Consider the following 68636-nt stretch of genomic DNA (forward strand, 5'->3'; position numbering starts at 1 on the left):
CCGTACTGGTGCTGGTGCTGAAGTATTTGGTATGGTCATGGATTTAAAAGTAATCTTTGGAAAGGGTCCTGGCAGCCAACCTGTTCCTAACGGCGCTGATAAGCGCGCACCCATATGGAAGAAGAAATCTATATTTTGGGAGCTACCCTATTGGAAGTCCATGAGGTCCGCTCCGCAATCGACGTGATGCACCTGACGAAAAATCTTTGCATGAATATTCTAGGCTTCTTGGGCTTATATGTGAAGTCAAAAGATACAACGGAAGCACGGGAGGACCAGGAACGTCATAAAGGACGAGGCGGCAAGCATCCATGGCAGTTTCAAGGGCTTGCCAGCTACGTTCTTACCAAGGAAAAGAAGGGAATCTTTTTTGAAGTCATTTTCAGTATCAATGTTCCGACTGGCTTCTCGTCGAATATAAAGGGAATAGTAAATATGAAAGACAAAAAAATTCTAAAACCTAAAGTCTCATGACTGCCACATGCTTATGACGCAACTGCTTCCGGTTGCATTGAGGGGGCTTCTACCGGAAAATGTTCGACTGCCCATTGTGAAGGTATGTGCATTCCTCAATGCAATTTCTCAAAAGCTAATCGATCGAGAAAGTATATCAGGGTTACAGAATGATGTGGTCCAATCTATGGTGAGCTTCGAGTTGTTGTTCCCGCCATCCTTCTTCAATATTATGACGCACCTCCTAATTCACCTAGTCGAAGAGATTAGAATTCTCGGTCCTGTGTTTCTACACAATATGATGTGGACTAAGTCCAAGGATGTGCCCGATCTTCACGGATTTGGGTGGAACTCGTGGGGGTAGGTGGATGAACGCGATGAACACGAAGAACGCGAGGGGGAATCGTGGGGATACAACACACACACGCACACAAACCGGTTTTCCCTCGTAGGCCCGATACACCTACTCGATAGAGGTTGCGAGAAAAGACCTTCCGGTAGAAGTCCCGCAAAGAGATCGACAAATCGAAGCTCGCAAGATCTAGAAGGGTGAAAAGACCGGAAGGTTGATAGAAGTGCAAGCAAAAGACCAAATAGGTAGAAGTGCAAGCAAAAGATCAAACAAACGGTAGAAGTCACCAAAGAGATCTTGACAAGTCGATAAGGAGCCCGGGTGGGTACAAGATCATAGATCTAGGTAGGGTTCCCACAAGGGTGAGCTAAGCTCAGGTTTAATTTCACATCAAGTCTAATCTCAGATCTGAGCCAACTAGGCTATTTATAGTAGGTGGGGCGAAGGGATAAGTTACAAGCTGAATCTGCCAGTTTTGGTGCTGGAACGCGTATGGGCGGAAGTTCCGGTCCTGATGGGCGGAAGTTCCGGTCGTCCTGGGCGGAAGTTCCGGCTGGATTCCTTTTAGACAGCATCTTCGAAGCATCTGGGCGGAAGTTCCGGTCCTGGAGGCCGGAAGTTCCGGTCGGGCCGGAAGTTCCGGCCTTGTTCCGGAATTCCGCCATTTCCTCGCAGTAACATCCAGTATGGTTTTGACGGACTTTCGGAACTTGGGCGGAACTTGGGCGGAAGTTCCGGTGGGCGGAAGTTCCGGTCCTCCGAGGCGGAAGTTCCGGTCCTGGGCGGAAGTTCCGGCCATCAGGGGCGGAAGTTCCGGCCTGGAGCGTCCAGCTCCTCTTTCTCCTTCTCTTCCATGCTTCCGTGACATCGGCCTTGCGTCCTCGGGTTTCCATGGCATCCTCTCTTCTCTCCGTACTTGTCATCGAGTTCCTATCATCAAGGTATGTCGGAGTATGAAGTAGTATATCGTCCCAAATAGGTGATTTGAGGCACGCGTAAAGGAGAAGATTCACCTTAGCGTGCCGTCTTGGCGATGAAGCACATGATGCGGTGAAGACCGAAGGTCGGGCTGCATCATCTCCCCCCACTTGAAAAAGAGTCGTCCTCGACGATAAATCTTCATGAATGTGTAGAGGAGGTAGATGACACCAACGCTTGAATGTCGCTTCACTTGTCAAGAGCCCTATCAATAGCACAAGAAAAGCCAAACAACACTCAAAGAATAGCCAATGTTCCACGGGTTTAGCAAGATAGCGTAAGTAGAAGGAGGTCACCGTAGCATAATGTCGGTGTGCTCTCATTGAGAGATCTTGTGTAGTAGATGTATGGGGTTGAACCCATTCGTTGACGCTCATCCACATCTCACGTGTACCTTCACACAACAAAAACCAAGCAAAGTATGTTTGTGTGTGATATTGGAGCACATCATCAACGACATGTCCATTCATGTTCACAACACCGTTAGCACAATACAAATATATCAAGAATAAGGCATGTGCAAGGTCAATGTGTAAGAATTCCTTATGAACATCTTCCAAATGTGGAAACACAAAAACTCCAAATTGTGAGACGACTATGATGTCCATCTCATGTATAAACTCATGTGCATTATTGCACTCAAGGCATCGGAAAGAGAAAGTATTCAACATCCTTGAAGCAATAAGAGGAGAAGTTGGCAAAAACACATACGGAAGAGTGTCCAAAGTATCATCAACACGTGTGCACACAAACCATTGGAAAGAGAAATTGGTCCTTATATTTGGTGCAACACACAACATATCATCCAAAACGTTCACCAAGTAGAAATTTGCACAACCGTGCGTGCCAACAAACCAAATAAAAGAGGAATTGGTCAACTTGTTTGAGGCAACACCCACGGTAAGAATCACATCATCATGCTTGCAAAAGAACCACAAGAAAGAGAGATTGTTCGGCATGTTCAATGCAAAGCATGGGAAAGGTATTAGAGCCGGGTTCGATCTTGAACTTACTTGTATTATGCTCTCTAGAGCTCTCTTTGTCAACTCGTGCTCAATCGAGGTTGACATTGGCATTCTTGTACCTACACACACAATAGGAAAAGCAAAGAATGTGTGTGCATGGTATATGAACACATCATCCATCATGATGGTCCATTTCTTTTGCACATCACCATTAGCGTTAAGCAAAGCATCATAATAGATATGGTGAATATGCGGAGTAAACATGGGAACATGCTCAACATGGATATATGCAAAGTCTCCAAAATTTTGAGAGAGCTATGGGGGCAATCTCATTTACAATCATATTAACATTATTGCAAACCAAGCATTGGAAAGAGCAAGTGTTCAACATTTTGGTTGCATTAATGTGAGAGTATTGCAAACATTTAGAGCAAAACATGTTCAACATTGTATCATGGTTGTCGACAAACCTAGGGAAGGGGCAATTGTTCATCAAGGTTGTTACAACACAAGAATTAACATCATCATTTTCATTGCAAGCAATACATGGGAAAGAGCAATTGTTCAACATATTGCAAGCAATAGGAGAGAAAGTGAAACTCTCATAGCATGGCATGGTGATATTATCATAAGCAACTAATTCCACATGATCAACAATAGTGGTATCACAAGTATCACAAGGGAATGTGAAAGAAGCATATGACATAGCAATAGGATCATCCAACTCATGCAAGCACTCATCAAGCATCATGTTCAACATGTTATCATTGTTGTCGACAAACCTATGGAAAGAGCAATTGTTCGGCAAGGTTGTCACAACACAAGTATTAGCATCATCATTATCGTCATCGCAAGCAACACATGGGAAAGAGAAATGGTTCGACAAGTGGCATGCAATGGGAGATATATTGAAAGACTCATAGCATGGCATGATCATATTGTCACAAGCAAGTAATTCCACATGATCAACAATGTTATCAAGCAAAGCATCACATGGAGGAATGAACGAAACATATGACATAACAATTGTATCATTATCATCATGCATGAACTCACAAATCATCATGTCCACTAGTGGGATCATGGCATCATCAACACCCATATAGGTACCTTTGTACTCCGACTCATTTGAAGTGGGTGTTGTGGAAGAGGTAGGCTCCATGTGGCCTCCATGTTCATCTTCAATCAAGCATGGTGTGATAGCATCATCTTCATGCACCATGTACATCTTCTCCATGATCGGGAACTCGTCATCCATGGTACCTAATGAGACACAAGGAAACACACTAGAGGTAGAGGGTAAGTTGTTAGAATTCGAAATGGCCTCACATGACCTATCAACTACCACTCTCATCTCACTCGGTGTATCACTCATATCCTCAAGGTGGGGGCACTCAAGCTCATGTATAGTGGATTCACTCATCTCACATATAGTGGAGTTGCTTATCTCACATATAGTGGAGTCGCTCATCTCACATATAGTGGAGTCCCTCATCTCCATGGCCATGATGTCGTCGATGTCCGAGCAACCTAGCAAAGAGGAAGACAACACAAGAGGAGTAGAGGTTAAGTTGTTAGAAATCAAAGCATCCTCACTCAACTCATGTGGTGTGTCACTCTTGCTCTCCAAATGGAAGCACTCAAACTCACATATGGGGTGGGAGTCACTCAACTCACTATCACTCTCACTCAAGTGGGCTAAGTGGCTCTCATTCTCACATGGGATTTGTATCATCTCCTTATTCAAGCATATTGGAGTAGGCTCGATTTTCTCATCTCCATGCGCCTCCATTGGTGAAGGGATCATCCCATGCTCACCATTCTCAACTCCATTCGCCTCCTTGGTTGAAGGGAGAATCCCATGCTCAACCGTCTCAACTCCATCGCCTCCCATGTTGACACCGTTCGATGGCGCTATGGTGTTGTTGAGGGCTAGGCTCGAATCAACGTCACCCTTGACTTGGCCTTCTTGTGCTTCATCTTGAAGTGTGGACTTCATAGTCGTCCTCTTGGCCATTTCCTTGCACCATTCTTTGAAGACAATGGTATCTTGAAGTGTCTTTTTGTTGAATTGGGCATCCAATTGGGCGAAGTAGAGCTTGTGGGCTTGAGATGTGTTGCACTCCCATGTCATGTGCTTGTTGGATGTGCACACATCACAATGGAGGTTGGGGCATTCCCAAAGATGATGACCGTCTTGTGTGCAACGAAGGCATTGGGAGCTACGTGGTCTTGGTGGACAAATCATTGTCATGTTGGCATAAAGTTGTGTAGACCGTCCTTCATCTTGAAGTGTAGACTCCATGGTCTTCATCTTGGGGCTTGAGCTTCTTGTAGGCGCCATTATGGTGGTGGCGGTAGTAGGGAGAAGCACCATGATATGTGGTCCCTCTTTCTTGGCACTTGGCACCATCTTGCTTGTTGGTGTAGTATCTTGTCTCGCACCATTGGAGATCTTCTCATGTGTAGGCGGTCTTGGAGATGCCATTTTGGTGGTGGCGCTAGGCTTTGTGGACACCATATGGTTGGTGTTGTTGTTCTTTGTAGCCTTGGCCGCTTCATGTCGAGGATCTCGTCTTCTTGCATCATCACCATGTCTTGGGGGGTGTCGTCGAAGATCCTTGGTAGGTGTTGGTCGATGGTGAACATGAGGTGACTTGTGTCGGTGACGGTCATGTGGTGATGTATGTCGATGGTGGTCATGAGGTGGTGATGGTCGACGACGATCATGAGGTGACTTGTGTCGGCGATGGTCATGTGGTGATGCATGTAGATGGTGGTCATGAGGTGGTGATGGTCGACGATGATCATGAGGTGACTTGTGTCGGCGACGGTCATGTGGTGATGCATGTCGATGGTGGTCATGAGGTGGTGATGGTCGACGATGATCATGAGGTGACTTGTGTCGGCGACGGTCATGTGGTGATGCATGTCGATGGTGGTCATGAGGTGGTGATGGTCGACGATGATCATGAGGCGACGTGTGTTGATGACGATCCTCGGCATGCCTAGATGATGGTTCATGAGGCTTGGCACTTTGCTTGTGGCGCCTTCTTGAGCTCGGAGGAGAGTGTCGATGGCGATCATGGTGGTGGCTCTCTTGATGTTCCCTAGGACGAGCTCGGTGTATATGATCATGTGCATAAGCACTCTCATGGTTGCGCCGTCTTGGAGGTCCTTTATCTTCATATGTAGTTCCATTTGCCAAGATGGGGAACTTGTAGGCACCGGTCTTGTTCAAAGTGGAGTCGAAGCTAGGTTCCACCATGGTGTCGATGTCGTGCTCGAGGTAGTGCTCGGTGCTATGCTCCATCATGGTGTCGTAGTCGAAGTCGAGGTAGTGCTCGGTGCGGTGCTCCATCATGGTGTTGTTGTCGTAGTCGAGGTAGTGCTCCACCATGTCGGCGTGGTCGTAGTCGTGGTCGAGGTAGTGCTCTACCATGTCGTCCATGTTGTAGTCGAGCTCGGAGTGGTGGTCCACCATGTTGTCCATGCTTGGCGAGTCATGGTCGGTGTAGAGATGCTCGATGTCGTGGACGTCGCCAATGCTTGTGGAGCCATAGTCGGTGTCGGGCTCCACATGGTCCTCCATATCCGCGGTGCTTGCGGAGCTATCACCCTCATCGGACTCCATGTCGTCCTCCATAGGTTCATCCTCACTATCCATGTTAGTCTATGGGATTGGTGTATATATGGTGGAAGGAAAACTACCAAAAGGGTCAAAACTTGCAAACCAAAATCGAAAAGGTGTTTCAAGGCGGAGGGCAACCGATATGTATGCACACACACAAAAACAAAAACTCTATATGGTGTTAGGTATGGATGTGGAAAGCCAAATGGAAGAACCAAACGAAAAGTCTATTGTCAAAAGTGGGTAAGATCCAAAAGTCACAAGTCAAAGGCGGTGATCACAAAAGGCATACACAATGAGGAACACACGCGTGGGACAAAATGGGGTTAGCGCGACTTGGGAAATGAGCAAGAACAAAATGGTCCTAACGAAGACTACTAGCTTGGTGTCACGCCAACACAAGAGAGACCGTGGCTTGGTTGCAAAATTGAGAAGCAACAAGATTTGCGCAAGACGCCTCTCTTCTCTTTTCTCTCTTTTGCTTAAAAGCTTTGGACTCTTTTGTGTATAGGTGTCACTCACACACTTTTTCTTTTTCTCTTTTTGTATTTTTTTCTTTTTCTTTTTCTCACTATGTAAGGATACTACTATCTATGTAAGTATGTCGCACTCTTTTGCTTATCTTTTCACACGAGCTTGCTTCGAAGCTTTGTTCAACACACGCACACCCTCACGGTCGGGACGCTTGCGCAATGCTTCGCAACACTAGAAAGCCACTCTCGATAGGAAAGGTACGCAAAAGAGGCTAAGACTACAAGTTAGGAGCAAGTTATACCACTTGATGATGGTGGCCGACGATCTTGAACTTGCTATGGTGGAGGTGTCAAAAGAACCGCTTGAATCCTCGGGGTGCCGTCGTCGTTGTCGATGTTGCGGAAGCTTTGTGGTAGCTGAAATGGCACTCAAACCGAAGTCCAAACACAAGGGGGTTAGTACCAAAACGAAAAACGAAGGTTGCTGTCAAAATTTCGGCCAGGCGGAACTTCCGGTCCTGAGGGGCGGAACTTCCGGTCGCAATCAGATCTGCGGGCTGTTCGTCAATTTGGGCGGAAATCCGGGCCGAAATCCTTCGAATTCGAGGAAAATTTGGCACTAGAAGCTGTGGGAAGGTGGGGGAATTGCAGATCAACACCAAAGGCAAGTTTCTATTGGAGCAAAACCACAAATAACTCAACAAATCGAGAGATCGATCCAAGGCCAATTTGGGGCTATTTTTTGGGAAAATTTTTTGGAAAATTTTTGGGCGAAATTGGTGGAATTGGGGGATGTGGGGGTCAAATCCGTGGCAACCAAAGAGCTGCTGATATCATATGATGTGGACTAAGTCCAAGGATGTGCCCGATCTTCACGGATTTGGGTGGAACTCGTGGGGGTAGGTGGATGAACGCGATGAACACGAAGAACGCGAGGGGGATTCGTGGGGATACAACACACACACGCACACAAACCGGTTTTCCCTCGTAGGCCCGATACACCTACTCGATAGAGGTTGCGAGAAAAGACCTTCCGGTAGAAGTCCCGCAAAGAGATCGACAAATCGAAGCTCGCAAGATCTAGAAGGGTGAAAAGACCGGAAGGTTGATAGAAGTGCAAGCAAAAGACCAAATAGGTAGAAGTGCAAGCAAAAGATCAAACAAACGGTAGAAGTCACCAAAGAGATCTTGACAAGTCGATAAGGAGCCCGGGTGGGTACAAGATCATAGATCTAGGTAGGGTTCCCACAAGGGTGAGCTAAGCTCAGGTTTAATTTCACATCAAGTCTAATCTCAGATCTGAGCCAACTAGGCTATTTATAGTAGGTGGGGCGAAGGGATAAGTTACAAGCTGAATCTGCCAGTTTTGGTGCTGGAACGCGTATGGGCGGAAGTTCCGGTCCTGATGGGCGGAAGTTCCGGTCGTCCTGGGCGGAAGTTCCGGCTGGATTCCTTTTAGACAGCATCTTCGAAGCATCTGGGCGGAAGTTCCGGTCGGGCCGGAAGTTCCGGCCAAGTTCCGGCCTTGTTCCGGAATTCCGCCATTTCCTCGCAGTAACATCCAGTATGGTTTTGACGGACTTTCGGAACTTGGGCGGAACTTGGGCGGAAGTTCCGGTGGGCGGAAGTTCCGGTCCTCGGAGGCGGAAGTTCCGGTCCTGGGCGGAAGTTCCAGCCATCAGGGGCGGAAGTTCCGGCCTGGAGCGTCCAGCTCCTCTTTCTCCTTCTCTTCCATGCTTCCGTGACATCGGCCTTGCGTCCTCGGGTTTCCATGTCATCCTCTCTTCTCTCCGTACTTGTCGTCGAGTTCCTATCATCAAGGTATGTCGGAGTATGAAGTAGTATATCGTCCCAAATAGGTGATTTGAGGCACGCGTAAAGGAGAAGATTCACCTTAGCGTGCCGTCTTGGCGATGAAGCACATGATGCGGTGAAGACCGAAGGTCGGGCTACATCACAATATGTTCCCCTTCGAGAGGTTCATGAGAGTCTTAAAGAAATATGTTCGTAACCGGGCTAGGCCAGAAGGAAGCATCTCCAAGGGCTATGGAACAGAGGAGGTCATTGAGTGTTGTGTAGACTTTCTTCCTGACCTTAAACCGATTGATGTTCCTGAATCACGGTAAAAGAAAGGGCATCCTAAATGTCGGGGTCATTGACCCAGATAAAATACATATACATACGCTAACTAATATGCCCAAGGAGACGGAGGGAAACCTTCTAAGGTTTCTAAAGGATCAAAATTTCTGTGACCACATATTGTTTCCTTACAACTTCAAGTGATGATAACACAATTGTGTCCATTCACTCACAAGTTTAATTTATGAGTGACTAACATATTTATATACGCGTGCAGCTTCCACTAGATTTTTCTAGACATTCAAATTGATAATGGAAGAGTTGATGTCTACGACCCATTAACGAGAAATTTGGAAGACTTCCAAAGCATGCAAGACATGATCCAAAGGTAATTTCAATCATTCTCTCGCGTGTCTTTCGATGATTTTCTGAGATATCAAGTAATGAATAACTTACCAATTCATTTTCCTTGTCGGGCAGGGTTTGGAAGCGGTTCAAGTCCAAGACTGCCGGTATCTCTCATGAGAAGCTGACGTTTTGGAGTGTTCCGGTAAGTAGTATAAGGTAGGGCCGTGCATCTCTTTACTACTACTTTAAATAAAATTATGATGCATGCTAGATTATTATTTGATTAAATTCTATTCTCTTAAAGTGCGACCAGCAGCCATCGGGGACATATCTATGTGGGTACTTCGTTTGCGAGTTCATTCATACGTTTACCTCTGAGCACAAAGATTTAAGATACAACGTAAGCATTACATTCACAACTTTATTTTATTATCGTCATTTTTATTATCATGATTGATATTCATATTGATCTCCTTTACTTATATAGTTCAACGCAATGCGAGGGAGGTCCACACCAGAGGAACGCGCAACTACTATTGCAGAGGAGCTAGCGGGTTTTTTGAGGGAGGAAGCTATAGAGGACAAAGGAAGATTTAGTGTAGCTAGGGCCATTACTGATGTCGGTTCCGTGTAATCGAATAGACGGGCTCTAGTCCCGATAATGTTGGGATCTCCATGTAATTGTATATATATATATATATATATATATATATATATATATATATATATATATATATATATATATATATATATATGCTCGATTGATATCGTAAGACAAGTTATCTTATATATTTATATGTACGATACGAGAAATATACAAAAACTATTTTGAAATGAACTCCTAACACAACAAAATGAACTCCTATCGCGGCATAGAAAGTGTCCAAATTCCTGCCGTGGCAGCCCTAACCCTAAACCCTAACACACCAAAATGAACACCTGCCGTGGCATAGAAAGTATCCTAATTCCTGCCGTGACAGAAACTATTTAGTGGCGATCCGTGTTACAAGCCGGGACTAAAGGTGTTGGCCCCAGCCCGCTCTGCGGCGTCCACGTCGAGGGACATAGGTCCCGACTAGTAGCAGGACCGGGATTAAAGGTTGCACCTCTAGTCCCGCTTATTTGGTTGCAGTTGGAAAACCCGGATTAAAGGACCTTACGTGCCGGGACTGAATGTCCTGTCTTCACTAGTGTGGTATTAAACTGTTCTTCTGTCAGGAGACAATGGTATTAAACTGTTCGAGTTGTCGGCGAAAGATACAAACACGACAACACTTGAATACACGATAATTCATTAACATCTCAATATCTGCCATACTGGCGTGCCTGTTTTGGGTGTCCCAGAGTTTTTTCTATGAGTGTTTGCCATTTTCTGAAACTTGCAACTTGTGTGGTACGTACAAGCAGCATGGCCGTTTCATTTCTTCTGAATTATTGCCACATCAATCAGCACTACGACACGCGCGTTTATGATTACCACAAGCCACAAGCAGTATCTCGGGGAGTTAGTTACTCGATCGTGATGTCCATTCGCTAACTTACTTGTTGACGAACCTGCAGTCCTTCCTGACCTCGCCGTGGTCGCCGGTGAGCGGGCCGTTCTCCGACATCTTGACCAGCGCCGCCGCGAAAACGTCGTGAAAGTAGTCGTTGTCCGTCGCCATCTTCCTCACGAACGGCGCGGTTCGCGGGTCGGTGGCGAGCCTCTGGTCCACCAGCAGGAGGCCCCTGCCTTTCAGGAGGTTCTTGTGGTACATGTTGTCGAGCACCATGGGGGTGACGCAGTCGTTCCTGGCGTACGCCACGTCGCGAGTGTCCTCCTTGGCGTCCGCCGTCGGGCACCGTCCCCGGAGGTACGTGCCATATGCCGGCTCGATGGTGCCGTCCACCGCCGGGTAGAGCCGCGCAACGAGGTTGAAGCAGTGGACGCGGCCGATAGAGTGCGCGCCTAGGAGCGCCACGACGCCCTCGGCGTCCACGCCCATGGACCCGAACCGGTCGAGCACCGCCGACACCGACTCGTTGTGGTTCGGGATGTAGCTCTCCACCTCGCCGTAGTGGCTCTCGGTGGCGTCGCGCCGCCCCGTGCGCATCGGGATGTCGGCGGGCCTGCCGAGCACGGCGGCGCCGTCGCGGGCGGCGAGGGCGAGCAGGTCGGCGCAGGAGACGGTGCCGGGGCACGCGCGCTCCAGGGCGGTCTTGATGGCGTGGATGTACTTGAAGTTCCGCATGCCGAAGCTCCGCGCGGAGGACTTCTCGGAGACGAGGCCCGCGGCGGCGTCGGTCTCGAGGAGCAGCGACGCGTCGCAGGACTTGACGGTGCAGTCGTGGAAGAGCGCCCTGAGCCACGACACCGCCGTGTTGCCGTGCTCCTCGTAGAGACTCTTCACCTGCTCCTTGACGATCTCCTCCGCTCTCGGGCAGCTCTCAGAGTAGTAGTTCAGCTTCAGACCATCACTGCTAGTGCTAGTTCCAGCAGCAGCAACGCCATTGTTCCCTGCCAAGGCAACAGATTAAGCTTGAACCCGTGTGGATCTCGTCCCAATTCAACCTCATCCCTCGGCGACAAGTGGGAGGGGAGATCAGAGATGGGGAGACCGTGCCGTGCGTGCATTTCCATCCCCGGATGCCGGAATGTGTGCGCGCGTGGGAGGGGAGATGGACAGTCAAACAAGGGATACAATGCATGCACGTACTGTTTGGATCAGAAAGTATATATCTGGAAAAATGTAGGAAGAATATGTACCCCTACAATCATCATTTTCTTCCGCAAAAGCATCCCTTAGAGAAAGAAGGCAAGCATTTCGACGGCAAGGCAGAAACCCGATCGAAGCCTGTCACCCGTACTGGTGGTGAAGTATTTGGTATTGTCAAGGATTTAAAAGTAATCTTTGGAAAGGATCCTGGCAGCCAACCTGTTCCTAACGGCGCTGATAAGCACGCACCCATGTGGAAGAAGAAATCTATATTTTGGGAGCTATCCTATTGGAAAGTCCATGAGGTTCATTCTGCAATCGACGTGATGCACCTGATGAAAAATCTTTGCGTGAATATTCTAGGATTGCTGGGCTTGTATGGGAAGTCAAAAGATACACCGGAAGCACGGGAGGACCAGGAATGTCATAAAGGACAAGGCGACAAGCATCCGTGGCAGTTTCAAGGGCCTGCCAGCTACGTTCTTACCAAGTAAGAGAAGAAAATCTTTTTTGAAGTCGTTTTCACTATCAAGGTCCCGACTGGCTTCTCGTCGAATATAAAGGGAATAGTAAATATGAAAGACAAAAAATTCCAAAACCTAAAGTCTCATGACTGTCACGTGATTATGACGCAACTGCTCCCGATTGCATTGAGGGGGCTTCTACCAGAAAATTTTCAACTGGCCATTGTGAAGGCATGTGCATTCCTCAATGCAATTTCTCAGAAGGTAATCGATCGAGAAAGTCTATCAGGGTTACATAATGATGTGGTCCAATGTCTGGTCAGCTTCGAGTTGTTGTTCCCTCCATCTTTCTTCAATATTATGACACACCTCCTAGTTCACCTAGTCGAAGAGATTAGAATTCATGGGAGTCTTAGAGACATATGTTCGTAACCAGGCTAGACCAGAAGGAAGCATCTCCAAGGGCTATGGAACAGAGGAGGTCATTGAGTTTTGTGTAGACTTTCTTCCTAACCTTAAGCCGATTGGTGTTTCTGAATCTCGGTAAAAGAAAGGGCATCCTAAATGTCAGGTTTATTGACCCAGATAAAGTACATATACATACGCTAACTAATATGCCCAAGGAGACGGAGGGAAACCTTCTAAGGTTTCCAAAGGATCAAAATTTCTGTGACCACATACTGTTTCCTTACAGCTTCAAGTGATGATCTAACTCAATTGTGTCCATTCACTCACAAGTTTAATTGATGAGTTACTGACATATTTATATACATGTGCAGCTTCCACTTGATTTTTCTAGACATTCAAATTGATAATGGAAGAGTTGATGTCTACGACCCATTAACGAGAATTTGGAAGACTTCCAAAGCATGCAAGACATGATCCAAAGGTAATTTCAATCATTCTCTCGCGCTATGTCGGTGTCTTTCGATGATTTTCTGAGATATCAAGTAATGAATAACTTAGCAATTCATTTTCCTTGCCGAGCAGGGTTTGGAAGCGGTTCAAGTCCGAGGCTGCCGGTATCTCTCATGAGAAGCTGACGTTTTGGAGTGTTTCGATAAGTAGTACAAGATAGGGTCGTGCATCTCTTTAGTACTATTTTAAATACAATTATGATGTATGCTAGATTATTATTTGATTAAATTCTATTCTCTTAAAGTGCGACCAGTAGCCACCGACGACATATCTATGTGGGTACTTCTTTTGCGAGTTCATCGCACGTTTACCTCTGAGCACAAAGATTTAAGATACAACGTAAGCAATACATTCACAACTTTATTTTATCCATCATTTTTATTATCATGATTGATATTCATATTGATCTCCTTTACTTATATAGTTTGACGCCATGCGAGGGAGATCCACACCAGAGGAACGCGCAACTCCTATTGCAGAGGAGCTGAGGAAGCTATAGAGGACAAAGGAAAATTTAGTGTCGCTAGGGGCTATTACTGATGTCGGTTCCGTGTAATCGAATAGACGGGCTCTAGTCCCGGTAATATTGGGATCTCCATGTAATTGTACATATATATGCTCGATCGATATCGTAAGAAAAGTTATCTTATATATTTATATGTACGAACCTGTACGTGTAGAAATATACGAAAACTATTTTGAAATGAACTCCTAACACAATAAAATGAACTCCTGCCGCGATACAGAAAGTGTCCAAGTTCCTACCGCGGCAGCCCTAACCCTAAACCCTAACACACCAAAATGAACTCCTGCCGCGGCACAGAAAGTGTCCTAATTCATGCCGCGGCAGAGACTAATTAGTTGTGGTCCGTGTTACAAGCCGGGACTAAAAATGTTGGCCCCAGCCCGCTCTGCGGCGTCCACGTGGAGGGACATAGATCCCGGCTGGTAGCAGGACCGAGATTAAAGGTTGCACCTCCCGTACCGCTTATTTGGTCGCGGTTGGGGAACCGGGATTAAAGGACCTTACAGACCGGGACTGAATGCTTGTCTCCACTAGTGTGGTATTAAACTGTTAGAGTTGTCCGCGACAGATACATACACGCAGCACTTGAATACACGATAATTCATTAATATCTCAATATCTGCCACACTGGCGTGTGTTCTGGGTGTCCCAGAGTTTTTTCTCTAAGTGTATGCCATTTTCTGAAACTTGCAACTTGTGTGTGGTACGTACAAGCAGCATGTTCATTTCATTTCTTCTGAATTATTGCCACATCAATCAGCACTAAGACACGCGCACATTCAGTATACGTTTATGATTACCACAAGCCACAAGCCAGTACCTCGGTGAGTTAGTTCATCGATCGTGATGTCCATTAGCTAACTTACTTGTTGACGAACCTGCAGTCCTTCCTGACCTCGCCGTGGTCGCCGGTGAGCGGGCCGTTCTCCGACATCTTGACCAGCGCCGCCGCGAAAACGTCGTGGAAGTAGGCGTTGTCCGCCGCCATCTTCCTCACGAACGGCGCGGTTCGCGGGTCGGTGGCGAGCCTCTGGTCCACCAGCAGGAGGCCCCTGCCTTTCAGGAGGTTCTTGTGGTACATGTTGTCGAGCACCATGGGGGTGACGCGGTCGTTCCGCGCGTACGCCACGTCGCGCGTGTCCTCCTTTGCATCCGCCGTCGGGCACCGGCCCCGGAGGTACGCGCCGTACGCCGGCTCGATGGTGCCGTCCACCGCCGGGTAGAGCCGCGCAACGAGGTTGAAGCAGTGGACGCGGCCGACGGAGTGCGCGCCCAGGAGCGCCACGACGCCCTCGGCGTCCACGCCCATGGACGCGAACCGGTCCAGCACCGCCGACACGGACTCGTTGTGGTTCGGGATGTAGCTCTCCACCTCGCCGTAGTGGCTCTCGGTGGCGTCGCGCCGGCCCGTGCGCATCGGGATGTCGGCGGGCCCGCCGAGCATGGCGGCGCCGTCGCGGGCGGCGAGGGCGAGCAGGTCGGCGCAGGAGACGGTGCCCGGGCACGCGCGCTCCAGGGCGGACTTGATGGCGTCGATGTACTTGAAGTTCCGCATGCCGAAGCTCCGCGTGGAGGACTTCTCGGAGATGAGCCCCGCGGCGGCGTCGGTCTCGAGGAGCAGCGACGCGTCGCAGGACTTGACGGTGCAGTCGTGGAAGAGCGCCCTGAGCCACGACACCGCCGTGTTGCCGTGCTCCTCGTAGAGGCTCTTCACCTGCTCCTTGACGATCTCCTCCGCTCTCGGGCAGCTCTCGGAGTAGTAGTTCAGCTTCAGATCATCACTGCTAGTGCTAGTTCCAGCAGCAGCAACACCATTGTTCCCTGCCAAGGCAACAGATTATGCTTAAACCCGTTGGAAAATCGAACATACATTAGATCGACGACCGATGATACATTTTGGAGCAAAAATAAGTAGGGAATGCTATGCACTTACCAGCGATGAGGTAGGACAAGAGGAGCAGCGCAGAAGCCACTGGCACCAGGCTTGAGCTCGAACCCATGTTCAGTTCACGGGATAGCTAGTGTCCAAGGAGTGTGAGGTGATGCTCAATTTTCAAGCTCATCTGAATCTCATCATTTGAGTGGGAGGGAAGGAAGCGTGGGTGACAGGGTGAGTGAGTGGCTGACTGAAAGTGACTCCATTTGAACTTTGAGATTGTCCAGCACTCCACTCCATCTCCCTGAATATACAGTTTCTTCACCACTCTCCTCACCTCGATCCTCACTGACTGACATAGTACCACTGTAGTAACAGAAACCCCGGGTCATAAACTTAGTTGAATGCGATTAAAGCAGCCATTAACGATCTGGAGTACTCCATAGCTTTACAGTTACTAAAAGAGAGGGGCGGTCAGTTAGGGTGGTGCCAAGTAAGTGCGCGTGCACTTAGTAATGAATCTAACGTGCACCACCGGCTTTGCCTTTGCTGAACTAATGGAGGATCCATTCTGTCTCCAGATATCGACCGATCGAGCGCAGAATGAAGGAGCGGGAGGCCATGGTCGGCAGTAGCATGTTTGTGCGTTGGAATGACAGGCAGACACTACGAGAAAACACTTTCAGGTTTCAGACGTTGTGTATATAAAAACTTGACAACAGAGATTCAGAGATACAATATGTGGAACTAACCAGAACAAGCACGCTGGTATGGCAGGCGTTGATTAGATGAGTTAAATTTATTCGTTCGTTTCAGCGTTGCGTGACTATTAAACATCTGAAACTCAGGCAGCAAGCGGCAAGCAGTATATTCGTCTCAGTCATGCGGCAAGTTTCCAAGTAACTCCACCGGATACCAGTGCCTAAGAATTGCACGAAACATTACAGATCAAGCCTACGGTTTTTCCTTTGCAAGTGCCGAACCATATCGGAAACTACAGGAACAAATTCTCTAACTGTAGTTTGTAGTTTCACTGAACTCTGTTGTGGTTTCGTTCATGCAATGGAACCGGGAAGAAAATCCTTGTCGGTCTACAAATAAACAAATCCTATAACTGAAGTAAGACAATTTTTTTTTTTTTTTTTTGAACAAGTGCGGCCACGAAGGGCTTGGAAGCTGCTTCATAAACGGTGGGTACAGAAATTACAACAATGCCCTTTTGCATCTCTTGCCCTAGAAAACCTAGAATTTGAAGAAAAGGCATTGCAAATTACAGAAAGGACCCTAGCAAAAACATGGAAAAAGCAATCCAGTGCTTGGGCTCCTTCTCCACCACTCGCCGGCGACCTCAAGGCGTAGAACGCCGAGATCGGAGAGGAAGAAGCTCGAGACGCTCTCGAATCCGACGAAGAACCACCAGCACCGGCTGCCTCGACGCCTCCGGGGACGAGCCACTTGGGGGCAAAGCGACAGCGAGCTCCGGCACTTGGTAGAAGAGGGCCTCCAAAGGAGGTTGTACTCCTGGTTGAGGGCCGCCATTCGGCCATGGATTGCAGGGGCAAGGCAGAGAGGCCGGCTGAAGTCCCCTGCTGATGAACTCTCCAGGGAGCGTGTTGATGCGACGGCGCATCAGGAACAGCAACAGCTTCCCCATAGCACCACATAGGCTTCTTATTGTAGCAAGAAAAGATTGGGGAAAAAGGAGCAAGACCTGCCAAGGCAAGATCTTGCCATGGATTCAGCTTGGAGGTGGTAGCATAGGATCCACCTGCAAGGTCCTCCCGTCGATCCTCTTCAAGAAGAAGACCTTGAGAAGAAATCCGGACGAATCTGGATCTAACCACCTCTTTATTTGCTGGAGAAGAACTAAAAACGAGAAATACTAATCCTAGAAGAAGCCAGGCCCCTCTCCCACCCACCGTCAGCCACCATGGCCGCCGGCGGCGAGGGGGAGAGAGGCCGGCGAGGGGATCTGGGGGAGAGAAGAGGCTCAAAGAGAGCAGACTCCACAGGGGTAACTTTCGAGGGAGAAGGCTTCTCTGAAGTAAGACAATGAAGCGGGTTACTGGTCCGTCTGCAGTGGGTAACTGACACACCCAGTCCAAGTTCAGTTCTAGCAACAGAAACAGAGGTCAGTTTTTTTTTTTTTTTGAGACTCCAGAGGTCAGTTGTATTTTTTTTATTTTTTTTGGGAATAAGAGGTCAGTTGTATGACTTCGCTGATATAGTTTGCAACAGAAATGGGCTACTGGTCCGTCTGCAGTGGTGAAGTTTTCTATATGCAGGTATTCGAGCCCGGCCAACGTTAGGCCCAAACAATAGGCATCATCCTTCTTTTTCTCGCAGACTAATTTGAAATATCAGGCCCATCCGTCTCTGAAGATACCTGGCCCAATACTATGGCCAGACCGCCGAATGAAGGATATGCTTAATGCTTTTCGTATTCCTCTCGCTTAATATACGCGTTTCTTCAACCAAAAGAAAAAAAAAGGAGGATAAAGATGCCGACACAATGGGTCCAAAGACTCCAATTCCAGCGGAAAATCCCAAAGAAAAGCACAGGGTGCCTTGCTCTTGCTTGCCAAAGCTACAGGATGGACCATGTCTGTCCGGCCTCGTTTTTTTCCTTTTGTTTTTTTTTCTCTCCAAGAAGGACGTCCACATTTTTGTACTACTAGCAGATAAAAAAATATAGCATTGACCGTTGCTGTTCCCCTATCTGTCTCTATCCCACCTCCAATACGACCGTGGCCTACAGACTGTGCAGGGCCACGTGTGCCATGGCTAAACCACAAAACTTGATTTAAATTTATTTATTTTGCCCAGCCTTATCATGGTGAGGGAGATAGGGCCCACCAAGACTGCAAACTGCCGGGACAAACAGGAGGGGTACCACTACCTAGAGACCAATCTTTGTAAAGGGAAAAACCACTCCACGCAACGCACCATCGTTTGACACGTGTCAGACCGAAACGACCGCGCACGCGCGCCTCCGCGACAAGTAGGTCGCGCGCGCCTGTACCTCCACACACACCGCGCGCGTACCTCACGAGCGTGTTGCTCCCGCGTCCGATCGCGTACGCGTACAGACGGCTCCGTGCACGTACATCTGATCGCCCCGCGCGAGTACATCGCCGCAGCATGCACCTATAGCTAGCTAGCTACCTGCTTATCCATTGGCACTATGATTTTTTACAGTACATATAAAAACCGGCTACTGGAAATACGAGTACAGTTACATATAACACAGGGATACAATTACGTGTAACGTACGAGTACAGTTACGTGTAACACACAGTACAATGCGACACGAACGATCTGAAATACGATCAAGACACGATGTGATCGTGCGCAAGACACGAATGATGACCACGCACAACACACAATCGATTGAACACACGAGCGAAATACAAGTCTGATCACGCAGATGAGCAGGTACAAACGCGCATCTGGCAGTACGATCGTGAACACGAGCAAGTACATGCTCTGACGTCTGATGCACACACACGGTACGATCGCGCGTAAAATACAGTACGATCCCGCACAAGCGAGTACAGTTAGCGAGTAAAGGGAAAAACTGCACCAAACACACTAAAAACAGAAGTACATTTCAGTTGAAACACAGGTACAGTTAGGTACACACCACAGGTACAATCATACTACTATTGGAAGTACGAAAAAAAAGTATCTCCAAACCTATCAACATGGGATCTAGTTCCGAAGATCTCGACGCGAGGATCTCAAAAGTGAAAACGGTTCGCAATTTGACTTACGGTTCTCAAGATATTTCATTTTGAAAAAACGAATCTAGAAGAAAAAGGGAAAAACTGACACAACTCAGTCTTCTCTCTCCTCCCCCATCCCCACCTTGCTTCCCCTTGCGACACGTGGCGAGCAGGGAGACAACTTCCCAGGGATTTTCTGGCACCACAGCGCGCCACTTGTCGCGTGCGGAGTGAGTTGCCTTCCCTTCGCGAAGGTCGGCCTTTTTCTAGAGTTGACCGTCACCGAGGCCCCCATCATTTTCCGTAAACCGTGTTACACATGGTGACTCGTAGGCCAACTCGCCGATTCCACTCCACTCACATACTGACACCTAGTATTTGTCATCAGTTGCCATGTTCATGTGTGGATTCTGAATATTGCCACTTGCCAAGGAGATTGCTCACAATCTTTGACAATATCTTCAATAATAACTCAGAATTATGATTTATTCTATTTTTATCAATGGGAGACAATAGCATAAATAAGCACAAACGTGGGTTTTCTTTGGCGGGGAAACACAAGCACAACAGAGCTAATTTTTTTTTTTTTATCGGTGGGGGACAATAACATAAATAAACACAAACACAGTAATATTTTTTTTTTTGCAGGAAGACACGAACACATTAGAGCTAATGAGCCACATATGTAAAAGCGAGTGACATTTCGTGTGTGGTTTTGAGCGAACACTTACATTATCAACGGGGTTCGATTTCGGTGACAACGGTTCTTCTCCTGGGAGGCGCTACCGAAGAATGCAGTCCCAACTCCTCCCGGTGGAGGCAATGTTTTGATAGTGGAGGTTAGCTAGGGCCTTCGGTGTTGTTGTCGTTTATAGCAAGCTGGTGATGTCGGATTACAATTGATGTTTGTTGGACGAATATTTTGGTCCAGTTTAGCTAGGTGACTCTCGTTTTTGTGTCACGGTTATCATTTTTCTCACTAGTGATATGTATGATATTCCTTCTGGTTTTCTTTGTATTTAGACTGATTTTGTACAAATATGCAAGGGTTTCCACCCACTTGAATTATGTTAATTTCAAAAAGTGTACTAATCTCTAAATCTTGCCCGAGAAAAGAAAGTTCCACTTTGAAAAACCCCTGATGTATTTTCAATAAGGTAGAAACGCCCCAAGAATTGTTGAAATTCGTTTCGGATGGGAAAGCTGGTCACATGGTGCACCACCGCGAGCAATCACTGAGCTGGTGTCCATAGGCAGATCCACCCTCCCTCCAGCTCGGGCCGGCACCCATGCTTGTCAACGGTGTGACGCCTTGTATCACATGATTTTCTATAGAAATTATCGAAAAGTTGGTATTGTAGGCACGTTTTCCTAGCCCTCTAGAAGTTTTTAGGTATGTTCTTCTACCTTTTTAGCGAAGGTGGGATTTATATGGTGATAAAAGTAAGTAACTTCAGTTGAGTCTTGATGAATTCAAACCTTCTTGGAGACTAGGAACATCCAATCTCTCCTTACTTAATTTTGCTAGCAGCAAAAGGCCATTGAAGCAGCAAGGTATTCTGGTAGCTCCCACTTCCCGGGAGTGAAGCATTTTTTTATGATAGCTTTCTGTTTTTAAGTCTAGTGAATCAGAATCTTTTCTCAATTTTGGTCTAGCTGGGACAACCAATAGGTGGATTTGATAAATTTACTCCATAGAGATAAAGATAATAATAATACAGAAACAGATAATCCCAAATGCAGTTGAGTTTAATGAGCCATAACAAACCTGTGAGTGACATTTCCGTGCCGACAGTTAGGATCACGCGCCCACTCCCCGCATTCTTCTTCCTTTCGCCTTCGTCTTCCCGACGTCTCCCTCTCTCTCGCTCCTCCTCACTTCTCTCTCTACGTATACCCAGGCAAGAAAAGCAGAGCACCCAGCAACAGCCCAGCCAAGCTACCTCCGGCCGTCAGCCATGGGCACGTACAAGTGCTGCCTCATCTTCAAGCGCCGGTACCGCTGGACGGACGCGCCGCCGCCGGAGGACGTGCGCTCGCTCTTCGCCCAGCACTCCGGCGGGACCGCCACCATGGGCGCCGACGGCCTCCGCCGCTACCTCGAGTCCACCGGCACCGACCCGGACTTGGACGGCGACGCCGAGGCCGAGCGCCTGCTCGACCAGATCCGCCAGGCCCAGCGCGTCCGGGTCCCGCGCGTGGGGCGCCCGCTCCTGGGCATCGACGACTTCCACCGCTTCCTCTTCTCCGACGACCTCAACCCGCCGCTCCGCCGCCCGCAGGTCCACCACGACATGGCCGCGCCGCTCTCCCACTACTACGTCTACACGGGCCACAACTCCTACCTCACGGGCAACCAGCTCAGCAGCGACTGCAGCGACGTCCCCATCATCAAGGCGCTGCAGAGGGGCGTCAGGGTCATCGAGCTCGACATGTGGCCCAACTCCGCCGAGGACGACATCAACATCCTCCATGGCAGGTTGCTGCTTGTACCCCCCTTTCCTTGCTATATTATCCATATATATCCATGCAACTACCCACTCACTCACTTGGAACCTTTCTCTCCGGTACAATTCTGGAAAATATCCAACCAAATCTCCATCTTGTTTGTACCTACAAGTAGAAGGATATAGAATGCTCCGTTGCTGAATGGAAACAAATTATAGCCATCATATAGAGGAGCCTGAGGATTGAATATTTTTTTTAAATAAAGGCCGTATGCATTGCTTTGAAGCAGAGTCTGGGGCTCCGTTCCCCCTATCGAAAAATAGGAGGCTGAGGAATATTTCAGTTACTACATGTTAATAGAATGCAGCCATGGCTGGTAGTAGGTTGCTATTTCTTCATATGCATCGAGGCCCTGGCTATGGCTTTGAATCTATCTTGACACATTAATTTGACGGTACAAGCAAATCTCCATCTCTTTGCCTGTACTTAGAATATTCCCTCCGTTCCAAATTAGTTGTCGCGGCTTTGGTCGCGTTTCAGTGTGTGGATTCACTCATTTTTGGAAAAAAATGGGAGTGAGAATGATAATGCGCCTCAAATTCTAGCTTACACCGTGTGCTGTCTCATAAATTCTGAACAGGACATTGACCACCCCAGTTTCACTCCTCAAGTGCTTGAGGTCCATCAAAGAGTATGCTTTCGTCGCGTCGCCTTACCCTGTTATCATAACGCTCGAAGACCACCTTCCACCTGAACTCCAGGACAAAGTTGCCAAGGTAGCTGTATCTTGCTTTCTGAACTTCTCGTATTTCCATCTATGACGTCTGCACTTCTCTAACTGGCGCTTCTGAATTTTTTTCTTCTGAAATTCTTATATTTCCATCCAGGAGATTTGCACTTCTCTAACCAGCGCTGCTGAATATTTTGTAGATGGTCCTTGAAGTATTTGGCAACATACTGTATTACCCTCAAGAAGAACATCCCAAAGAACTCCCTTCACCGGAAGACCTCAAGGGCCGTGTCCTCCTGTCGACAAAGCCCCCGAAGGAGTACCTTGAAGCCAAGGCTGGTGGTACCATCAAAGATGGTGACGCAGAAGCGAATCCCGGCAAAGGAGGAACTGACGACGATGCGGCTTGGGGAAAAGAAGTCCCTGATTTTAAGACTGAAATCCAGTTTGCTAAAGTACTGCTTTGAAGTTCTCCTACATTATGTGCTCTCCTTTTTCGTCTTCATCAAGATTTTACCTGCTCAATTGCATTAACTCCATCAGCAGGAAGATGATGCCTTAGATGATGACGATGAGGAGGAGGACGAACAGCAAATTCAGCAGCATCTAGCTCCACAGTATAAGCACCTTATTACTATAAGAGCAGGAAAGCCCAAGGGTGGTACTACGTCTGATGCCTTGAAGTGCGACCCAAACAAAGTTAGGCGGCTCAGTTTGAGCGAGCAACAACTTGCAAAAGCTGTAGTTAATCATGGTACCGAAATAGTGAGGTATACATCTCTAATGAAGTAACTCTCATTATTAACAGTCCTTCCTTTCTATCTTGAACAATTGTAGATCTTACTTTTGCTTATTCTTACTGATCAGTTTTCATTGTTCAATGTTTATTTCCAAAAAGGTTTACCCAGAGAAACCTACTGAGGATATACCCAAAGGGCACTCGGATTACTTCATCCAACTATAATCCGTTTATTGGCTGGGTGCATGGTGCTCAGATGGTGGCCTTCAATATGCAGGTGCGGCTCTGTTTCTGAGTAATCGATCCAATTGCAATGGCTTTGCTGTATGCTCTGAATATCCAAGTAAATCCAATTTGGGATTCAGTTTAGCAACTTAAATCACATTTCATATCAAATGGCAGAAACACATATATATGATTATACTAGGTGAGCGTGAATAACCCTTAGCTTCTACTCAAGTCCGATGTAATGTGTGCCTTATGTTGCATCGAGATAACCCACGTAGCAAAGGCTGATGATCAGCACATTTTTCAGCAGTATCCGGGCTAGAGAAAGCAAGGAGCTGAATAATGTACGTTACTGTGAACTAGATATGCTCAATATATGTGTATAATTTAATATGTCCATACTTTAGATATGGTAGATCGTTATAAGTCACCTACGTGTTTGCATCAGTTCGGGCATACAGTTGCCTAAATTTGGGCAACTGGAGTTACTCATTTAGATTTGATGTTAGTTGGTCATATCATATGCTGTCCCTTTCCTACTGACATGCCACAACTGCATGATATTTCCTTGCAGGGATATGGAAGAGCACTTTGGTTAATGCATGGATTTTATAAAGCCAACGGTGCATGTGGCTACGTGAAGAAACCAGATTTCTTGATGCAATCTGAACCAGAAGTTTTTGATCCAAAGAAACAACAACCTGTTAAGAAAATTTTGAAGGTGCGTTTTTCTTATTATTGAGTTTTCTGTGGCAAATGGAAAAATCAGAGATAGATGACCTGCTGCTTTTCAGGTAAAAGTGTACATGGGAGATGGATGGCGGATGGACTTCAAGCAGACGCACTTTGATCAATACTCTCCTCCAGATTTTTATGCACGGGTATGTAAATCAAGAGGAGAATATTGGAAGCAACACTCCTCCATCGTTCTCGGAACAAATGTGTACAAGCAACATCGTTGCAGAACTAATAAGACTGGAATAACCAAAATGCATGCACTCTTCTGAATGATTGAACTGAATTTGTATCGGCAGGTTGGGATAGCCGGTGTTCCAGCGGACTCTATAATGATGAAGACAAAGGCGATCGAGGACAACTGGGTGCCGGTGTGGGGGGAGGAGTTCTCCTTCAAGCTGACGGTCCCGGAGCTCGCGCTGCTCCGCGTGGAGGTGCACGAGTACGACATGTCGGAGAAGGACGACTTCGCGGGGCAGACCGTGCTGCCGGTGTCGGAGCTGCAGCCCGGGATCCGCGCGGTGGCGCTCTGCGATCGCAAGGGGAACAAGTACCCCAACGTCAAGCTCCTCATGCGCTTCGAGTTCGAGTCGGTCTGATCTGGTTTGGTCTGAGAAAGCTGAGAGACGGCATGTTGGTGTTTGTGCATTCTTTGTTCATTCTGTACATATGTGAATGTGCGGTGGTGGTGCCGTCTGTGTGAATATGCGATGTGCTGTTGGTGTGTGTCTATGTCAGTTGTGTGTGTTTGTGCATAGGCACAACGATTCATGAGACTCTGTTCATGTGTTGTGAATGAACAAATAATAAAAGGTGATTGTTTTCACCATCATCCGTTAACAGCATGTCCACCCCTCTGAAGGTAGCCTGTTTGGTGGCAAACTGAAATTTCCTGAATCTTCCTTCCTTACAATATTAGTGTTCGATCATATCAAAAGCTAACCACCCCCTTAAGCAGCTTCAAGGGGGCATCCACGTTGCGGTGAAACTGGGAAACAAAGGGGGGCATCCACGTTGCGGTGAAACTGGGAAACAAAGGTAGGCCGGGTTCAAAAGGTTGGTGGCGGTGGAATTGGGAAACAAAGGTTGGCCGGATTCAAAGGGATGGTGGCGGTGGAATTGGGAAACAAAGGTAGGCCGGGTTCAAAAGGATGCAGGTATTGTGGAGAGGTGAAAACCGTCGAGGATTTGAATTTTCGATAATGATGTGCTTTGGACGGAGAACGCAGAACTGATAAGGCAGGAGTAATCCCAGAATGCATGCAAATCTTATTACAGTTAAATAAGATTAAAAATACAAAAAAGTAAATTCTTATAGTGACAAAATTTTTGAGAAATTGAATTGTAGGGCTTTCCCCTCGCCCGAAGGAGAGGGAGCCCTTCCAGAAATTCTCAGTGGCCCCGGAGGGCCAAAGAGGGGGTTTGGAAATAGTTTTCAACCAGCAATTGACGCGCCTCGGTATAACCTCACTAGCTGCGTCATTGCCCCAAGCGCAAAGATGCTTTCTTCCGTGCGCACCCCGTCCCTTCTTATACTGCTCTCGCCCCGTCGCGCTCCCCTAGCTAGCCGAGGTGGGACTAAACGTTTTCAGCTCTATAAAACGTCGGTTCCGCGCGCACTGCTGAGGCTCAGCTTCCCTTAGCGCTAACGGGCCGTATTTCTCTCGCGCTGCCGGCTCGAGCGTCGATCGAGGCCTGTTAAAGCCCAGGGTTTTGCAACAGAGCCTTCTTGGCCCAAAAATCTTCTCGGTTCCCATTTTTCCTGGAATTTTGGATGATGGGCGGCGTGAGTTCTCAAAGCTTGCTTCAATCTCCGAGTACATTTCATCTCGTTTTATAGTGCCCCCGCTGACACAGGATTATGTTTCTCCAGCAGGGACTATCCAGCGCAGCATTTGACATGTAATCGTAGATCGACAAAACAGGCCGTTTCTGAAGTCATTATTAAGTTCTTCAAGCAAACACGAGACATTACCGCACACTGTTATAAAGCGGAAATTCAATTCAATTTGGCTCCAGGTGCGTATGCTCCCTCTACCAAGAAATATATTTTGAAATGTCAAAAAATTTTAACAAAAAATTCTACCTCTAGATCTCCACAATATATGTTCGTACACCAAGTTCCAAGAAAAACTGATATTTTTTGTGGTCTATATAAAAAGGAGAAAATTCATGTTGTGACACACTATTTTAAGCACTCAATTTTGTCTTTTTTACACACGCCACAAGACAAGTCGAATTTTGATTTTTGAAGAATCAACTTTTGTTTCAATTTTTTTGTATGATCCCATGTGCCAAAACACCACTCCCGTTATAAAGCTGTTACATTCTGTTTAGTACTCCAGCATCATCATAATAAAGGCAGCAGCCAAACAGCCATCCATCACACATGTTTACTTTGTCCAAATTCATACAAAGACACCAGTCTTGTGCTCGGACATATATGCTACAAAAATACAAATACATAACAGGGCTGGCTGGCCAACAACTCTCTCCTATGACTATATAATTTTTTATTTATAAGGTAAATGTTTTGTACAGCGCGCTGCCCAAAATCGTGCAGCAACTAAGTCATGCTTTGTCACATCCACTCTGACATGCCGTCTTCTTCAGCAGGTTAACAGATGTTCAACTTGCAGCAGATGATTCCTGGGTTACTTCAGTCGTAGTATCTGCAGCAGAGCTACTGGTTTCGGCGGCCTGGTTTTGGCTGCTTTGTGCCTGGCTGCTCTGTGCCTCAGGTGCATGTTGCTGCTGATCTTCAGCAAGACCCAAAACCACCAAGCTAGACCTGCACACAAAAAAGGCACAAGCTCTGGTCAGATCCAGCCCCATGCATTTGAAACGAGTAACAGTGCATACAGCGAAGCAACAAACCTCGGAAGAGTTGATCGCACGTTTGGCTGGCTGGCGTGCTCGACCAAGGGCGCCTTCAGTACAGGATTCTTATTCAAGGCATTTTCAAGTTGTGGAGCTGGTAACTGACAAGCCAAGTGCCATGTTATGGAAAATCTTGATACATGATGGATTTTTTATTTTTTGAATAGGAATAAATATGGAATTTGGCATAGGAATGAGAAAATAAAAGATGGACCCGCAGTCAAAGCCTTCAACTATTACCATGTTACTTTTCCTGTTTCTAGAACTATTAGATCCAAATAGTTGACTGTGGCCCTAAATATAAGCTTATGATGTAAAAAAACAATATAAGGTGGCAAGTTGTAAGAATTATCAGGTGACAACCTAAACATGCTCTCTTTTTTCCATCTATGAAGTAATATAAGCTAAAGCTCCTCCCATTCACTAAAAAGAACTACAGAGAGTTTTTTTTTTTGCATTGGAAAGAACACATAAATTCCACGAGAGAAGAGTGGCCGAACCTGCAGTAAAACACCATATGACTGAGGTTTCGTCAGGATAGCACACTTCAGGAATCCTACCCATAACTTTGGATATTTCCATATCTGCCATCACAACACAATGACTGAAGTTTCAGAAAAATGAGAAGGCACTGTAACTGAATTCCTGTTCAATATAAAAGTTAAGAACCTGCTTGCTAACAAGGCGTGACATGATCTCCATCACAAAATCCACCTGGAAGAAAATCTCACCATCAGATCATAATATCAACAAATAAAACAATTGACTTCATCATGATAACCATGCATTAATACTAATGTTCAATTTGACCAAAAACGAATAGGATTCATATTAGCACATTATCAATGATGGTCTTAACTCTCCATTCCCATCGGAGAGACGAAGGGGTAATACATAGCGCTAAGCCAACAGGTCATAAAATCAGTATCAATTATTACTCACTTCTGAAGTATGTAAGCGAAACAAATTATTGCCGTGTGTTTCGCAGTAGAATCAGGTGCCTCTGTACATACATACAGTCATGCACCAAAAATTAAGAGTGAGATGCTGTAAGTTGAACAACTGATGTTAAATTGTCATGTAGCTCAAAAAATATCATGGATGTACGGTTCCAATAAATCAGGTGCATGCAGCAAAACTGGGACTCTGAGAGGCAAGAAATGCATTCCACTATAATCAGGTGCATGCAGCAAAAGTGAGAGGAAGGGCAAGTTCCCTACACAGCATGAACTGCCTAGATTCTATAACAGCATGAACCATGCATGTCATCCTTGTCGTATCAGCAAATATCTAACGAAGTAAGACTAACACACAGATATCTACATTTCATGCTAGGAAGTCTCTCGCAAACTAGGTTACAGCATGAGTTACATGAGCCATAGCACCCAATAGAGTTACAGAAATAGCTTACCAATGCAGGAAATGCACCTATCGCTTGCATAACAGTTCGCATGAACAACAAAGGAAGGGGAATCTGTTCAACCTGTGGGAAAACAAAGAGTTTAAGCAAAGAGCCAACAGATCATCATATCATATGACAGATACAATTTATAACGTGATACTATTCAGAAATAGATACCAATTGATTTAGTGCTTTTGCCAAAACTTGCTGAGTGAATATTGTCCTTTGCTCGAAGCAGGCAGCACATGCATCTATGACCTAGAGTAAGTTAATATAAATTATCACTTCATCAGTGCATTGAATTAACTCGCCAAGTGATGTGCAATGTAACAAATGGAAAACTAACAGACCTTTTTCAGCGGTATCCCTTCTTTTTCGGGATCTATTACATGAATCGCAATCAAAATTTCTGGTGGATCAAGAGAAGGGCCATGTTGTGGTGATCCCTGCAATAGGTGGAAAGTTATTGTGCACGCGCAGGCTAGAAAAAATATCTTTAACTAAAATGAAAAGTGAAACATAACTAAGTTACTTGAGAATTAAAAGTCCAAGAGTGAGCCAGAAATAAGTCTTTCATAACAAAACCTAGACAGTTTGAAGTTTTAGATGAAGTATGCAACAGACATATCAGCCCAGATATGAACCAATACTAGTTCATTTCTAAATAACAATTAATGAGCCAACATAATTGTTTCAAATCATATCCAAGGAAGAAAAGATAGAAGAGAAAATCTAACCTGCAGGATTCGAGAAAGGGCAACTTGAAACTTATCCACAGGAAGGTTAACAATATTGGGAAACACGGACATAACCTGAGAAAAAACACAATGAAGAATAACTAACGTGAGATGAAATACAGAATACAAATGATATATCAGCAGCAATGCCTACAGAATTATATGTGGTATCTGGACTGCAATGCTTAAGTTTTTGCTCCACATGTCAGTTACTGTCAAAGTTCATAACCGCTGGTTCAGAAAAATCCAATACCCATGCTGAGCTCAATTTAAATTGAATATAATGTGAGCAGTTCAGCTACCATGCGCAGACTTATCAAGCTAGCTGCTCATTAAGTATAACCACCGTATAAATTCTAGAGCAACATTAAATACAGTAATTTGACGCGTACTGCCAGTTATTTTGTATCTTAAAAATTCTAAGAGTGCAGGAGAGAAAACCTCATCTTTTGGCAGATGAGCCATGACTGGAAAGAGAAACTCGACATCCTGCAAAATGAAGTCAATAGTTTGTAAATTAGATTATTCAGGCAGGATACAATCTGATAATATAAATGTCAGCAAGAACTTAAAGTTTAGTTCAGGTACAGAGAAATAGAGAACCTTCGTTTTTGAATAGAGGTTCTTCACGGACGAAATCAGATCTTGAGATGGCACTACTCCATCAGTGAGAGTCTGTACAACCTGCATGGCGATGTAATATCTTGGATTATACAAATGAATTCAAATGAAAGAAATTCACTGACCAAGATATATTTTCAAGCGCTCTTTCCAATACACATGAAAGAAGAACTTTGACCAGTAGAAGATAACATGGCTTAATATGCAAAGAAAAACTCAAGTTGCACCTGCATGAGGAGCTCCCGACTGTCTGCTGGCGCATCTGAGATGATCCCAAGAAGGTCAGTAGAGGATCGTATCGTGCGAATCAGAATGGGTACTTGTTTGTGAACTGCCTGGAAAACATATTATGTTATACAAAAGAGCCATGATCAATTGAATAAGAACAAACATAATATCTGATCAATTGGCATGGCAGGGAATGTTGGATGCAAGACCTGTTTGGCAGCCTGTGGTAGACTGCCGTATATTGCAAATACACGCTGGAGAAGGGAATGTTTCTGGCAGTAAGATGCAATCCGCATGCTGTTAGTACTTAGTATAATTCAGAAAACCATACGAAGGGTTGCGGAGCAATAACCAGTTACCTTGGTGCACAAAGCAAAATAGAGTGACATCAAAGTTTGAGCATCTGCCACCGAGGACAAATTTTCTAAGCTACCATCCTTCAAAAAACACGAAGTCCACCAAATCAGAAAAGGTAGACCATACTTGGATTTGAAAGGAACAGAAAAGATGAAAGCTTCGATCCTATAAGAGTACGTTCCAAGCCGATATGCAATTAAGACACCAGCATATCCTACTAAAAATACTTGCAGTTCTTTTCATTTACAGCAGTGAATTGGTTTATAATTATTTCTCTGTTTTCACCAGTTTTTCTTGACATTATTTGCTGAATTTAAAATGAAATACAAGGCAATACTATTTAAGAATGATCTAAAGCCACGGTTATTTCAAATAGCAGCAGAGGCACGTGTGAAAGAAATTAGAGCATGAACCATACCTGGTGAGCTTCAGGCGTAACCATTTCAGAAGCTGATGTAGATTCAGCCGCTGGAATCACTTCCAGGACTGAATTAAGTTTTTCATTTGCAAACTCTTCAATCCTTTTGGAAATGCTTGCCACGGGAAATAGCTTATTTGCTACCTGTTATTACGAAATGAAAAACTGAAGTGAACAAAATCACATAAGTGCACCTTTCTTACGAGCAGTAAGGATTAAGGGATTACCAAACGTATTGCCTTCATGCGGACCTCATCTAGACGATTGATTGAACTCTGTAAGAAACATGCTACTTAGTGACAATAAAAAAAACAGGGAATAACCTCAGGCAGAAAAGTTGTACTAGATCATAAAATCAAAGCACAAACGATGACCAATGTTGAAGTTTTATCAACTATCATTACATGTTCAGAATATAATCTAAAGCTCATGTCAGTGAAAGGGAAATATAACTGATCAACCACTACTCATATTTTAAGTGTTCAATCATGCTAAGAAAAACAGGTAAGACTGATTTAGTGCTTCACAATTCTATCCATACATGTGAAAACATTAAAACTAAAACTCATGGCATTTTTGCTCTCTTTTGCGCTCTACCACTGAATCAGAAGTCAAAATAGATAACTCTCACACTACAACTGACGGATGTCCCAGACAGATTATACAGTGTAACTATATAGTTAAGCAAGCATATCGTATATGCTGAAACATAGATCAATAACATATCATGGTGTCCCTAGAGCACCTGCAAAGCAATCTCCAGACATCTGTCCCGGTTTGAAGGTCTTAACATGATCAGGTTCCAGACAGCACTTAGACCTTGAGTTACCCTATCACCACTCTGAAGATCCTTGTCCTGCTTCTCATTATTTCCAGGAGAGCATAGATCCTCTAGCAGCTTTAATACACCTTCTGGTAAGTATGGTATCTCACAGAGCAGTTTGCCAAGTGATTTGTCTGAAGCCGGAAACATATCACGGAGATTTTCGGCCTAGGCAGAAAGAGAATTGGTTTAGCCATGTTATAAAGAAAAGGTAGCTTTGATACCAATGTTTTAAGGAGACATACTATTGTCAGAACAAATGATTCATAAACTGATGTTGCGGTTCTAGATGAAAGAAAGTCCACATCCTGTTCTGCCTCACGATACAATCTGTTCAGAACGCACAGTGTCAACTCGTGCCCCTGCTCAAGTAAAGATGAGTTAGATATCATTGGACGAAGCATAGTGAGTGTAACCACATTAGTAACCACAAAGCTGCACAAAACATACACTGTGGAAACATATTCATATAAAGATATAGTAATCATCTCCACCAGTCTACGTAACCTTGCTACATGAAATCACATAACACACGCATAATAGGTCAACAATACATAGATGAACAAGAATGGTGGCATGCTCATTCACTACTTCACTTATTCAACCACCGGGTCGCTGGTTTGGACCACAGATCATAGACATAGTATGAATACCAAAAAGAAAAAAGCTATTGCAAGTGATGGTGAAAAATATATTTATTTGTTTTCTTTTGCCAGTCATTGTTCTGGGGGTTTGCTTTTCCTCTATTGTAATTCCGCTGGTGTTTGTTATGTCCAATCCTCTGCGGTCAGACTGGGCATCTTGACCTAAGAAATAAGAAAAATAGGGCAATAGCATTTCCTCGTGCCAAACGAATGGCCGCTGTGTCGTGGGTCAGTTTTTCGGCTTTTTCCTAAGCAAAGGACGGATCGGAGATTGTGGAGGAAATTGAGTTTAAATTTCCAGAAACCAGCCCTTTCGAAAATCAGAAATCAAAGGGGTTGCTCCAAGGGCACACATTGTATGTAAATGCGTAGCAATATTAAACTTGGCTGGATGGTGGTTGAACCTGATACCATCCGGGGTTTTTCAGGTTAAATCGCTAACCATCCAGTTTGGTCCTAGTTCCTAAGAGAACTCTTACAGAAAACCATTTATATGATGTTGACACATCTTACCTCATTATTTACATAATCAGATAGCACATGCTTCTGGAGAAGCGCCCAAGGGTCCAACTCCAAAGGAAACTGCACCAGCAAGTAACATATCCAATAATACAGTGTAAGAGAAACTAGAGCATAACTAACAATTTAGTGTTTCTGAGGGAACCTGAGTTTGGGTATCTACATAGCCAAATAACGCTCCATACAAAGAACCGTTAACCAAAGTTCAATCCAAATAATGATACTTGACAGGAGGAATGGTGATCAATACCTCAACACCCAAGTGAGAAAGCAATGGAAGCCGAGCTTTTGAACCACCAGATTCTTCCTGCTTATCTCTCGCAAGAATGCGCAGGAACGCTTCTTTTTGAAGGAGATCTTTAGCCTCATCAGTTAGATCGACATTAGTCACAACCAACTTTGGAAGAACATGCTGTGAAGTTAGGGCATTCATAGATGAAAACTGTGACTGGCTTCCTTCAATAGTAGAAGAACTTGGACTGCGAGTTTCGAAAGATTGAGCCAAACTGACACCAACTGAAGAATTGTCAGCAGGCAATGAACTCATAAAACTGCCAGAATGTTCTTGGGTTCCCTGAGGTTCTGTAGAAGCATGGGAAGTTTCTGATGATTCTTGAACCTCAATCGATAACTCAGCAGCATCTGCACTGGGTACTTTAACCTCTACTGTTTCTATATCTAATGAAACAGCTGAACTGTTAAATGGAACTTCTGAACTGTTACTGTTCTCTTCCTTCGGTATTTTTAATGTGGTAAGAACAGGAGAACTGACAAGAACTGGTGTGGTGTCACCAGCAGCAGATGTCACTGGAGCAGATTCCTCAGGTGGAGGCACTTCATCTTGATTAGTTTCGCCTATTGCCTGGAATAGAACATTCAATACACACCAAAAAAAGAAATCTAACAAAATAAGCAGGGACAAGTAAGAGAAACTACCTTCCATAGGGACTCTAACAGAGGAAAGCGACCTGAAGGAAGCTTCAAACTCGGAGCAATAGAGGACTGGATACTTGAAGGAGGTTGTTGTTGATCTACAGGATGAGAAACTGGCAAGTGTTGCATGTTAACCATTACCACCTCCGCTAATAAGTCAGCAGCGATACTAGATGACAGGATTTGTAGTGATACAGCAGCTCTGTCGCCTTGCGCAGCTAATGGGGCAAACATACTAATTAATTGATATACAGCTTCAGAGTTCCCAGTTCTTGCAGGGACATGCTGATTAGATGATGAACCAACAGAGGCTGCCTCCATATTTCTCTTATTTGTTTCCTCGCTATGTTCTTGAGCATCATGTGACTGTCTGGCTCTTTTACTAGAATGACCATCATCTTCTAGAATATTATTCATGTCATCAGCCAGATTTCGTTTGTTACTGTTGTCAGTGCTCGTCTCCTGTCAAGGAAATATATTTGTTTCAAAACACTTTAGATTGGACTAATACTTGGGAGGAAGAACAGTTAGGAATGTTGGAAATTTTCCTACTTTCACTCCGTTTCTTCAATTGTTGTACTTTAAAAAGAAGGGTGCAGAAGAGAGATGAAACTTGGATATGGAGGTACATACTGTCAGAGGCAATGATTCGGCCTTGTTTGAAGTGTCCCCAATACTCCTAGCAGCATTTGCGGTATGTTCTGTCGAATCGTTTGCAGTATGATCTACTGAATCCCCCTGGTTTATAATATTTTGAGCTTCTAACAAGCGAGCCCGCCACTGCAAAATGATAACCTCAAATTAGTAAGAATACACCTGGAGCAGAGACTGAAAACATATGCGCAATTGACCCATGTCAGATTAACCACTAAGAAAAAACAAAACATCAAGTTAAGTTCCTTGACAAAACCGCAAAAGGCTAAAAGAAATACCGGCTCAGCACTTGAATGTGTACATTTCAGGCATGCATCAATGGCACTCTTCAAAGCATGGAATGTGCCTGGAACTTGCGTTTTAATAATGGTATTTGCTGGGTCCAAAGAAAGTAAAACTGGAAGTATGCGCCCATAAAAGGAAGGCCTTCTTTGAGCAATAGCTGAGAGACTGGGGGAAGTTTATGTTAGAAGGTGGCATGTGTTCCAAAGATGATACAAACTTCCCTACACAGAAAAATATAATGAAATGAAAATGGACGAGGCTAACCTGCTAACAAAGACAATGATCATCGAAGTGCTGAGTGATCTTATCTTAGGAGGCTTAAGTTGTTCTAGCAACAGTCCAAGGCTCTGGCTGGCTTCCATGGCTAGATCGCCAACATTGAGTAAAGGATGACCTCCCCTTAACCATGCTATATTGAATCCCATATCTATCAAGGAATGACAGATGATCATGCCATAAATCAAACGAAAAAGCAGTTAATTTTGTATAAAGCACAACATATGTTCTACCTTCTGTAGCTTGGTTTGGTGGATCTGATGTGATATCAGGATCCGGGGTGTGCATGAGAACTGTTTTCTGAACAAACTTAACAGCCAGCAACCGGACTCCTTCATTGCTAGTAGGCTGACACGGAGATACCACAGATGTAAGAAACTGTAAGCTGGGAGGATGCAGTTAACTGGTTGCAGAACAAGGACATTAACTTACCTGAAATGCCATGAGCGACACCGCTGATTTAAGCTTGAGCATCCATTCCCACGACACTTTGAGTGAATCATCAATCCCACCGCTCGAGAACAAACCCTGGATTCAGAACCAGCAGATAGCAACATGAGCCAACGTCTACATACACACAGAGGCAACTCAAAGAGGTGCTGCTATCAGTAGTATTACCTGGATAACTAGCTGTTGCAGTACTTTGGCAAACAAGTCTGTTCCTGTTTTAACAGCCTGCCTCGCAACCGCAGGCGTCTCATCATTCAGAAGATCCAGCAGAGAGGGCATCACGTCGGGTATATACGCCGTGTGCTTCGACCCAACCTCACCAATCATCCTATGTCAGGGTCCAGTTGAAACGCAAATGGAGTCAAAATACTAGCCAATGTCATTATGCTGTTTTTAACATATCACATAATAATATCGTAATAGAATCAATTTCCATTGCCCGTAGAAGGCTATCGCATATTTTCTTTTGCTAACTCTGCACCTTCAGCGAACGCTCACTCGTGTACATAACAAAACGTGTGATACTGGCACTAGTGATCACCTACAGCACATCTATAGTAGCTGGTTTAGCAACTGCTATCTTCCATGTCAGCACACAAAAACATAGCACCCAGACTGAGTCATTGTCTATGGTGTCAATTCGTTTAAGCTTTTTGTTTTAATATTTGGTACGAGCTCAATTTGCAGACCGAATTGACACGAAGGTTAAGTGACAGACGAAACCGACTAGTGAAACTGAGACACTGAAGCGCAGCAATCGAACGACTTAACCACCAAATGGGGCAAGGTCCAAACGGCGAACCGAGCAAAAGCGGGAGCAGGAGCACTCACTCGGCAACGAGCTTGCGCACGGGGCCGGCCTCGTCGGCGCGGAGGTCGGCGAGGCGGGGGACGAGCTCGTGGAGAGGCGCCCGGCGGAGCTCGCGCACCTGCCGCAGGCGCAGCCCCATATCTCCAGCGGAGGTAGCATCCGGCTGGGGCAGGCCGTGCGGGGGGAAGGCCGGCGGGAGGGCGACCGCCATCGGACGGAGACGGACGGAACCCTAGCTCCGGCGATCCCCGACGACGCGCGTCCGTCCTGGAGTGGTCTCTCCCCCTCCTAAAACCTTTTTTCTCTTTCTGGATTAATTAATGGTTCGGTCGGCCCTTTGTGGCCTTAACGATCCAGGCTAGTGCATAGTTGGGCCTGGGCTCCATGGGCCGAACGCAAAAGGCATTGGACTCCGTTGCATCATTTTTTTTATTGAGCTTTCCGTTGCATCATTTTTGACCGTGACTAGCGACGCTCACCGGATAGAGATTTGGTGCACCAGTGATCTCTTTATTTAAAAAAAACGAAAATTATTATTTCTAAGTTTCAAAATATTCTGAAGAAAAATTATGATGTACTAGCAAGTAATGTATCTCACAAACGAGCCAATTTTCAATTGGAAACAATGTGTACTTTGGGCTGCACAAAAATAGCAAAAGTGTAGATCTGAGTATAGTGATTTCAAATCGCTAAAAATATTTTGTTATTTTTGTGTAGCTCAGAGTACAAAATATTTTAGATTGCGATTTTGCATGTTAGTGAGATATATCATTAGCTACTTTTAAAATTTCATTTCATGATTTTTCAAAATCTATAAATATATTTCTAAAAAAATTCTAATATGCCAAGAGCATTGGTGCTCGGGTTCCAAAATGACTTTCTACGCTACCGCCACGCTTCTCTATTTCTTTAAACGGGTAAGGCAGTAAGGCTGGACAGATGGAGAGGCGACCCAAGCTGGGGGTGGCGGGGCTGGTGGCGCGCTTGATGCAGCGTGGCGGCGGGAGCTTCATGAGCCCACGGGCTCTGTCGAGCCAGGTGGGCATGGTTTGCTCTGGTTGCTGCGTCCGGTTGGTTACTGCCAATGGTGGTGGAGGCGGTTCACACCCGAGCAACAGCTGCCCATGCCGCTTCTTGCTCCCAGCTGGTCCTTCTCGATCCCATCGGTCCCGTTTCGATGGCCATGTCGGGGCATGGATTTGGTAGTCGGGAGAAAGTCTTGTAAGTTTACCGACACTAACACAGTGACGCCCACGGGCACCACCCTTCCTTCATGAAGGGCATCAGTTGTACCCTTTCCCCTCGCCCCTCCGCGTATCAGGGGAAAACCCTAGGACCAATCTAGGTATCAATGTCATCGCGCATTCCTTCTTGAAGGTGTTGATTGGTACGCAACGCATAAGAGCGTGGTGGGAATTCCACCGATACAACCTTATGTGTTTTTTATAATTGGAATTGGAAGTAGTTGATGGTAGCATAATATTTCACCAGAATTTATAATTTAAGTGGAACAGCATAGTGAGTTTTGAATATAAATACTCCAACTAACAGACAGGCATCGATCCAAGAACCAGCGGATGCTCAAGAATCACAGAATCAATGTGACTCCATCTGCAGGCCTGACATCCACAGCCTGTGGGCGGCAATGAACAACTAACACCTCGTTATAAGGACCGAGACAAGAGCTAAGAGGACAACAAACCACTAGGATAGATACAACAACTCATGACATCGACCGCACCTTTAATTCCATTTCATACAGTCGTGCAAATATCTGGAGTTAAGTTGAGATCTTCACTGGAGTAGTACTACATGCATACGGCTAGCTGAAATAAATACTACAATTGTATGCTTCAATAGTGCTTTCGTATCAAACAATGAATGCCCCTCATCAGGCAAGTCTTTGCATCTTTTGAGCTGCTCTGGCTCTCGTGGACGTCCAAAGAATCACTTGTTTCTTAACAAGTGCAAGGATATGCGTACATGCTCTATTCTACCATGGTTTCAATAGTCCTATTATACATCCAAAAATCCGCAATGTCGGGCGCCTCCACATCGTACATCTGCTTAATTTACAGGATGCCGTGGGGTTGCTGATGTGAGGAAGCAGAGGGCTAACCAGTCAGGTGATAACGAACAACATCCCCACAAAGAAGAGTCTGCTTGGTGTTGTCAATCAGATGTTTGTGCACCACCGGCAATTTTTGGGTCAGTTTGGTAGTAGAGTATGTCCCCGGTGTCGCTGACATAGTGGTCACGCTTCATGCTCTGTGCTAGGGCGCCAAACAGGTGGAATGGGAACGGGCCAGACTTGTCCGGCTCCCTGTAGTACTTCCCCAGAACTGGCTTCGCTGCTTCGGTCTGCAAGACAAGCACAGCGAAGACCATGGATTAGTTTAGGTAAGGTATGGGCAAATATAACGAGACGTTAAAAGGGGGGAATATCAACGGATTCAGTTCTTACCGCCTCTACTAGATGGTAGTGCGGGATTTGCGGGAAAAGATGGTGGATCACATGAGTCCCGATGTCGTGGTGGATGTTGTTGAGCCACCCATAGTCCCTGTCAAGCGTGGTCAAGCCTCCACGCAGATAGCTCCATGCCTAGTTCACAAAGCAGCACAAAGTGTATCTCAGTGATTACATACAGGGCTAGCAATATTTGATGGGTTCAATCAATGACAATCATGAGTCTGAAGTATCATGATTCTGAAGTATTTTTACAGTCTGAAGTTGGTAGCCCTCTTTGGGAGAAGATGGAAATACTGGCAGTTTTTCAATTTCTGAATGGGTGCTTCATGTGACAGCAGGAGGTAAAGTATGTCTTTTCCATACAATGATACAAAAGTGTATTACTTTCAATAACCACCACACATATACTCATCACATATATATACAGAAGATGGACAGCGAAAGCTGCAGCCAACTTCCATATGGACCACAATTGGTGATTTCTGTGGCTAGATGTACCTTTACATTATCTTCAATTTATCGTGGCAGGCTTAAAAAGTGGCTTATGATATACCGATGTTCAACCCTCTGTAGTTTTGCTATTTTGACTACTTTTAATATATATGGCAACTTCACCTCTTTTATCAAGTAAAGGAAGTCACATTTATTCAGACTACTCAATTCTATCCTCGATAAAATTAGTTTGAGTTGATATGCCTAAGTTTTCTTTAATCTCATATGGGCTGTTGGCAAAATCTGGCAGCTTAAAGAGTTATCATCAATTATAAATTGTACAAAGATTACACCAATACTAATTAACATACCTACACTCTAGCTAGGTTTTTGCACACTGAGTCGAGCTATACTGCTGAACAGTATGCCAGGGAGACTGTAGCTCTGTTTTTTTACCTTGAGATTGCATTTGTTTTTTTGCACACTGAAATAATCATTGCATTTGTTTTGCACAATGTTCTGCAGATTAAGCAATCTAACTCGCAGTTCAGGAGATTGCAGCTCTGGTTTTTACCTTTCCACGATACCAAGGAAGCTTGTCGTTGTGGCCGTGGTGGTGCAGGTAGGTGACAAAGTCCAGCCACATAACAAAAATCTGGAGGAAAATTTAACAAGGAAACGTTGTAAGCTGCTGAGCACCACCACAACAGGGCACAACCCAATCCACATATCCACAGAAAATCAGACTTTTTGGCAGACTGAGGCTGCAAATGCAAAAAGAGCAGATACCACCCATCACGTACCCAGTACGGGACACCGTAGAGCTTGAGCATCTGCAGAGGCCCCATCACGACGGTGAGCCCAGCGAGGAGGCCAGCCATGGCAAGCCAGCATGCCGTCGACGTTAGGATATCCTTCTTCTCGTTTGGCTGGAACAAATCGCTGCTTGGGTGGAAATGCGAGCCTGACTTCCCTGGACTCCTCGACCACTGGACAGGTTGAACACAACAAAGAATATAGTCAGCAATCGCGTTGCCGAACATCCATTGCCACATGAGCAAGTCAATCGGTGAAGTAAAGTAGGATCAAGGACCCTTTGGGATTTTTCTTTGTCTCACCAAGTAGAACGGGTAGGCGAGCATCGGGAACGGTAATGCGAACCGAAGCTTCCGAGTGGAACTGTCCAGGCTCCTGTATAGCTTCTCCGGGAGCTGCAAATTTGCACAACAGTAGGTTCATGAGGTCATATAATGCCAGGTTAAGCAAATTCCTCAAGAACGTGTGCAAAGGAAGCGGAAACTTGGTAGGCATGTAGCCCGCGTACGTACCGGATGCCACGACTCGTCGTTCTCGACGTGGCCATGGTTCTGGTGGTGCGTCCTGTGGCTAATCCTCCTGCAGGTCGATCGACGAGGGTAAGTTTTTACTGACACCATGGACTCCCGGCTATTGGAACGACATTAGCATCAAGACAAGAAGAGGAAGGTGCTGAATGCATGCATGCATGCTTACCAGCCATTGTAAGGCACGAGGATGGAGGAGTGGAGTATGTGTCCGACGACACTGTTGAGCTTGGTGTTGTTCGAGAAGCTCCCGTGGCCGCTGCAGAACCAATCACCATGGAATGTGATTTGTGAGCTTTGGGAGAGAGAGTTGAGAGGAAACAAACAAAGGAAAGTGTTCGTGAGTAGTAGTAGAGGAACGCACCAGTCGTGTCCGAGGACGAAGAGCGCCCAGAACATGGTGCCCTGCGCGGCCCAGTAGACGGGCCACGCGAGCCAGCTGTCGAGGCGCGCGGCGGCGGCGGCGAGGGAGAGCACGACGACGACGTCGCGCAGGACGTAGCCCATGGAGCGCCAGGGGTCCTTGGCCCAGCAGTGCTTGGGGATGGCGGCGCGGATCTCCGCGAGCCCGAACGGCGGCGGCGCCGCGGGGTCGAACTCGGACTCGGAGGGGCCGTCGTCCTGGGCGGGGGCGGCCTGGGACCGGGAGCCGTCGTCCTCCGCGGTGACGAGGCGGGTGGGCGCGGCGACGGCGACGCGGAGGGAGAGCGCGCGGCGGGACGCGGCGGGGATGGCGAGGGAGAGGGCGCGGCGGGACGCGCCGGCGGCGGGTGGCGGAGGCGGGAGCGCGGTGGCGCGGCGAGGGAGGGGCAGGGGCGTGAGGCCGCCGCCGCAGCAGCATTGGGGGAGGAGCAGGCGGGCAGCCATTGCTGTGGCTCAGCCTCGTCCGTAGCTCCCTGCTGCTGCTGCTTCGCCGGCGCGCGGGCGGGCGAGGGGATAGCCTGCGGAGTACAAGTAGTGGGTTGGTGGACGACGGGTGGTCTAGGTTCGGTGGGCCGGGCCGAGTGGGCCTCGACATCCTATGACCACCAACCGAACACGAGTGCTCCTACGGTCTGTGTGGCTCACATTGTGATACCCAAACCCAAATATCTCGTCCTTTCTTCCTATGGCAGGACCAGAGTTTGAGCAAATGGAATGGACCAAACAAAACTGCTTCGAATGAAACTTTCCTTTCTGTTAACAGAACACCACTGCACACCACACATGAAATTGAGAGACAGAGATCCACATATTAAGGACAATGTGTCGATTCAGATAGTACAAACCAGTTTACAGTGTCACTGCTTTCTTGCTGCCTTCCCATGTAAGCTAGCAGTTCAACTTATTGTCTCATTTATCTTAACAGTCAAAAGAATGACCACACAACCGGCCTACACTTTCACCCTTGGTACGTATGATTACAAGGTGGTATACAACAGAAACCTAAGCTAACGCATCCGACAAGCAATGTTGTCTACCTAGTGGCAAGGTAAACAGTATCACCTTGACGAGTTGGTGTTGCACATGACCATAATATACACAGCACAGCCTGGGGACAGAATGGGTGGAATTAAAGAAAAAATCAGCAACCAAGGCATGCGCATCCCAAGTACCGAGAGTTGGACGTACTTTTGTGTCGGATGCAGCCAAATACAAAACCACACACTTATAGTTTCCACCACTTCTTGTTCTCCATGTTCTTCGCAAGCTCCTGGGCGAGGGACGCGAAGTTCTCCGCTCCATCCTGAAGCTCCTGGGTCCGTAGGCTTATTCTCTGGTACAGAGGTGATTAGCTATTGAGACTGTTCTTGTTAAAGAAACGGATGCAAGAAGAAAAAAAAAGTAAACACAAAAATTAGGAACATAGCCTGGTATGCACAGGGTGTAGTATGACGCTCATTCTTTTACCTCGAGTTTCTCCTGCCTCTGCATGAGCTTGTCTTTTGCATGAGCAGCTGCCGCCGCTGCATCCTGTAGAAGGGAGATCTAGATTCAGCCTAGGTTACACACGGAGAAGATGATGAGCTGCAATGCTGGTGGACTTACCCCGCCAAACTTATATTTGGTAAGAATTTCTTGGGTACTTCTCATTCTCGGTTTGTCAGCAGCACTTGATCCTTCAAACAGTTTTGCTCTCTCATCCTCTACTGCAAAGGTTTAGATGTAAACAAGTGTAGTTGAGAAGATGTGTTTTTCATTCAAATACTACACAAAAATACATCCAACCTGTTAATTTTTAACTGATAACCAACCTGTTGTTTTCTTATGCACGTGAGATGTAGAGGATGATGCTGGTGGAGGGGAAAGGGGTACATCATCATCATCAATGTCTATGTCATCTGCATTGAAATGGTTTTGGATAAATAGGCAGCAACTTCAGGGTAAATGCTTCTACAAAAACAGGGAGAGGGCGAGACCAATTGTCAGTTCTTCTATTGGATCATCAGGACTGGGTATTGATGCTTCAGCAGATGACTCTTTCAAGAAAATTGACCCCAGCAGTTCTCCGTGGGTTTGTGCATTGAAACTTCTTCTCAAGTTCGCATTTTCGTCTGCTTTGCCTTTGAATCCTTTAATGATGCCACCAAGAACTCCTGCTGGATTCTGCACGAGAGGTTCCATGTTGAGTCAAAACGTGCAGGGTATCATGTAGGTTGAGAGGATTAGACAATTGCCAACCTGCTTTCTTTTCTGGTCTGTCGAGATGCTACTAGCTGCTTCAGCGGCTGCTGCAAGTACTTTATCGTGAAGGCATGGCAAAGATTCTGGAATCCTAGAACGATTATCATGGATACAAAGACATTAATTTAATACCACTGGGTCCTTAAGTTAAATAGAACCCAACTGAGACAGAACCATAAACATGAGGTAATCAAGAAAAATTTAGCACCTGAAGTCATTCTCTGAGGCTATAAGAGAGATGATTGCGAATTCAGATCCATTTACCTGTAGTGAGGGACGTTAGAAAACTGAGGGAAGCATTTTTTTTATAACACAGCCGGTATTCAATCAAACGTAAGTGAAGAGTTAATCTGAATTTAGTAATAGAGATGAAACAAAGTTGGGCACCTTCATCCATGCTTGCCAGAAAGAAACATGACTTATTTAGGCAGAACTATTCTGGCTATTTTGTGCAAAAATAAGATAAGGTTACCCTTACATCGATGTGGCAATGCAACACTACTATTGCACATAATACAAAATAATATTTAGAGACGGTGTGGTGCCAACAGTGATCAACCAAAAACTGAAGGTCAAGTTACAAAGGCAAGCAACACATTTTACCATAGCAATTTGTCCATTTAAGGAGCTCATGGACTTATCCATGCCTGTCTTGTAACTCCATCTTAATAAATGCATCAAGGAGCTCTCAGCAAGAATCTCTAGGTCTGGCAAAGATCTGTCATGATAAGTATAAAACTGTTATGGTCTGAGCAAATTTCACCAGGTACTTGCTTACCTACAGGTAACAAATGACGATATCTGAAAAGTTTCTACTCCCAAGGGACTCTATGAGGATATTCTCAAGATTCTATAACAGAAATATGGTCTTCTTTTATCTACAATAAACCCATATTCCCAAAAGATTATTCATCGTGATGTACTTCACACAAGTGAAACAACAAATGTTGATGATGATAGTACTACGAGACTGTACTTTATACTTATATTAGGGCGGACGCTAGGCCACAGCCGGCTGATATTTGCAAAATATCAGCTGCCTCCCGAGTCGTCCGATGCACTTAAGAAAATCTGGCGCATATCCGATCATGTAACAAAAACGATTTGTTTGTATCAATTTTTTTCGAAGTATGTAACATCGGTCTCCTACATTTTTTCCCTATAGTCTGTCAAAGTCGCGAAATTATGGTGCAAAAATTTCCACCAATGGTGCAAAATAATCCTGAATGTAACATTTTTCTCTGCGTATGTAACATTTTTTAAAATGTGACATCGGTTTGTATTTTTAAAAATGCGACATCGCTTTGTAACATTTTTCTGCAACATATCCAACATGTTTGCCTAACTTACCCAACATTACACGACCACGTATGTACCATTGGTGCAATCTCTCTGTAGCATTTTGGTCATGCTTACACAACAAAAACAATGCAGACAAGTAGCAAAATCGCAACATGTACATAACATCGACAAAATTCCCAAAAAACTGAACTCCAATCGTTGACCATGGAGGTACTGCCATGTGCAATTCAAGCTTCCCGACAAGAAATCCGCCACACCGGAGGTCCATGGGGGCCAGATTGGGTAAACCTTTCGAGCCTCGACCAATCTGCCATGGTTGTCTTCTATAGATCCAACAGCGTTTGGGCAGGGGACCGGCGACGGTGTCCATGCCAAGGTCAACAATGGCGTTCATGCTGATGGGTTGTAACGGGGGCATCTCGGAAGAGGCTCCGGCCAGTGAGAGCAGCGTACGGCGCTCACGGAGAAGTTGCAGCGCCTGCGGGTCAACGGCGTTGTCCGGGTGAAGGCGGAGGAGCTCTAGCGGCTACACGGAGGAGGATCTGCAGCCGGGGCGAGCGGTAGAGCAGCGGTGAGCTGTTAGAACGCCGGGGAGAGGCACTGATGTGCGGGAGAGAGTCATATGAGGGAGCGGCGGCCAGGCGCACGGAGGAGATGAGCAGCGGCGAGTAGCAAAAAGAGCGGGGCACACACACGGCGAAGCAGAGATGGAGAGAGCCGCATGTGACACGAGGAAAGAGAGACCGGCTGATGCATCAGCCGGCTGCACAATAGAGTTTTCCTATATTAGCCAAGGTGGAGAACAGAATTAAGAATGACGAGTACAGAGTTGGATATCCTTCATTATTGGCAATCAAGAAAAAAAGAAGTCAATGGAAACTTGTAGTAAGAACGAATAAGAGGGAAACATTTTCCACCAGTATACTTTGACATTAGGTATCATATAAATTAATCCACTATTCTAATATGTAATCTTAAAGGCAACATGGCAACACATTCATAGAGAAACTTGTAGCATGACAATGAAAAAACATGAAAAAAATCGTAGCTACCTCAATTCTATGATCCCTGTCTGATAAGCTAATATCAGTCCACAAGCTTTATCATCCTTATTCTTGAAAATGGCTGACCAACAGCAGTGTTTTGCAAGCTTTATTTTATGTAGATGCTTGTTGCTTCCCTGATGAGAAAAGAACATCACCAGTAAGCTTCAGAGTTTTAAAGTTCCTAAAAGGTACTTCACATATGCCAAGTATGCACCTGAATCAATGATGTCAGAGAAAATAAAAGCGCTTCATCCTCAAAGCAGACCAAAAGAAGAGAATCTGAATCACCGCTGTGTGAATGTTGAGAAGCCTTTTTCTGGTTAGTTTCGGTTCCTTGTGCTTGTTTCTGGTCAAGATCCTTTTGTTCTTTTCCTGTCTGACTTTGAGGCGGGGATTTGTCTCCTGATGATTGTGTTTGCTCCTCATCTGAAGCTACATCTATACACAAAACATAGGAAAATTACACATTGATCTAAGGGGGGTTAGAAGTTAGCATAGTGGAATAGTATTCACTTGCCTATGACATACATCGAAACTGCAGACAATTGCTTCTGATCTAACAGATGTGAATTTATTACCAGACCGCTTGTGCTGTCAATTACAGTAAGACGTGCATCCTTAGTTAAGGAAAGTAGAACATCTGTGGAATTTTTTCCACTTTTAGCAATCTCTTTCTGGGACTGGTCCACTTCTGCAGCAGATGAAACAACACCGTAGATGCTTAGTGAGACCACAGGAGAATTTGTTCCTGATGCACAATCCACACAGAACATCATTGAGAGTTGACTTGCATCAAACATGCCCACCTTCAAGAAGACAAGACAGAACATAATAATTAGCTAATAGCACCTGGTTATTACAAGTTTCAAATAAATAGTGAAACTCCAGAGATAAGGAAAGTATACCTGACCATTTTGATATCCTACTGCAAGGACCTCGCCTGAACCTGTAAATCTGAGGGATCGCACAGGGGAATTTGATGCCATAAAGGCAACATGACAATGGAATCCTCTCCCATGATGAACAGCATGAACTGAAAGAAAATCACCGAAATGAAGGATAAGGGAAATGAAATGGTGGGATTCTCCATCAATGAAAAGTGAAAACAAACATGAGCAGGCCCTATTTTACAGATGCTTTGTATGTGTAACAAAAGCAAGCCAAATTGATAGACTTGTCTTAATAAGGATCTGACAGCAAAATGTGCACATGGGAACTATGAACTTGCACAAAAAACAGCACTTGGAAAAAATGTCCTTTCATGGGATGGCACTGGTACATATTATCTTCCTATTATCAGGGTTCTACATAGACATGGATTGCGGGTGAACCCAATGATGAAAAGTAAAACAGGTAGCACCAAGCACAAAAATACCAGAATACCAGCTAAGTTACTCACACATAATGGTCTATACTATCATTACAATGATTTAGCACTCAAAAGGTTTCTTTTCTCTGCATATAGCCTGGGTAGGAGTATGGGACCGATGAGATTGTTTCCTGCCTATAGACACGCAGCATCTGTGCCTCACTGCCGCACAAGTGCATTGCCATCGCTCAGACTGACTACCAAGAAAGAGTGGGAATGAAAGCAAACTGGAAGCCTAGAAGGCAACATCATGTCATCGTGCAAACCCCTTCCATGATCCATCATTCTATTGAGCAATTTCACTGTCTCATATTTTAACTGACCTAATTTTTAATACATACCAAATGATGGAGAAGAAACAAAAGAAAAGGAAGAGAAAATGCAAATATAGTTTTTTCAAATTTATGACTTCATGCAATGTTTACCTTCCTGTTTAGATTCACTCACGAAGTGAAAGCTAGAATCCCCAGTATGCTCATGAAGTTTATACATGCGCACCTACAATATAACAAAAATATATAAGAGACTAGGAGAGTATTGAATATGCTGTGACAACCAACAACTTGGACTGACCCATAAATTTTAGCAGTAGGAACTAACCAGACCACTTGTTGTGCCAACAGCGAAAGTCAAGGTTAATGAACAAAACGCCAGCGATGATACAGAAGCATTTGCTCCATCCAAAATAATATCAGACACCTGTGGTAAAGATAGCTTTAGTCTTGTCGTGTTGATCAAGTAGTGATCGGTCAGTAAATAAGAGCACATCAGAAGTGACCTTTGCATCCAATACAAACATTGGCACAAGAATGGGAAAAGTTGCATCCCATATTCTCACAGAACCATCTTGATAGCCTGCAACATATATTCTTTCAATCGCACGATCTTCCTTCAGTGACATTTCACTAGGAACCCCACCAGTCAAAGGCCATTTCATATTCCCTGATATCGGAGGTGCGACACTTTGCCTCGCACAAAATTTCTACAGATAACACATGAAATGTGATCAGATAAAGTCACACTCCAACTAGAGTACAATATCCAGAATCCATGCAAAAGCTGTACCTTCAGTGAAATACTTGGATGCCCTGTTCCAGTTAGTGAATACAGATCCGTGACAGTTATGTTGGGATCAATTGTCGGAACTGCAACTGGAAATTTCCTAGTCTCAGGCTGAGCATATACCTCTTCTGATTTCCGTCCAGAAAATAGAGCACTACCATCATAGAAATTCAATTGTCCAGGATTCGTCAATACAAAAAGTGCAGAAGCTCGTATTTTATCTGGCACCCCAGTATCTGGAATAAGAATCATATCAGCAAAGGATCCATCAAGTTTGAGGTCCCCACGCGACGCGCATCTTACTGACTCTAATCCATTAGATGATTCCAGGCTAAGAACCTACAAAAAAATACAATTTTATTCATTGAACAAGGTAAAGTTTTCCATAGTCTAGATCTGAAAAACAATACAACACATTTGATTTTCTAAGTAACTTTCTTTGCCAGATATATAATATGCATATATTTGTGCAGAAAAAGCTAGATATATAGTTGCTCCCGTTTGAACAAAAGATATCTAGTGAGTTGGTTAGGTTACCAAAATGATTGCCTCTGGGGCATAGACTCATCTCCATTTTTGCTATCACGGGAAATTATCCTGGATGGGCATGTTTGTTCTTCTCACTGGTGTGCACCATGTAGCCATGCAAATTAGTTTCGTGGCTCTACACATTTCAAGTAACCAGATGGCCCAAATTTGAGTTCACACAATACTTCTTATTGAGTTCCAGTTAATTGATTTTTCGTAAGTTTTTAACGGAGCAAAAAACTATACTTGAGTTCGCCTTCAATGCATCAGTTGTACCCATGCCTAGAAAATGAAGTGAAATGCGATAACATAATGAGAATGAAACAAGAAACGAAGTAACAAACCGTCAGAACTTCTTCAGACCCCATATCATCACCACCGTATACAAAAAGATGCCCGCCTTTAGTAGTATCTTTTGCTGACCCAGCAGACCAGTGCAAGACAATAACAGGAAGCCTACGACTTCCAGAAGCCAGCTGCAGCTTGACAACATTAGATGAAACATCAGTTTGCTTTCCTTGTCTAGAGGATACTGTCATGTCCCATAGAAGTATGTCTCCGGTTATATAGCCAACAGCAACAGTTGAACCCCCTCTTGATGCCCAACAAAGTGAGCAAATTTCTCTCTCTTCTTCAGTCTCATCAACATCATCTACTTGATGTTCACTAGCGTCTGTTTGAGCGCCACTGACTTGACCTTTCATGTGTAAGTCCCCATAGCCTCGAACAGCAATTGCACGGTCCTCCGATATGTCCCAAAGAACTAACAATCCTCTCTCAAATGCAATTAGCACCCTGAAGTATATAAAAAGGTTCACGTGCCTCATACTGGCAAACTGAACTGATGATAACTTGTGTCTTTCATATCAGAGGAATTTGATAATAATAATAAAAGCTACAGTTCCTATTTCTAATTTTCTGTTTCAAACATTGATTATTCCAGCTTTTTTTAACAAATAAAGATAACTGAGTATATAGTCCCGCTGTAATTGTTTGTGTTTTGCGTTTTTGACCATCCTACTATAACATAATATCAGCACGCATACTAGTGAAAAAAGCTTATATAGTTAGCTGCCAATGAAAAAAATCTAGGGGTGATATTTCACAAAGAACTTACCTCGTGCCCAAGGTGTCCGGTTGAGGCAATATTCCAACGATAGGTTGAGTATCAAGCAAGGAAACACCAGCTGCTTCTGTTCAGAAATTAAACCAGTGAATTTCATGTTTAAGCCTCTAAGCAGTATTATAAGATAAGCAAAAACTATGTTGAGTTAGTTCACTGAAACACTTGCAAATTCAGATGGGAAAGGTGACAGTAACTGATATGTTGGACAAGATGGGCTCAACTGGAGTGTCTAAGATAAAAACTATTTGTAATCCAAATAAAAGCGCAGTGCAAAATTACCAGTAAACAGAAACAACATTGCTCAAGCCCGCTAAAAATGTCTGGACTTCATATTACTCATGTAATTTACTTAACACTCATGTGGTTGTGCAAGGTATCTCATATTTCTGTGGAAGATTCAAACTTCAGAGTAACAGATTATGATTTTATTTGTTTTGTTCACAATTATGACTTCAAATTACTATAATATGAACATGAACTTTGATACATAAACAGAAGCAAATGGAACTTTGGTAGTCAACGCCTGCCGAGGAAGGCATGTAAAAACAGGGTTTATACCACTTAAGGAATGTATAGTAACATTGTAAGGCATCTTTAGAAGCTTCCCATCATCTACATCATACTTCAGAACAGAAAGCAGGCCATTTTCATCTCCAAGGTACCTTGAATGTGATGGAAAAAATAAGATATAAAGAAGGTTAGAAACTACTCCAAAGTCCAAACAGTTACTAAATTAAAACTGTGAGACACATAGCTCACATAAAAAAGGTCTCCTCTATGACTGCAAATGCAGTTATGTTGACATCCCACTGGGAAAAATGAAATAGCTGTCTGAATTCGAGATTCCATACCTACAGGAGTAAAAGGACAGATAGTTTATATGCAAACTTCTAAAACAAGATAGAGTAAACCATACTGTATGGAAAAATCATAAAGTTTTAAGGTCATGATCATGTTATTTAGTCAAAGGTACAGGCAAAATGTCCAATTTGTTGCTGGCACCAGTAGTAACTATCATCAACAGATTTTTCTTAAGGAGAATATTAATTTGGACAACAAAAGGATAAGTAGATTTGTGAATTAATCCCAACCAAAAGAAAGATGGCTTGGCATGCATGTAAGCTTGAGCCTTCATGCTAGGCGACAGTCAACACTCTTCTTCAACTGAAACCCAAGGATTAAACGAAGTCTGCGTATGGGAATTTAAGAAATACTAGCAAATATAATTGTTTGTGCACAGGCTGAGGACGTAACAAAAAAAAAACTGTATCGCATGCGCTTCTTCAGCACCATAAATAGGTATTTCCTTCATAATAAAGTTAGCACAACTAGATCTCCCCTCAAATCAACAAGGAGCAGTGCTTAACCCGTTCCCTTTCCATGCTATTTCAGAATTTGGATTGCCAATTATCTGTAATATCTTTAATGAGTAAATATTCTACAAGAATCACCATTGGTATCTATCTAATTGTACTTTAGGCACTAGACAAAAAGGGGGCACGAGAACCTGAGGTAACACAAACAATTTCCTCAATTCAAATATGCATCGGCATTCTGACGTGCTAATGTGTGCCTAGAATCTTCACGGGTTTTATTAAAACAGTATATAATGTCGAAAATTGGTGTGTGAATCAATCAATGAGCATAAATGCGCTGTACTCCTTATTTCTACATATAGCAGCAGCAGTCATCTCCAAAGTAAAAGGATTCTGAAAAAAGCAAATGGAAGAAAAAGAAAAGAAAACCGAACACAACAAAGAGCTAGCTCTCAATGCTATACCTGGATTTCATTCTCGTTAGAAACTGCAACCAGTAGTCCCTGGTTTTGTATAAACTGCAACAGATAACAATTCATTAGTCTTTTTCCCATCTAGCAATCAGATTCCAAGGAAAATTAGCTAGTTACTTAGTCTAACAGGCAAAAGTAGTTTATTCTGGAAATTGCATACAGTGGCTTCAGAGAATTATATGCAAATATTCACATAGTAGGAAGTCCAAGGATTGGACAGCCTAGAGTTTCAGTCTAACATAACATCGACTTCAGTAGTAAAGAAGATCCCCACTTCATCAATCCAAAAGAAAAAAAGAAAAAGAACCCAATATTTTTACCATTGAGTCTATTGTTCTACATGTGCAAGGTGAAAGTAGAGAATAATTGGCATGGTAGGCCAATCACATAGATGCATCTTGGTAGAATAAAAGGTTCAATCATTCGATGAAGTGCCAAACCTGCAAATACTTGTATGGCACACTCTTTGGCGATATGAGGAGGCCTTCGATGTTATCACCTCCAAAGATTTTTATCCTACCATCCCTGCAGTTTAAAGTGAAGTCACCATAAATTCAGCAAGAGATGAGCATAGCATGGACACAGAAGAGCGCTAGTAAATTCTGAATATGTGGTCAATGGCTCTTTTGGTATGTGATGCTTGACCAATTTTCTGAATCAAACAGGTTTCATGCTTAGAGAATAACGGAAGATGGGACACTGTAAATAACCTAATTCCCTGCTCATGTGAATGATATGTTTTGCGATAAGAAATTTGTTCTTGCTCTCATACGCAGAGAGTAACAGAATTTGACAAGCTTTGCCAAAATGTAGTTCGTGCCAGCGGCTTATTTTACAGCGGAGCGCATCGCGGTAGAGCGAGTTTGAAAATTACTCACAGCGTCCCGACGGCGAGGAGCCGCTGCACTGGATCAAACCCCATGACCGAGGCGGCGTAGGGGACCCCGTAGTGAAGCGCGATCTGCGCGTCCAGCTGGGCCACCTCCCCTGCTCCTCCTGCTCCCCCTCCTGGTCCTCCTCCATTCCTTCGCTGCAGCAACATAGAAAGAAGCGGAATCACCACCACACCCGCAGCGCGCAGCAGAAGCAAACCCCAAGGAAGATGGCTTGATCCGGCTATACGAGGACGCCTCCCCAAATCTGAGCTAGTTCCACCCGAAACACAACTCGATCAGACGGGATAGGGAGAGGGGACGGGACCTGCTGCAGCACCTTCTTCAAGAGGCGCTTCCTGAACATCGGCGACGATCTGTGGTTTGGGCGGCGCCGGCGACGACGACTGGACTGGTTCGCCGCAGCGGCAGGTGAGGCGAAGACGAGAAGAGGCGACGACGACTATGGATGGAAAGCGGGTACAGAGAGTACTGGACACGGGAAACCAGACGGAGGCCCAATAGAACATCCAGTTGGGCTCAAATGGGCCCATGTCGTGCAGCCGAAATAAACCGAGTCCGACTCGGCTTCGCTCAACAAAAAAAAGGTGGCCTGCTGACCTGGCGCTTCCTGAGTCCGTGACCGGCTCGAATTCCCGCGGGAAGCAAATCTCCAAACTGTCGGCCGAGTTGTCTATATCTTCTCCCCGTCGCCGGAGGCCCGGAGCCGCTGAGCAAACCGCGCCAGACAAGAAGAAGAGAGGACCCATCTCATCTGATGATCATGGCCATCGAGGAGTACATCGGGTTCATGTCGCGCGGCGGCCGGGGCCCCGGAGGCGACGAGCTGCGGCGGGAGGCAAAGGAGCGCCTCCTGTCGTCCGGGTGGACCTTCCACATGAAGCGCAAGTACGACGGCCGCCAGGAGCTCCGCTACATGGCGCCGCACGGCGCGTCCTACATCTCCCTCATCGTCGCCTGCAAGAAGTACCAGCAGTTCAGCTTCAGCAGCACGAGCCACCCGCCGAAATCAAGAAATCGTTCCGGCAAGGGCGCCGCGGCTTCTCCGGCGAAACCTTCCGGGAAGAAAAGGGGCAGGGCGGGGAGTGGAGGGGGCAAGGAGGCCGACGCCGGCGGCAGCGACGAGGAGTGTTCTACAGCAACTGGCCCGCCGTCCGCCCCGAGGACCAAGAAGAGGAGGAGGGTGTCCGCGCTCTACGCAGGCCCGGGCCCACAGGAGTGCGGCCTGTGCAGCCGCACAGGGCCCATGATTTTGAGGGGCCCTATATTTTGGTACAGGCCTATATGTGTACATAGCAGGAAATTTTTTTAGCCTTGCTCTTGCCTGGCCCGTGCCCACTGGGAAATGATTTGTTGGGCTTCCACGCGACCGAAGCACGCAGTCCGGCTCGTTCGATACAATCCATCGATCAGCCCCCAGGTACTGATCCGATAAGGAGACGAGCGGGCGACGCGTTCTGATGAAAAAAAAAACAGAACACGAGGCGAGACGTCAGTTCATATTCTGGGAAGACGCCGACGCGCCGAGTCGCCTATTTCGATCTTCTGGTTCTCGTTCAATCGCGGTTATTAGCCTGTTTCAATCACTTCAAATCTTCAATCCTGCTAAAGTGATTCTGCTAGGTGCGTGGATTCTCTCGTCCCTAATTATCTTCTGTATCCACACTGCTGGCTGCTGCCTTAGCCTAATCTCATCTAATTAATTGGATTGTACTGTTTATCTTTTTTGTAAATAGTTAGGCGCCATGGGAAAGCATCAATCTGGTCATCAAAAATGCCAAAGAAAAGAAAAGAAAGAAGAGTTAATTAAATCTCAAATAAGGGCCATGGACAGATTTGTTAAAAGGAAGTCAGAAGTATTCTCAGATAATCAGTCGGTTGATCCTTCTAACCTTTCACTTGCTATTGTTCCTTAAAATGGTCCTAGAGACAGTATGATTCTTAAAACATCCAATTTTTATGTAACCAGGAGTTGACTATGTATGGTTCTTAATATATCCAATTTTTATGTAAAATATTATGACATAAGCTATATATTTGTTGAAAATTTCAAATTTACTAGTACGATAGGGCCCCGATTTAGAATTTCGTACAGGGCCCCGAATTTTACCCGCCCGGCCCTGGCTCTACGCCGGCGACGCGCTCAGGAAATCCGCCGCGGCCAAGAAGAAGAACGCGTCGGCGGCGTCGCGCGTGCTGCAGCCGAGGCCGAAAGACGGCGACAAGAACCAGGTGGTGGCGGGGGCGGCTGCGCTGGTGCCATCGTCATGCCAGCCGAGCCGCGCGAGGACGATCCTCACGGTGCTCATGGAGAAGAACATCCTGCGGCCGACGGCCAAGCTGTCCTACAGGCGCACGACGCGCGGGCCTGCGGTCAAGCAGGGCACGGTCACCGGCGACGGGCACATCCGGTGCCTGTGCGGCTGCGGCCGAGCCTTCACCGTGGCGGAGTTCGCTGCGCACGCCGGCGGCAAGGCCACCACCGAGCGGGCGTCAGCTCACTTATTCGTCGGCGACCGCAGGTCTCTGTCGCAGTGCCTGGTCCAGCTCATGCGCGCCGACGGCAGGAAGAACAGAGGATCGCCGACGCCGTCGCCGGGCGCGAGGGTGAAGCGGAAATGCACGACTGTGCAGGAGGACGGCGACTGCGTGTGCTCCGTCTGTGCCGACGGCGGCGAGATGCTGCTCTGCGACTGCTGCCCGTCGGCGTTCCATCACGGCTGCGTCGGCCTGGATGCCACCCCGCAGGGGGAATGGTTCTGCCCGCCCTGCAGGTGCGCCATTTGCGGCTCTGGCGAGTTCGAGCCTGCCCCCGACGAGTTCACCGACAAGACAGTGATCTGCTGCGACCAGTGCGAACGAGAGTGTAAGTACATTCATTCCAGCTCAAATTATACCGACAATCTACCACTACTGCCACTATGAGTCTTAAGTAATAAGTACATTTATTTCATCCCAAATTATACCAAGAATCAACTTCTAGTATTATATATACAAGTTTGTTCATCTGCATTAATCTTATCACAGATCACGTCAGCTGCATCAGGAGCAGAGGTGATCAGCTCGAATGCTGCCCACAAGGGCCATGGCTCTGCAGCCAGAAATGTTCAAACATATTCCAGCGTCTGCAAGGGCTCGTTGGCAGATCGATCCCTACCTCAGTGGAGGGCTTGTCGTTCACACTCTTCAGATCATCCCAGCTCCCCGAGGAGGAGGCCATGGCCGCCGAAGAGCACGGGAAGCTGCGTATGGCGTTTGACGTGCTCCACGAGTGCTTCGTCACCCTCATCGAGCCGCAGACGCAGAGCGACCTCAGCCACGACATCGTCTTCAACAGAGAGTAATGATCGAGCCTTTCTCTTCTCCAGTATCTTTGTTGTTGGTCTCCTTTGGAGAACAGGACTGTCTTGCTAACAGGCTATGTGGATGGTACGGTGCAGATCATGGCTGAGACGGCTGAATTTCCGGGGATTCTACGTGGTGGGCATCGAGAAAGACGGCGAGCTGATAACTGTCGGCACTCTCAGGTACTACTACTCCCACTGCTTGATCACTCTTCTCATGTACTACCTGAACTTCCTTTTTGCCTTGCAAATGGTTGAACATCAAAATCATCCTTGCTGTACGTTTTTGCTGTGCAGAGTGTATGGCGACAAGGTTGCAGAGCTGCCGCTTGTTGGGACCCGGTTCGCGCATCGCCGGCAAGGAATGTGCCACCTTCTGATGAACAATCTCGAGAAGGTACGTCTGAAGGCTGTATAGATCTGTGCTCTGCTTGCTTGCTCCAGACATTGTCTTTTCCTGATCAGATCACTGAACTGAGCATTAATGTTGGTTATTGCTGTGCTTGCAGTTGCTTTCTGAGTTGGGGGTGGAGAGGCTTGTGCTGCCTGCAGTGCCTGAGCTTCTGCAGACGTGGACGGAATCCTTTGGCTTTCAAGTGATGAGCCAGTCTGACAAGCTGGAGATTGCAGAGCACACCATCCTGTGCTTTCAAGGAACCACAATGTGCCATAAGTTCATCAACAAGGCGGTGGCCCCACGAAGATGAAACATCCTTCTTCCCTGTAGAAATCAAGCAGACAAGTTCAGAGTTGAGATTTCATCGGTCATCCTGCTCATATTTGTGAGGGTAAACTAACAGACTGGCTGAACATTTGTTTGTATGCACGATGATTCCATTGATGATGTAGGATGTTAATAAAAATGGAAAAGTATATTTTGTTTTGTCCCATGACAATTGGAGTAATTTGGAACGCTGAAAGGAAACTGGTAGCACCGATAAAATTATCTGCTGAAAAACAGAGTATGGACAACAAGGAACCAGACCCCAAAGAAATTTATTCCGATAAACAAAAGATATTCCATCCGGATGATGATGATAAATAACATCAAGTTGACAACAAAGAATATAACAAAGGCAATTCATGCCCATAAAAGCTTCATCTACATAGGCTCTAGCAAAAATAGGATGCTGTCGAAAAACAAACGATGCTTCCTGGTCTTCAGTTCCATGGAACTAATTCATGCTCCAGTAGATTATTAACAAGGAGTTAATCTGCTATGTCATGCAAAAAACTTAACATTGCTGTTCCAATTGCTTTTCTTTGCGTAAAGGCAATTCTAAGAACAAGACAGTGTCACTGAATCTCAAGTTGTCTCAGTCTATAAAGGTTGTAAATTAATCGGGCTACGAATGCAACGATGTTGGAAAGCTTGGGTTCCATCCAACCTCAATTCGTTATGTATAAACATAAAAGGTAGATCATTGAAGGTACTACAGTATCTATCAATACTATCTTGAGAAAATAGATTAATCACATGTTACGCAGGTACTGCACCCTTATTACATGTATTATCACCTTAGGCGGGGGCGACGCAAATCGAACGACCAAATTGTCCACGTGAGTCCGTTTGCATCGAGCAGCGGACGCGAAAAAAACCCGTTTTTGTCCACGCGTCCATTTGCACCTGGTGGTGCCTCCAGCGGTCCGACGCATTTCCGCGTCGGCATGAATTAGGATGTTTGAAAACAAAAAAATAAAGAGTTTCAACAAAGTCATAGTTATTACATCCAAATTCTAAAAGTCTACATGAAAATAAGATGGTATTCCTCTAGGCATTGTCTTCATGGCCAGCCAATGCCCACTGATGCTCAATCAGATCCGTCTACATCCGTTTGCACACTGTCTCGTCAGTGACTTCTACGATCATATGCAGATAGTCCTCCCAAGATAAAGCCCCAGGGAGTAGCGCAACCAGCTCACCTTAGAATTTCCAGTGGTTCTCATTGCGGCCATCAGGACGCTCGTACTGAACGATCATGTTGTGCATGATCACGCAACATATCATCACCTCATGCATGGTCTTCAGCGACCATGTTCTTGTTGGGTGACGGACAACTGCCCACCGAGCTTGGAGCACACCAAATCCTCGCTCCACATCTTTCTTGCAAGCCTCTTGCATCTTGGCAAACCTCCTCGTCTTCTCTGAGTTTAGATTACGGACACTCTTCACCAATGTGGCACAGTCAGGGTAGATGCCATTAGCAAGATAATATGGCTTGTCATATTCATTTCCATTAACCTCGTAGCTCACCCGGGGGGCTTTGCCTTGCATAAGCCTATTGAAAACCGGTGATCGGTGCAACACATTGATGTCATTGTTGGAACCCGTCATGCCAAAGAATGAATGTCAAATCCATAAATCTTGAGATATGACAGCTTCAAGAATGACAGTCCGTCTCTCCACGTGCCCGATGTACTGACCCTGCCATCCAAATGGATAGTTCTTCCACTCCCAGTGCATGCAATCTATGTTGTCAATCATTCCTGGGAACCCTCTAGACTCGTTGATAGACAACAATCCTCAACAGTTGGCTCCCTACAGTAATGTTGTCCGAACACGGCAATCACGGCTCGGCAAAACCTGTACATGGCCTCAAGGCTGGTGCTCTCACCCATTCGAAGATACTCATCGAATATATCAGCAGACATTCCATATGATAGCATGTGAATAGCCGCGGAGCATTTTTGGTAGGAGGTGAAGCCTAGCGCACATGTTGCATCGGGCCTGCATTGGATGTAGGGTTCATAGTTTCGGACTCCCCGCAGAATGACCATGAACAGCTCCCTTGACATCCTATACCGGCGCCGGAACATTTTTTCCTTGTACACTGGATTGGTGCGGTGGAAGTAGTCCCTCTGGAGAGGTGCCCTTCACTCTGTTGCGCGGCAGGTTTTTTGAGCGGCCGTTGACAGAGCCCCGGTGCACCGGCCCCTGGTTTGAATTGAACTCGTGGAGGATGGAGGCCGCAGCAGTAGCCAATGTCTGCGTGGACTGATCGGACTCCTCGTCGGAAGAGGAGTCAACGACCTTCGCGCGGAACTTGTCCAATATCTGCCACATGTCCATCTGCGTGGCTACGAACTGCGGATCAATGGCCGCGCACAGTAGCGCCGAAAACAGGAGTAAGAAACCTACCGGCGCAATTGATCGAACACGCCGTGGGTGGCGAGGCCGGGCGGCGCAACCAGCAACGTTTGGCCCCAAAACAGGCGATAGGTGCGCGCAGGAGCCTACCCGACTACGATCCTGATCTCCCGCGCGGCGAGAACCGAGACGACGGCGAGTACGCAGCTGTAACAACCCAAAAATTTCAAAACAAACAAAATGAATTTCCCTAGTTCCAAATTTTGGAACCAACAAAAACTTTTATTAAAATAGGATTGATACATATAGATCTTGTTTAAATCTTGTGTTTTGCCATGATGAGTGTTACTATGCTTATGTGCTAAACCCTAAAACCCTAAAGTGATCAAGTGAAGGTCACCAACCCAATAAAATAAAAGAGAAAGAAATCAAATAAGAACAACCTTAAACCCTAATCTTCTCCAAAAATCATTTTTGGATCTATTTTGAGAAACCAAAATAAAGTAGAAGACATATAGGGGCATATAGCCCTAATAGGTAAATCTTGAACCCTACCTTTATTTTATATGCTAAATGGTGGTGAACAATTGTGAACCCCACTAAACCCTAAACCTCACCCCTCTTTTCACCACCCTAGCTAAAATAAAATAAAAGGAAAATAAATAAGAAAGAGGTATATGTGCCTATGGCTATTTTTACAAAACTTTACCCTAAGCTTTTCTACTCTGCTTAGAGGTTTGGAAAACCTTCATACACCTTATCTAAGGTTTATCAAACCTAATCCAAGTGGTTTCCAAAGAAAATAAAAAGAAACTAAAAATGCCATAGAGGCATGTGAGAGTAAAATAGCAAATTTGTGAATTTGAGATCTTTGACCCTAGGACTTGTTGTGAATGGTTGGATCACTTCCATATACCATTTCAACACTCAACAACACTAAAGGGGTCAAGTCAAGTCAAATTTAAAATGAAATGCAACATATGCATAGAGGCATATGTGACACATAGCCATAATACCCAATTCTTGCCCTATGACTTTAAACCTTGACCAAATGGTGTGCAACCTTTTCTAAACTTCACATAACACTAAATTGACCCTAACCCATGTCCAAGTGAAGCAAGATCAACACTTTACAAAAATAATAAAAAGTGACACATCCCCTCTTATGTGCTATGGCCATTTTTGCAAACCTTTGACCAAGACCTTTTGAAATGGATTCAATGGTTTGAAAATGTTTCTAAACCAATAAGAATCACATTAGAGTCAACCAAAGTCAATTCAAATGAAGAGAAATCACATAGTGAGAAAATCCCCAAAATTCCCTCACATACACTTAGCCCAATTTGCAAATCTTCAACCAAGGCCACCATTGCTTGATCTCTTGCTTGTAGAATACTTATATATGATAAACAAACACATTTGCATCAAAGAAACAAGAATCAAATCAAAGGAAAATTCAAAACTCACATACATGTGATAATGGTCATATGACCCATTTATAAAATCTTCCCTACTTTACACCCCTGCATTTGACTTTTCTTCAACCAAACTTGGTCAACTATGACCATGTCATCCAAGACCATATCAAGGTCAACAACTTCCATGTTGACCATCTCTGCTGAAGTTGACCAGGTTGACCAGAATAAGATGGACAAGTGAGGACTTTGAAATAAAGAGAAGATGATCCACTTTTTGAAATTTTGCAAAACTTAACCAAATCCACCACCACCACCACCAATCTTTCACATTATTTATATGTTTGAGCTCCACCAAAAATAATTCCAAAATTCCAACATTTTCTTCATGCGGCCATTGTGTCGAACACATGGCAGGCAGCAATCCGGTTTGGACAAACACTCTTTTATCCAGCAGTCCAAAGCCTAAACCACTTTAACTTGGTGATCATCAACTTCCTAGTACCTCCTCTGCATCATCCTACGCCCTGCAGCCCTGCTAAAAGTGAAGAAATGATCAGCATCTCCACCATGCCGGCCATGATGGACATACCCATGCTCAACCCTACCCTGGTCCTTCCCTCTCTCGAGCACCATGTCAGCTAGACTCCCCAGGAGATACTGAGCATGCTTGACAAGATCCTTTTCCAAATCATGCACGACAAACCTTGGCCACGACGTGATCACCGCGTGTGGACGCGCCAGAGCGTGCGTCGGCATGTCCCTGGACGCCGCAGTACACTGCATCGCCTGAACGTTGTCGTCCCTCTCTTCCCATCCACTTGAGCACGCTCGCTCATCACCACGCCAGCTACACGCTAGACATGCTCGCTAGCTCGCGCACGCCCTATCGACGTCGCCATGATCAAAACCTTCCGCCGCGGTACCGCAAGGACACCTCCGTCGCTAGCACGCCACAGACCCTCATTTAGCACGCCATCACGCGCGCTAGCTCCGCCTAGCCGTCGCCTACCCGACGCACATCGTAGCTTGCCCCTTCGCCGTCCAGAAACGCCACGCCATGAGCGACCCCTCTCAGCACCCGCGGCATCACCTCTCCCGCTATAAATAGAGAAGCTCCGGGCACCATTTCTTCACAAACTCACCTCCCCTCTCACCCCTGGTTCTCCTCGCTTCACTAGCTAGTCCGATTAGCACCTCCACCGCCGGAATTTCAAGATCGGAGCCGCCGGAGGCCGCAGCTCACCGTCGTCGATCTACGTCGCCCCGGGCCTCGCCACCGCTACCAGACGTTTCCTCGCCGTCGACAACGCCGCCTCGCCCCCACCAGAACCCCGCGGGAGCCTTCCTCACGCCGTCGACCCCCTGCCTCCGCCGCTCCAGCACGCCCCTCTCGACGACGAAGACGACGCAGCTGAGCCGTCAGATCTCCATCTAATCGCACGGCCCAGGTTAGAACTTACCGTTTCGGTAAAACAGAGCCACTGACGCGTGGGACCCCATGTCAGGTGGCCCGCGGCGTGGTCAGCGCTAGTTGGGCCGGCCCAGTCTGTTTAGTCTGTTTAGCCCGTTAGGTTTTCCCGCGCGGCCCAGAAATTCAAATTCAATTTAATTCTTTTGTTTCAAATCCAATACTGCTGCCCACTTCAAATTTGAATAGTTCAAATTCTACAAATCCAAATTTAGCAAATCAAAATGTTCTGGAAAGCTTATGATTTGCTCTAACTAACCCCACTGGATTCAAACTCATATCTTGTGTAGAATTTGAATAGCAAAATTAACCAAACAGAGACTTTTCAGTATTCAAATAAATCTTAAAAATCAACCACTTTGAATTTTGAAGTGAATCCAATTGCAATATTTCACTTTTAACAAACCCTAATTTAATATGTAAAAAGATGATAGGTGTTCTGTACATGATCATGGGCTAGATTCAAAATATTGGCTATGTAGTCAATACTAGCCCATTTAAACTATTTCAAATTTTAGGAATTTAAACCAATGAGGTGTAGCACCTCATTTAAAGCATTCTCACAAGTGATATGAAGTAATGTGTTGACCTTGAAATGCTTAGGCTCATACTTGCTCACTTGTAGATTTTTAAATCTAAATAGTATTTACCATTGCCATGGTTATGTAACTCACATGAGAATCTCATTCAAACCACTTTTCTCAAATACTAAGTGAGAAGTGTTGACCTTGGTCAACATGGGATCATCCCTGGTTACTTGAGAATATTAAATCCCCTCAATAGTAGTTTCTATTAAAATTAGCTACAACTAGGTGTTAAATCATATGAGAGGTATTCCTCCCATTTAAATCTTGTTCTCAAGTAATTCAACATGAGGTAGTGGCCATGGTCTATATACTCTCATATTGAGTTATTTGGTGGCATTAAATCACTACCATGTTAGTATTAAAATGCATGAGGTATGAAACCTCATTTAAATCATTTTCTCAAATGATAAGTATGAAGAGGTTGACTTTGGTCAACCTAGGTCATATATTATTCATGAGAGAAATTAAATATTAAGAAGAATTCAATGAGAGGAAATTATTTCTCCAAACCAAAGATAAACCCTACTTCCAATTCTCAATGAGAGGAAATTGTTTTCCTAATGTTAAATAAGGAAACCCTAGAATAATGGGTTAATAAATGTTAAGTAGTGATGCTAAATTCTTTGTGTGAGCCAATAAGGCTAATTAAGGATACTTAAGTGTTGTTTGGTGATTGTATCCTCGTATTCGTTTATAGACGCTAGTACCGGAGACTATCAAGAGGAAGAGGTCTTCTACCAAGAGGAAGAGCAAGAAAACTTTGATTACATCACCAATCAAGGCAAGCTAACCCTCTTGCAAGGTTCCCTTGTGCAAAGCTCTACAAGAGCAAGGCACCATTACATTTTACTTTATGAACCTATCCCAAGTTTCTACTCTACAAGCTTTACTTGTTTTTATTTATCAAAGTTACTTTTGATTTATGATTCACTTGGTTGAACTATAGAGTAGTACAAGAGCATCACACTTAGCCTAGCAAGCTCCAAGATACTTAGCACCCCTCATGACTAGTTGCTAGTGCTCAATATTAAAAGTGACTACTCTAGTTGGGAACTTGTGAATTTGAAAGGACTTTGAAAACCTTGGAATGATGAGTCATTCTATTGAGAGATTTTGAAGGTGAATATGACTGGTGAACGACTTGGTGAATTTTACCAAAAACACTGATGGTTGGGTTCGGATGCGATACCATTCCAATTTTACCAGTACCCCCACAATACCCAATATGGGTAAGGGCTTAACTAGAAATTTATGTGCTTTAGTATGGGTTCCCTCTGAACAAGCGTCATCGGGGTTAGGCCGAGGGCTGCCTCTACAACAAACACAACGATACGATATGACGTGAAATGAGGTGAATGTCCGGCCCAAGCCTGTGCGATTCCCGGGTTGATGCGGTTTTCACCGGGAGGCCAAGCTCATGGGGAGAGGTGCCTATACTAGAGTATGTAAATGAAAGGTTAGGATTGGTAGTTCGCGTCTGCGTACGATAAATCAGGGGCCGATTACTGACGAACTACTGCAATTGTTGTGGCACAAGTGTACAACCTCTGCAGAGTTAAACCTATTCGAATAGCCGCGTCCGCGGTTATGGATAGTTGGAAAGGCCATACTGTTCCGTCATCAGAACTTTTCCAAAAATATGAATGGTGACTTGTGATTTTGAATTGAAAGGTGACTTTGACTTTGAATCACAACTGAGTTGTGGGAATGACACTAATGTTCCCACTTGAGTTAGTTAATCAAATGAAGAGGCTTTGATTATTAAAGTGTTTATGAAATAAAACTGGCTTTATGCAAATGAAACTAGAGCTTAGGACCCCTTACTATAGTTGATAGTATTTACCTTAGTATTAGTTTGCGAGTACTTTAAAGTACTCATGGCTTTGTCCCTGGCTATTCAAATGGCCAGACTATGAAGAGGAGTACCAGAACCCGGAAGAAGGACAGCATGACGTCTACGACAACTAGGATCACTCCTGACGTCGACAGTTGCCTGTGGAATAGATGGACCAAGACCGCTACTATTTCGCTTCCGCTATGTGTTTCATATTTGGATCTCTAGATCCCGTATGTTGTAATGAGACTGGATCATGTGATCCTTTATTTGTAAGACGATTATGGTATGTAATGAATGATGTGTTGTGATATCAATCTATTATGTCTCGCAAAAACAATATTCCTGGGATTGCGAGGAATGGCATAATAGGCATCTGGACTTAAAAATCCGGGTGTTGACAAGTTGGTATCAGAGCCATTGTTTGACCTTAGGAGACCCTAGTTAGAATGGACGTCTGCAAAACTTAGTTTCAAAAACCAAAGAAGTGAATATTTGTGAAAAACTTATTCTCACTCTTATCCTTGAAATCTTTTTCAAAAATGAGAAATCTATACTTTACTTTTTCTTTGTAGCACTATCTAAAATTTTGCACACTTGACTACTTCTCTAATTTATTCCTCCTCTTTGTTCACAGATGACGTACCAATGGGAGTCCTATCAGCTCGGTTCCGGAGGCGACCAAAGGTTCGAAAAGGAGTTGAAGCAACTAGTGGACTATCTAGGACACCCGTATCCCGAGTTCTTCGGAATACCCCTCAAAGCTCAGTTAGGAGAACCACCTCAGTGGGACGTTTCTACTGATCTACGAAGGAAGCTTGATGCCCCGGTATGGGAAACCATATGGTTTTCTGTAACGGGAAACACTTGGAAGGAAGGACTAGACAAAGCTATGCAAGAAGCAATTTCCCGTCTGTGTGGACAAAATGAGGACAAGATCAAGAACACTCGTTTCATCTACTACCCAAGACGTGACTCCATGGGAAGACCGATGACCATGCCCCCACCACAACCAAAGATGAACCCCTATGAAGCACCTCAGGACTTCAGGCAGTACAAAACCCGCAGGGATTTGGACAACGCCCTTGCCTCTCGCCAAGCACCTCACCCGTGAAGAAGAAGAATCCACCCTGAAGAGTAGTATCACCCCAGCACTTAAGTAGGTGTGAGTTGTATCAGGATCCCCCTTGTATCGTAGAGCGATGAATGGTTCTTCAAACCAACGGTGTGTTAGATTTGTAATATGTGATGCTTGGTATGAATGAAAAAGTGTTGTCGGTGTTACCCCTGCAACACTACTCAAAATTTCAATTTGTGAACTTTTAAAAATTTAACAAAACAAACCATAGAAATTTCCCTCTTATCTTATCAGCTACCTCACTGTTCAGATGGCCCCTCCCACTCGTAGCGCAAGTCAAGAGGCCATGATGCAGATGTTGCAAACCATGCTGGAAGATAGAGAAGCAGAAAGAGCTGAACGCCAAGCCAACATTGCTGCACTGCAACAAATAGCTCAGAACAATCAAGGCCATGGAAACCACGATCACCCTGGATCGAAGCTGAAGAACTTTCAGCACACCAACCCTCCGATATTCAACAAGACTGAAGAGCCCCTTGATGCTGATGACTGGCTCCAGACCATGGAGAACAACCTCGAAGTTGTGGGAGTTGAAGCCGCAGAGAAAGTGCTGTTTGCCACGCACTACTTAGCAGGACCAGCCAGAGCTTGGTGGACAAGCGCCCGCGCAATGAATGACGGACAAATGATGACCTGGGAAGACTTCAAGCTGAAGTTTAGCAAATATCATGTGCCCCAAGGACTGATCAAGAAGATGAGAGACGAGTTCCGCGAACTCAAGCAAGGAAGAATGTCCGTGGTGGAATACCGCGATAGGTTTCTCACTCTGTCAAGGTACGCCCCGGATGAGACCGACACCAACGAGAAGAGAAAGGAAAGATTTCTGAACGGACTGCATGACGAAATGCAAACTGTGTTAGTGAACATTCCGTTCGCTGACTTGGAAGCCCTCGTAGACTCAGCCATACAGATGGAAGGAAAGCTGCATCAGGCCAATGAGAACCGCAAGCGCAGAATGATGAACCAGAATGGACCCCACCATACCCAGAAGTACCGCAATAACTCCTCTGGAGTATTCACCCCAAGATACAACAAGCCCCCTGCCCAGAATTATCGCCCCAACTACACCAACAACAACGGAGGACCCCCGAAGCCCAGAGGCAACAACAACAATAGCCACAACAACAACAACCACCACAACAATAACAACAACCACCACAACAGCAACAACAACAATGGAACCAACAACAACACCAATACTGCCCCAAGGACTGGAAGCAATGCTACCCCCGTCAACCCCAAAGACAAGTCCACCGTCAACTGCTATGAATGTGGAGTTGTGGGTCACTTCTCCAATGAGTGCCCCAAGAAGCTTGCCAGGATTGCCGCCAATACCGCTGCACCTGCTCAGCAACAGCGCCGCTTTGCCGGAAGAAGGAACCAGAACAACAACAACGGCCGTCTCTACCACATGACTGCCACTGAAGCTCAAGAAGCACCCCAGACCATGCCAAGTATGTCCTCCTGTTAATAAAATGCTCAATCTCTCTTAGGAACCTAACTTTTCTTAAAATCACGGGACGAGATTTGTTTAAGGGGGAAGGGTTTGTAACAACCCAAAAATTTCAAAACAAACAAAATGAATTTCCCTAGTTCCAAATTTTGGAACCAACAAAAACTTTTATTAAAATAGGATTGATACATATAGATCTTGTTTAAATCTTGTGTTTTGCCATGATGAGTGTTACTATGCTTATGTGCTAAACCCTAAAACCCTAAAGTGATCAAGTGAAGGTCACCAACCCAATAAAATAAAAGAGAAAGAAATCAAATAAGAACAACCTTAAACCCTAATCTTCTCCAAAAATCATTTTTGGATCTATTTTGAGAAACCAAAATAAAGTAGAAGACATATAGGGGCATATAGCCCTAATAGGTAAATCTTGAACCCTACCTTTATTTTATATGCTAAATGGTGGTGAACAATTGTGAACCCCACTAAACCCTAAACCTCACCCCTCTTTTCACCACCCTAGCTAAAATAAAATAAAAGGAAAATAAATAAGAAAGAGGTATATGTGCCTATGGCTATTTTTACAAAACTTTACCCTAAGCTTTTCTACTCTGCTTAGAGGTTTGGAAAACCTTCATACACCTTATCTAAGGTTTATCAAACCTAATCCAAGTGGTTTCCAAAGAAAATAAAAAGAAACTAAAAATGCCATAGAGGCATGTGAGAGTAAAATAGCAAATTTGTGAATTTGAGATCTTTGACCCTAGGACTTGTTGTGAATGGTTGGATCACTTCCATATACCATTTCAACACTCAACAATACCAAAGGGGTCAAGTCAAGTCAAATTTAAAATGAAATGCAACATATGCATAGAGGCATATGTGACACATAGCCATAATACCCAATTCTTGCCCTATGACTTTAAACCTTGACCAAATGGTGTGCAACCTTTTCTAAACTTCACATAACACTAAATTGACCCTAACCCATGTCCAAGTGAAGCAAGATCAACACTTTACAAAAATAATAAAAAGTGACACATCCCCTCTTATGTGCTATGGCCATTTTTGCAAACCTTTGACCAAGACCTTTTGAAATGGATTCAATGGTTTGAAAATGTTTCTAAACCAATAAGAATCACATTAGAGTCAACCAAAGTCAATTCAAATGAAGAGAAATCACATAGTGAGAAAATCCCCAAAATTCCCTCACATACACTTAGCCCAATTTGCAAATCTTCAACCAAGGCCACCATTGCTTGATCTCTTGCTTGTAGAATACTTATATATGATAAACAAACACATTTGCATCAAAGAAACAAGAATCAAATCAAAGGAAAATTCAAAACTCACATACATGTGATAATGGTCATATGACCCATTTATAAAATCTTCCCTACTTTACACCCCTGCATTTGACTTTTCTTCAACCAAACTTGGTCAACTATGACCATGTCATCCAAGACCATATCAAGGTCAACAACTTCCATGTTGACCATCTCTGCTGAAGTTGACCAGGTTGACCAGAATAAGATGGACAAGTGAGGACTTTGAAATAAAGAGAAGATGATCCACTTTTTGAAATTTTGCAAAACTTAACCAAATCCACCACCACCACCACCAATCTTTCACATTATTTATATGTTTGAGCTCCACCAAAAATAATTCCAAAATTCCAACATTTTCTTCATGCGGCCATTGTGTCGAACACATGGCAGGCAGCAATCCGGTTTGGACAAACACTCTTTTATCCAGCAGTCCAAAGCCTAAACCACTTTAACTTGGTGATCATCAACTTCCTAGTACCTCCTCTGCATCATCCTACGCCCTGCAGCCCTGCTAAAAGTGAAGAAATGATCAGCATCTCCACCATGCCGGCC

General features: G+C 45.1%; 6 protein-coding genes and 1 non-coding gene across 15 annotated transcripts; 2 read left to right on the forward strand and 5 right to left on the reverse strand.

Annotated features, from left to right (window-relative positions):
• Positions 1-10554: 10554 nt before the first annotated feature.
• On the reverse strand, positions 10555-15969 carry LOC127331345 (peroxidase 21). 4 transcript variants are annotated; one of them, XR_007869710.2, is made up of 3 exons: positions 15817-15942; positions 14591-15704; positions 10555-10657 (listed from the first exon to the last, which is right to left on the reverse strand). XR_007869710.2 is itself a non-coding variant. In XM_051357466.2 (2 exons), exons 1-2 carry the CDS (start codon positions 15881-15883, stop codon positions 10818-10820), a joined length of 1026 nt encoding a protein of 341 aa, XP_051213426.1. In that variant the 5' UTR covers positions 15884-15969; the 3' UTR covers positions 10785-10817. The 4 variants fall into 4 exon arrangements, 3 of the variants coding, with proteins under 3 accessions (XP_051213426.1, XP_051213430.1, XP_051213427.1); XM_051357466.2 differs by lacking the exons at positions 10555-10657; positions 14591-15704 and adding an exon at positions 10785-11776 and having other exon boundaries at positions 15817-15969; XM_051357470.2 differs by lacking the exon at positions 10555-10657 and having other exon boundaries at positions 14588-15665; positions 15808-15945.
• Positions 15970-21256: 5287 nt separating this feature from the next.
• Positions 21257-25204, forward strand: LOC127331346 (phosphoinositide phospholipase C 2). 2 transcript variants are annotated; one of them, XM_051357473.2, is made up of 8 exons: positions 21257-21963; positions 22573-22708; positions 22863-23117; positions 23209-23432; positions 23561-23678; positions 24204-24350; positions 24424-24510; positions 24664-25204. In XM_051357473.2, exons 1-8 carry the CDS (start codon positions 21443-21445, stop codon positions 24961-24963), a joined length of 1788 nt encoding a protein of 595 aa, XP_051213433.1. In that variant the 5' UTR covers positions 21257-21442; the 3' UTR covers positions 24964-25204. The 2 variants fall into 2 exon arrangements, with proteins under 2 accessions (XP_051213433.1, XP_051213432.1); XM_051357472.2 differs by having other exon boundaries at positions 21258-21963; positions 23206-23432.
• Positions 25205-25712: 508 nt separating this feature from the next.
• Positions 25713-25865, reverse strand: LOC127337805 (U4 spliceosomal RNA). The gene has a single exon (XR_007874116.1). It is a non-coding gene; the product is annotated as a U4 spliceosomal RNA (small nuclear RNA).
• Positions 25866-26691: 826 nt separating this feature from the next.
• On the reverse strand, positions 26692-36705 carry LOC127331348 (uncharacterized). The gene is made up of 27 exons (XM_051357474.2): positions 36423-36705; positions 35760-35919; positions 35574-35669; positions 35375-35489; positions 35130-35292; positions 34859-35030; positions 34560-34706; positions 33930-34388; positions 33244-33855; positions 32988-33056; positions 32076-32192; positions 31753-31998; positions 31235-31282; positions 31008-31151; positions 30592-30669; positions 30442-30504; positions 30232-30339; positions 29987-30067; positions 29825-29872; positions 29384-29458; positions 28997-29092; positions 28824-28904; positions 28656-28727; positions 27914-27958; positions 27745-27828; positions 27242-27345; positions 26692-27155 (listed from the first exon to the last, which is right to left on the reverse strand). Exons 1-27 carry the CDS (start codon positions 36611-36613, stop codon positions 26993-26995), a joined length of 3837 nt encoding a protein of 1278 aa, XP_051213434.1. The 5' UTR covers positions 36614-36705; the 3' UTR covers positions 26692-26992.
• Positions 36706-38128: 1423 nt separating this feature from the next.
• On the reverse strand, positions 38129-41577 carry LOC127331350 (omega-3 fatty acid desaturase, chloroplastic). The gene is made up of 8 exons (XM_051357481.2): positions 41012-41577; positions 40817-40906; positions 40633-40699; positions 40423-40515; positions 40108-40293; positions 39879-39959; positions 38867-39004; positions 38129-38763 (listed from the first exon to the last, which is right to left on the reverse strand). The coding sequence occupies exons 1-8, from the start codon at positions 41512-41514 to the stop codon at positions 38575-38577; spliced, it is 1347 nt and encodes a 448-aa protein (XP_051213441.1). The 5' UTR covers positions 41515-41577; the 3' UTR covers positions 38129-38574.
• Positions 41578-41859: 282 nt separating this feature from the next.
• Positions 41860-52881, reverse strand: LOC127331349 (uncharacterized). Of its 5 annotated transcripts, XM_051357476.2 has the most exons (25): positions 52734-52881; positions 52412-52563; positions 51974-52058; positions 51525-51578; positions 50504-50595; positions 50303-50406; positions 49736-49811; positions 48963-49413; positions 48094-48429; positions 47807-48010; positions 47629-47727; positions 47454-47526; positions 46565-46692; positions 46177-46465; positions 45874-46097; positions 45666-45793; positions 43915-44029; positions 43520-43575; positions 43309-43402; positions 43047-43233; positions 42882-42968; positions 42676-42776; positions 42538-42600; positions 42259-42403; positions 41860-42178 (listed from the first exon to the last, which is right to left on the reverse strand). In XM_051357476.2, the coding sequence occupies exons 1-24, from the start codon at positions 52770-52772 to the stop codon at positions 42296-42298; spliced, it is 3345 nt and encodes a 1114-aa protein (XP_051213436.1). In that variant the 5' UTR covers positions 52773-52881; the 3' UTR covers positions 41860-42178; positions 42259-42295. The 5 variants fall into 5 exon arrangements, with proteins under 5 accessions (XP_051213436.1, XP_051213439.1, XP_051213438.1 ...); XM_051357479.2 differs by having other exon boundaries at positions 41860-42403; positions 45874-46091; XM_051357478.2 differs by having other exon boundaries at positions 41860-42403; positions 42676-42773.
• Positions 52882-53189: 308 nt separating this feature from the next.
• Positions 53190-56729, forward strand: LOC127328252 (increased DNA methylation 1-like). The gene is made up of 7 exons (XM_071825256.1): positions 53190-53698; positions 54000-54049; positions 54522-55292; positions 55454-55766; positions 55867-55953; positions 56068-56167; positions 56280-56729. Exons 1-7 carry the CDS (start codon positions 53190-53192, stop codon positions 56475-56477), a joined length of 2028 nt encoding a protein of 675 aa, XP_071681357.1. The 3' UTR covers positions 56478-56729.
• Positions 56730-68636: the final 11907 nt, after the last annotated feature.

The sequence above is a fragment of the Lolium perenne genome, chromosome 2 (assembly GCF_019359855.2).
Source record: "Lolium perenne isolate Kyuss_39 chromosome 2, Kyuss_2.0, whole genome shotgun sequence".
Lineage (NCBI taxonomy): Eukaryota > Viridiplantae > Streptophyta > Magnoliopsida > Poales > Poaceae > Lolium > Lolium perenne.

Bases quoted from the DNA above. Each gene is read 5' to 3' on its own strand.
- LOC127331350 (XM_051357481.2), bottom strand. From the start codon at position 41,514: ATGGCTGCCCGCCTGCTCCTCCCCCAATGCTGCTGCGGCGGCGGCCTC. The intron at 39,005-39,878 runs GTAAAAACCAGA...TTTGTGAACTAG, and splicing joins TTCCTTGGTATCGTGGAAAG to GCATGGAGCTATCTGCGTGG. The intron at 38,764-38,866 runs GTAAGAACTGAA...CTTGTCTTGCAG, and splicing joins ACTACCATCTAGTAGAGGCG to ACCGAAGCAGCGAAGCCAGT.
- LOC127331345 (XM_051357466.2), bottom strand. From the start codon at position 15,883: ATGGGTTCGAGCTCAAGCCTGGTGCCAGTGGCTTCTGCGCTGCTCCTC. The intron at 11,777-15,816 runs GTAAGTGCATAG...TTGCCTTGGCAG, and splicing joins CTTGTCCTACCTCATCGCTG to GGAACAATGGCGTTGCTGCT.
- LOC127331348 (XM_051357474.2), bottom strand. From the start codon at position 36,613: ATGGCGGTCGCCCTCCCGCCGGCCTTCCCCCCGCACGGCCTGCCCCAG. The intron at 33,057-33,243 runs GTATTGATCACC...TTGCTGGTGCAG, and splicing joins TTTCTCACTTGGGTGTTGAG to TTTCCTTTGGAGTTGGACCC. The intron at 29,873-29,986 runs GTTCTCTATTTC...TTCATTTTGCAG, and splicing joins ACCTCTATTCAAAAACGAAG to GATGTCGAGTTTCTCTTTCC.
- LOC127331349 (XM_051357476.2), bottom strand. From the start codon at position 52,772: ATGTTCAGGAAGCGCCTCTTGAAGAAGGTGCTGCAGCAG. The intron at 52,059-52,411 runs GTGAGTAATTTT...TTTAAACTGCAG, and splicing joins CTCCTCGCCGTCGGGACGCT to GGATGGTAGGATAAAAATCT. The intron at 48,430-48,962 runs GTTTGTTACTTC...ATTTTTTTGTAG, and splicing joins GGTCTGAAGAAGTTCTGACG to GTTCTTAGCCTGGAATCATC.
- LOC127328252 (XM_071825256.1), top strand. From the start codon at position 53,190: ATGGCCATCGAGGAGTACATCGGGTTCATGTCGCGCGGCGGCCGGGGC. The intron at 54,050-54,521 runs GTGCGTGGATTC...AATTTCGTACAG, and splicing joins TGCTAAAGTGATTCTGCTAG to GGCCCCGAATTTTACCCGCC. The intron at 55,293-55,453 runs GTAAGTACATTC...ATCTTATCACAG, and splicing joins CGACCAGTGCGAACGAGAGT to ATCACGTCAGCTGCATCAGG.
- LOC127331346 (XM_051357472.2), top strand. From the start codon at position 21,443: ATGGGCACGTACAAGTGCTGCCTCATCTTCAAGCGCCGGTACCGCTGG. The intron at 21,964-22,572 runs GTTGCTGCTTGT...AATTCTGAACAG, and splicing joins ATCAACATCCTCCATGGCAG to GACATTGACCACCCCAGTTT. The intron at 23,118-23,205 runs GTACTGCTTTGA...TAACTCCATCAG, and splicing joins CTGAAATCCAGTTTGCTAAA to CAGGAAGATGATGCCTTAGA.